The 71,716-nt window shown below is 44.5% G+C and overlaps 4 protein-coding genes across 4 annotated transcripts; 1 reads left to right on the top strand and 3 right to left on the bottom strand.

Annotated features, from left to right (window-relative positions):
* Positions 1 to 41,420: 41,420 nt before the first annotated feature.
* Positions 41,421 to 45,248, bottom strand: LOC120643030. The gene is made up of 4 exons (XM_039919569.1): positions 44,724 to 45,248; positions 43,550 to 44,630; positions 41,903 to 42,463; positions 41,421 to 41,802 (listed from the first exon to the last, which is right to left on the bottom strand). The coding sequence occupies exons 1-4, from the start codon at positions 45,185 to 45,187 to the stop codon at positions 41,698 to 41,700; spliced, it is 2,211 nt and encodes a 736-aa protein (XP_039775503.1). The 5' UTR covers positions 45,188 to 45,248; the 3' UTR covers positions 41,421 to 41,697.
* Positions 45,249 to 47,557: 2,309 nt separating this feature from the next.
* Positions 47,558 to 51,600, bottom strand: LOC120640983 (ubiquitin carboxyl-terminal hydrolase 27-like). Its single transcript, XM_039916926.1, has 11 exons — positions 51,307 to 51,600; positions 50,478 to 50,732; positions 50,264 to 50,387; positions 49,848 to 49,948; positions 49,536 to 49,763; positions 49,145 to 49,213; positions 48,888 to 49,019; positions 48,621 to 48,755; positions 48,474 to 48,536; positions 48,201 to 48,392; positions 47,558 to 48,113 (listed from the first exon to the last, which is right to left on the bottom strand). Exons 2-11 carry the CDS (start codon positions 50,721 to 50,723, stop codon positions 47,814 to 47,816), a joined length of 1,590 nt encoding a protein of 529 aa, XP_039772860.1. The 5' UTR covers positions 50,724 to 50,732; positions 51,307 to 51,600; the 3' UTR covers positions 47,558 to 47,813.
* Positions 51,601 to 52,562: 962 nt separating this feature from the next.
* Positions 52,563 to 56,949, bottom strand: LOC120640982 (histone-lysine N-methyltransferase ASHH1-like). Its single transcript, XM_039916925.1, has 11 exons — positions 56,753 to 56,949; positions 56,558 to 56,611; positions 56,370 to 56,434; positions 56,070 to 56,226; positions 55,373 to 55,459; positions 55,196 to 55,280; positions 55,022 to 55,115; positions 54,730 to 54,928; positions 54,150 to 54,184; positions 53,063 to 53,609; positions 52,563 to 52,980 (listed from the first exon to the last, which is right to left on the bottom strand). The coding sequence occupies exons 2-11, from the start codon at positions 56,558 to 56,560 to the stop codon at positions 52,714 to 52,716; spliced, it is 1,539 nt and encodes a 512-aa protein (XP_039772859.1). The 5' UTR covers positions 56,561 to 56,611; positions 56,753 to 56,949; the 3' UTR covers positions 52,563 to 52,713.
* Positions 56,950 to 59,489: 2,540 nt separating this feature from the next.
* On the top strand, positions 59,490 to 60,692 carry LOC120643029 (ethylene-responsive transcription factor RAP2-6-like). Its single transcript, XM_039919568.1, has one exon. It carries the CDS (start codon positions 59,667 to 59,669, stop codon positions 60,429 to 60,431), a length of 765 nt encoding a protein of 254 aa, XP_039775502.1. The 5' UTR covers positions 59,490 to 59,666; the 3' UTR covers positions 60,432 to 60,692.
* Positions 60,693 to 71,716: the final 11,024 nt, after the last annotated feature.

Here is a 71,716-nt window from a genome sequence, read left to right as displayed (position 1 = left end):
TCATGATGAAAGACACGAGCGTACGCTAACATCCCCATTTTGTACGTAGGATTCTACCCCGATGCGGGCGCCGGACCTTCTTCTTCCTCCTTTCGACCTGGTACATAACACTCTCTCAATGCACTCACTAATTTACCATGCAACATATGTTGGTTTACGTTTATATGTTACGCAGGGTTTGTTTCGAGTACGTTCATTCCAGATAACGAGGGTTTCACCTTAGACGAACTCGACAGCCTGACTCCAGACTCACCTGGCGCGCACGGTGACCCCGATGTCTTGGGGGTATTCACAGCTAGGAGGAGCACCACTTGGGATCTCTCAGCAGCAGACACCGCAGCCCGTTTTGCGTCCTGAGCGACAGGTGAGGTCTCCGGATCGTCACACCTACTCCGAGGGCCATGTCCGTGCCCAGCAGAGGGCTAAAAGGGTCCGACGCCCTAGGGGTGGTTAGATATATCTGATGTTTGTATCTCTGATGTTTATTTGTAATGAGATAGCTGTGTACCGCTTATTTGTATCCGATGTTTATGATTGTCGTAGTTTACTTGTCATTTGTTTCTATACATACGATTGATGTGAACTTGTTATGTTTGTGGGTTCCATAATGCTCGTGAAATAAGGGAAGTTCTTGCGAATTTTTTCCGTGATTTAATGAAGGACAAGTTATGTGCGGTAGGAGTTAGCGGCCGAGATCCCACCGACCATGATGACGACTACCACATATAGTGTAAACTTCGTGACAAGCTCGAATAGCTCAAAATAGGAACCATATTATATCTAGCTGCCAGTACGAGATCACAAGTTACCACTGCTCAGCACGGCGATCACGGGTTTCCCAAATGTCGCATTCTTTGCCCAGACATACGTGACAAAAGACGACAACCCAATAGCAGTGCCCTTTCCACCATTTCAAAAAGATGTGACTACACGGCAACCACACCAGCTCACCTTCAAAGCAGTCTCTCTGGAGAGGACGACGGACCTGTCATTCTACAGTGAAGGTTTGTGGCGTCTAGTGGGGAAGGCGGCATCTAGACGCGATCGACCGAGCGGCAGCAATGCAGTGCTGTGAGTCTGCATGCACTTAGATGCTCTACATGCACAGAGATGCATCGAGTAGTCATTTCGAGAATCGAATCTAGCCTTTTCAGTGTTAGGTCAGTTAGCCTCTTCATTGTGTTGTCACGTAGGCTTTTTAGGTGCATTTACACTCCACACTCCGGGTATCAGACCTTTGTGCGCCTATAAATACTCCGAAGTTTGTGAACTCCCAGCAGCACTCAAACACCAAAGCTCATTGTATACCCAATGTCTGGAGGTGGGTCTAGCGGGAAGAATTACTACGGTTTTGGGGAAAAAAGGGGAAAGAAAGGGAGACCCCATAATATGGGAGGGGCCTCTTGGACCTGATTTCTTTCCGAAACCAGTGTTTGAGTTTCCGCCACAGCACAAGAGTAAATTTACCAATGAAACTCCTCTTCGACAATACGATAACCGTAGAGAACCGTGGCCAAAATGCAGACATAGTGAGGACTGCTTAGTGCAGATGTGCACCGACGGGATGGATGGCGGTCGGCGTTTCTTTAAATGTCCACACGCATGGGTAATAATCGGTTGTTTCATTTCTTTATCTTCAATGAGACACCTTACATGAAATTTGTTTTGCAGTCTTCCGATGCTCCAGAAAACTGTGGTTTTACTAGGTGGGTCGATCCTGCACCAATTGATTCTGTTCAGGAGTTCATCGAGTACCTCCAGATAAAGATCTTTGATCTGGAATGCAAGGTGAAACATTATGAGGAAGTGAGCGAGGGTAACAAAGACGACGAAGATGATGATACCAGCAATGCTGCCAGTTCACAGGATGAACCATGCACTATTCGTTACTGCAACTGTCCTTGTCACAAGAAGAAGGGCCCTGCACCTCCGGCACCACCGCCTGCACCACCTGCAATGGGTGGATACTGCGGAGAAGGCTCAGCGCAGTTTGCTACGTGGAGGTACGGCTACTAGGACTACCCTAGTGCTAGTGACATGCTGCATCGTTGTGTTTGTTGTGTTTTTTTTTAAATTACCTAAGGCATGTTAGGTTAGTCCAGAATCTGTTTGTCGTAGTTTGCAATGGGTTATGCCATGCCACTGCATGTGTGATGTGTGTTTCATTATTGTTGTATTATGATGTAAAATTTGATGGTTCACATTATGTAATACATTTCTTAGTTCTTATTTCTTATCGTTATATTAATTAAATGTGTGCTTTTTAGTATTCTAGTGACATGAAAAGCTCCAAAAATATTAAGGACAAGTTCAAACATTTCATAGATTCCCGGCTACAACTGCAAATTAATGGTAAAAGTTACAACACACAGAGTCAAGCTCTCAACTGAAAACATAAACAACTAATTGCAGTGGCATGTGCACGCGACAAGGTAATTTCTTGTTGCATTTAAACATACCATGCCTTATGGAATGTAAAATGCCGGGATTACATGGTACTACTCTACTGAGTGCACCGAGGATATTTGCCCTTCCTAATTGCTTCGGGCCCGGCTTCCTTCGCACGGCGTGCCCTCTCTCGCTTTCTCTCTCTGTCAGCTTCACGTTCGGCCGCCGCCTTATGATCCACCTCCTCCATCCTCTTGCGGATCTCTTCTTGCTCTTTCTTGCGCTTCTCCTCTTGCTGTTCCTCGTGCTTCATTCGGCGCCAACATTCTGCAGCCCACCTTGCCTGTTGTTCCACAAAGTCCTTTGACTGCTGCGACTGCACGGTGTCGAACCACTGCATAAAATCACAAAGAGGCGGAGGAGACTTTGTCCAACAAAAGTTAGAATCATAACTCAATGTTAGGTCACAAAGAAAAATAGCGTATGTTGTCCTGCTACCTTGGCTCGGTCTTTGCCGTATCGCTTAGGTGGATCATATTCGTAGTTCTCACACATAAAGAACCTCATGCCGTAGTCTTCTCCTAAAATCTCAGATTGCATGAACTTGCATAACGAACCGCAGAAGCACATTGGCACATCAATTCTTTCAGGTACGGTGGCTACACAATTGCTCCACGGAATGTAGGTTGATCCTGACGAAGACATTGGCGCTATAGTGTGGTGCGCCAAATGACGAACAATGATTTAAATAATGCACATATCGTGTACCAAATCGATGCGTGAAAATATAGGTACTGTCATAATTCTATTGTCTTATGCTGCAATATCAATAAGGTACTGTCATAATTCTATTCTAATGCATAATTAATTTAAAAACAAGTCTGTAATAATACTCAAATTGTAATACTAAATGAGTGTTCTAAAGCACCAAATCTAATTCAGCTAATCCGCTAATTAAATTAAATTGTTATACAATATCAACGGATTCATACAGAAGTTACCGGTAGATCACAAGTGCGGAATTCGGCAGAGCTTCGCCGCTTTTCTTTTCCTCACCCTCTCTTTTTTCTGAATTTTTAGGCTCAAATGACAAGAGAATGGCGGCCAGGGCTTATATAGGGGGAGGACCCTGTCACCCATTGGGGGGCGATAGACCCCCTTTCATTTTTTTTCGGCCATGGACCTCGTTGCAAATTTGAAGAAAAAAAATTATATCTAGGGCCTGTCGCCCCCCATAGGGCGACCGGGGGTAGTTTTGAAATTTTTCAAAACGGACAAATATTTTTGAAATTTTGATTTTTTTAAATATAAAAAAGAAAAAGTCCCCTTTTTCGAGTCAGACGAAAGATAGCCCGGCCAATCCACCACCAGCGGTGTCCAGCGTGCGTCGTGTTGTTGGTCTGGTCGTCAGGTCCTCTCCGTCACGATTCCAAGAGTACTAGATTTCGTTTTGTCCCGTACGGACGGTTGAGAGCGCGTCTCCCCCTGCTCAGAGCAGGTATTATGGAGCCAGGTCAGCGGGCGGTTGAGAGGGGAACGGGCGGTGTGCCAAGCGCCGGTTGAAGCGGGCTGAGAGGCGCGCATGCCGCTCCTATTGGCTGCGCAGCTGCTGCGCTAGCTGCCCATTGCCTGCATGTGCTGCTGCTGCATGCCGCTGCAATTAATGCTCCTCCACACTGGCGCTTATTTCGCCTGCTGCCGGCTGAACCATAAAACCTGCTCTCAAAAGAAAACTTGACGACCGTGGAGGCTCGGGCACGGATTGAGATTCAGTGACTTGCTCAAGCAAAGTCACCGAGCACTGTTCCGGTAACTTGCCACCTCTTGAGAGCCGTCCATTTCGCGATCGACGGACAGATCCGCGCGAACAGTACCCGTGCTACAGTATTAAACAGTACTATCGACACAGTGATTTTTCTTGTCGTTTAGCGCCAGTTACGTTGTGACTTGCCAGAGGCAAGTCACCGAATCCGTCTCCCTCGGGCACACCGGCCTCCGGTGACTGCACCGCACAGCATGCCTTGGCAAGCGGGTCTATCTCCGTAGTCAAAAGACGAGCGCCCACGTGTGTCTGGGCTGCTGTCTAGACGCGGCTGCGTTGAAAGTTGTCACCGGGGCTAATATTAGCATATGAGACACATATGCTTAACATTTTTATTTGTAGATTTTTTGCTCAGCACCAAAACTATTTTTATTTGTAGATTATTTGCTCAGCACCAAAACTAAGGGGACGTTTGGATGGATGGCGAGCTCAGCTCATCAGTCACGTCCGCATACTGAGATACCTAGCTTCTATTATGGACTGTTGCATTGTATAGGGGTCCTCTGCTAGTAAACAGTAATGTTTTTTTTTGGACTAAGACAAGTTAGATATTGTATTTGGCTCAATTCAAATCTGGATATTCAACTTTTTTTTTTTTGCCTAAGCTTGGAATGCCACAAGCACCACGTTCCAACTATACAGGTGTACGGTTCTAACTATTCTAGCCGATGAAGTGGAAACTCGCTCCTAGCCTGGCACTGCGTACTTGCCCGCCACGGTGTTCGATCGAGGTCACCACAGCCACAGGGGACGGAGTGGGAGAGCATGTCCGACGGCGTCACGGCGACGCGGACCCAGGCGGTTCACCTTCGACTCGACGCAGGTGTTCGATCGCCAGCGCGGCCGCACAGTGCGTTCCCTGCCGCGAGCTCATGGGCTGGGCCGGATACAAGCGGGCCTCTGCGGGCCATGGTAATGTAACCCACTTCATGTTTTTTACCGGCTTACGCGACGCGGCGAACTCCACGGCTGATTAAGACCCTGTTTGTTTGGTTCGAGGGACTTTTGCATAAGTCTCTAGGGCTTTTGGGACTAAATAGCTAAACGGGAGAGATTTTTTGGGGCTAAAAGTCTGTTGGGGACTAAATCTTGAGAAGTCCCTCGAGAGGTGCTTTTTGGGACTTATTCCTCCCTGCCACTGGTCCACGCACGATTCCCAGCTCAGCCTGACCCCCTCCCCCACGCCGCAAGGCCCCGTGACCCTCCCGCTCCCCGTGCCCCCCCTCCCACTCCCCTCTCCCAGTCCGCGCCGCCGGTGCAAGGGCCGCCGCCGGCGACCACGCTCCACCCGCTCGTGCCCGTCGCGCCCGCAGATCCACGCTGGTCCGGCGGCGGCGGCGGCGGCACTCCGAGCTCGAGCCCATGGCCATGGTGCCCCGCGGAGCTCCCTTCCCCTCCCTCGCCGGCGCTCCCTTCCCCTCCATGGTGCTCCGAGCTCGGCCGGCTCCCTCCCCTCCCTCGTTCCGGCGCTGTTCCGGTCGGCCGCGAGTGGATCTGCGGCGGCGGAGCTCGGCCGGCCTCCTTCTCGAGCTCGGAGGCCATGGCGGGCCTCGAGCTCGGGCCGTGGAGGGAGGCGCGCCATGGCCTCCGAGCCAAGGCGAGCCGTGCACCCGGGCAAGGGTTGTCGGCTGCACCACCCGTGCAAGGGCCGCCGGCAACGCCGGCCACGCAATCCCACCGCCGGCGACCCCGCTCCACCCGCGCCCGCAGATCCACCCGCAACCGCCCACCCGCTGCCCGCGCATCCCACCTCGACCACGCATCCCACCTCGCCCGCGCCCGCGCCCGCAGATCCCGGCGCCGCGAGCCGTGCGTCCGCCATGGCTGTAGTCCCCGTGGCCTCTCGGGCCTTCTCCGCCGCGGCCTGCGCGCCGGCGCCCTTGGCCTCGGTGCTTCTCCACCGCGGCACGCGCGGCCTCCGCGTCCGGCCTCCCCATCTCCTCCTGTCGCGTCAGATGGACGCGGGCTTGGCCGCCACCCTCATGCGGAGACACGCGGGTGGCGCCGCCCGCCGGCGTGTGGGCGGGCGGGCTCGTCCGTGGCATGGCTGATCGCCGCCACTGTTGTGAAGCATGGTACGACGGGGCCGCCATTGTGTTCGACGAAATGCCTCACCCGGTGGACGGCTTGTGTTTGGTGAGATCTAGGAGGAGGGGTGGAGCTGGACCCATGCATGCAGTGGTAATTTGGTCTTTTCTGCATCTCATTGGGACTTTTTTATCTCAAACCAAACAGGAAGTGACTTTTTGTTTTAGCCCAGAGATTAAAATTAGCTCAGAGACTTTTGAGAACCAAACCGACCTAAAATCCGTTGCCCTACGCGGCCCCCCGCTGTCACGACACGCGAAATCCCGCGCCGCACGGATTTGATAAAACTGGTTGTGTTGCCTCGCTGTGGACTAGCAAGCGCCCAGACAAAAACTTGCCTTGCACCACCCCCCGCCAAGCTTGGCGGCATGGCGCCACAGTCTGTACTGTGGGGGACAATCCGGGCAGCGTGTTAGCTGATGCTTGCTGCCTTACCTGCCCCCCGCCCACGGCGGGTGTGGTGTGACAAGTTTAGGGCAGCTTCTCCACACAGGCAATTTATCAGTCACCGGAGCCGGCGGCATATGATATTATATGCTTGCACTTTTTTTTTACTTCAAATATTTTGCTTCCCAAAAAATTTGTTCAGGAATAAAATTTGAGTCTTGTGCGATGATTTAACTATCAGTAGCCCGAGAGACTCACATTTGCCTATCACACATGTACCTGCATTTTCCTTATGTGTAAAAAAAGATTTTATACTCAAAAGCCTCCAGCATTCACATACTCGAAATATGTGAAGTCACACTAAATGAGCCCACTATAGCCCAATTCCAATGTTTGCCCATCTAATTTCCTCTCAGCTAGTAGTGTCAAGAGCATGTTCGGTTTTCTCAACAAAAAAAAAGCATGTTTGGTTGGCTTCCAATTTTTGCCCAACTATAATACCTATAAAAATTGGCTATGAGCTGGTTCATATTCTTAAAAGTTGGCACAGCAATATTTGTAGTCAAAACCGTAGCAAGTTATTAGAAACTTCTTAAACCTTACAAATAAACCTTACAAAAGGGTGAAAAAAATATAGATTGGCATATTTTGCCACTAATCAAGCGATTACCTAAACTTTCTTGCCATGACTTTGATATGTTTTGATTTTGGCAAATCATGATATCAGCTTGGCATGATTTTGACTACATAAACGTTGAAATCCAACTAAGCATGCTTTAAGCATCTTCTTCTTTGATTCCTTCTCTCCAGAGAATCCTTTGGTTTACCCTCGCTCGTCCCCGCACCATTTTCTTTTTTTTTTTTGAAATAAGCCCCACACCACTTCCTTGGCAGTCTCTTGCGCTTCCTACCATTGGATCTCATGTCCATCGATCCGCTACAGGGTGACGACAAGCTGCTGCTATCACCAGCCTCCAACGGCGGCCTGCGGCTCCGGCTTCAATGCCTTCGGCCGCGTGGTGGTGCCCGGCGGCGGCCGCCTCGTCATCGAGACCTGACCCACGATGAGCGGCCGTGACGTGGAGCTGTGTGTCAGTGTGTGCAACCTCGCACGCGCGCGAGGTTGACGTGTTTTCGTGCCTTCTCGGTGGCGGCAGCCCTGGACCCTAGGGTGAATACCATGGTCGTCGCTGGCCTGCTGCTAGGATTGTCAACCCTGAGCGGCAGGCTTTGCCGAACCTCTACGGGTGGCCAAGGCAGTATATATGTGTGTTATAGAGATCTCTACGACGACGCCAAGTTCTCCCGCCAACGCAGCGCCATATGGATGGGAAGTGGTGCTTCCAAGGTGTGGCCAGGCTGTCCGAGCTCATGCCAGAATGATCAGCTGCAACCTCGGTGAGACTAGGCTGCGCCTAATATGATTCACTTGATAAATTTATTAGTCTCATGATCATGTTGTCAATCGATCACCAAAATCATAAGAATGGCCCAAAAAAGAAAAAGCCCGGCGAGCCCATCACAGGCCGGTCGAGCCCATCCGCCGCCGCCACCGCGTCCTGCCACAGCTTGGGGCCGTCCGCCCGCCCTACTCGGGGTCGTCCGCTCAGGGCCGGCCACGCCGCCAGATCCGGCCTCCCGGGTCGCGCCGTCGCCGGATCCAAGCTCCACGGCTTGCCCGCGCCCAGGATCCGCACCCACATCGCATAGATGGTGAGGTTGGCAGCAGAGGAGGCGCAGCTCGCGTGGTCGGCGTCCAGGACGGGATCGGGGACCGGGCTCGCTGCTCGCGTGGTCGACGGAGGAGGCGCAGCTTGCGCGCGGGCATCGGGGACCACTGCAGAGAGGCCGTGCTGCCACGCGGGCGCGAGGACTCGCCGCCGTGAGGCCCCGCCGGAGAGGGAGAGAGAGAGGGAGGAGGGGCGGTTGGGTGGCATTGGGAGGAGAGGGAGGAGGGGCGGGGCCTCCTGCTCCTCCCTCCGCCTTGGATCCGCGCCCGCCGCCGCTTCCTCGGCCTCGCTGGGGCGCCGGCAGAGGGAGGAGCAGAGCCTCGAGCCCGCGCGCCACTATGCCATGCGGCCACCTCCTCGGCCTCGCTGGGGCGCCGGCGAAGGGAGGAGCAGGGCCTCGAGCCCGCGCGCCGCTGCGCCCCGCCGCCGCCTGCCATCGCTGGTGCAGGGAAGAGAGGAGAGGGAGGGGAGGGGACGGGAGGAGAGGAGAGGCAGGGGCCGCGCAGGATGGGGAGTGGGAAAAGGGAGGAAGAGAGTGGAGGGCATGGATTAGGGTTAACATTTTATTATATAGTCCAGTGTGGTAGTGGGCTGTGGGCTGGGCCGGATTTTTTGAGACGGATGCCTTATACATGTCCGGTTCGGTTAATCTATTTTGCAAGACGGTTTTTTAACCGCCTCAGTAAATAAGACAACTGAAAGGACCTTAATCGCGTGATGTCGCCTAGAGAGGGGGTGAATAGGTGTTTAAACAAATCCTGCAGTTTAAAACACTTAACACAATTGTCAGTTACTGATCGGCCAAACCGGTCAGGAAGACCGGTCAGACTGGTCCAACACTTAACACGACAACAGAAACTCCAACCGGTCAGACCGGTGTGGAAGACCGGCCAGACCGGTCCAATGCAGAACCTACACACAAATTAAGTTATTTCCCCCTTTACGAGCTCTAGCATGTATACAACTGATTGTATTGCTTCTATAGGTGTCAATGAATATATTCCACAACCCTGCACACACAGAAATAGCACAACCGAGTAGATCGAAGCGAAAGCACAAATAAAGTTAGAGCACAAAGTGTGAGGCAAACCAAATGAAGATGATACAAAGGAGACACAGTGATTTGTTTCATCGAAGTTCAAATTCACCACGTGTGAATTCTACTCTCCGTTGAGGAAGTTTATGGCGACCACAAGGTCAAGCTATCTCCTCCTTTCCACTATATGACAATGTGCCCTCGTGGCACAGAATCGCTGCTGTAACAAACTTGCCGCTGCTCACCACATGCTTGGGAGCTAGCCGGCGATGCCTAGCCGTCTAGGTGGCTTCATCTCTAAGAGTAATAAATGCTTTAACAAGTTGGCGAGGCAATCGCAAGTGCTCAAGTTAGGGCTTATGCTCTCACTGCTCAAATGCTCTCTTAGCAAAGGTTTCACTCAACCCAACTCAAGGATTCAACTCCAATCACTCAAATCTCACAAAGAGAGGTTGGAGAGGACTTCTCAAGTGCTCTTATGGATCAAAGATGACTCAGAATCACAATGGCATCAGCACCCACGAATCGGTGAGGGTGTGGGGTATAAATACCCCTCTCTCAAAAACTAGCCGTTGCTCTGTCAGTGTTAGGCCGGTCAGACCGGTCGGTTCAAATAAACTAGCCGTTGGACCCGACCGGTCGGCTAGACCGGTCAGACCGGTCACACTAGGTTTTCTGCTCCCAAATGTTTCTCTCTGATTTTTCTCACATGGGATAGCTATGAGCACTTTTGGTGATGTCAACCCATTGATGTTGCATCCCCCTTGATAGTACGGCATCCTACACTCAAGATCATATAAAATGACATACACAACACTTGTGCTTTTATGTCTTGATCAAGCCGAACTTCTTCAATCAATATCTTGAGGGTGTCAACATCTTTAATTCAGTGAGCATGCCTGCTTGAGCTAGTGATTTTGAATCTTCCTTCATATAAGAATGAAATCCACCTTTGATTCACAAGTCACTTCCATTTTTCGAATAATGACACTCTTCAACATAGAGCTCTCCATGACTCTAGAATCTCCGGTATTTTGACCCGTATCTGTTTCCTTGCTCCCCCCCAAGCCGACGCTTGCGTAGCCTCTTGAAACACGCCTCTCGGTACTCTCTACCTTCATTCTAGCCATCCATCTTGAACTTCATATTGATTTGTGTCATGCATGAATTCATCTTTATCAATATAAATTCACCATTTAATTTCATATGCAAGCTTTCCAATTTGAAACAACATATACACATTAACTCATGTCTCATTCACTTTTCTCTTGCTTGCTTCCCTTGACAACAATATTCTTTTCATATGACAAGTCATCCCAACTTAAGACTATGCAACAACATATTTTGTCTCATTCACATAACCTTTGCTTGTCATATGAATCCCATCACAAGTTGAACAAGCCTTTAATATATATTGGAGTCTTCATGTCAACCATGAATACCTTACTCTCAATTTTCTTTTACAACTTTGCTTGCCACTTTGAGTCCCTCATAAACTAACAAGCTTCAACACAATATTAGAGCCTTTCATATCAATATGAATATCTTGCTCTTCCATTTTTCTTTTCATTCTAGCTTGTCACGTAAAATGATTGCCAATGGGACATACACATTTGCTTGCAATACATGAGCTATATCATTCCACAAATTAAATACCTGCTCATAATCTCCTGCAAACAACTTAGTCCTTTAATCGTGTTGTCAATCAATACACCAAAACCCACTAGGGGCCTAGATGCTCTTTCAACAACCATCTCGATTAATTTATTTTGTGAGGTGTTTTTTAACCGTTTCGGTTAATATAAAATGACCGCCTTGGTTAATTGCAGACATTAACCGAGACGGTTTTTTAACGTGCCCGCCTCCGATACCTTTTCAAAGCTCTTCGATTAATTAGTTTTTGTAGTAGTTCATATGAATGGACGGCGTACTCAACCGAGAACAAAAAAAGTATACTAATACAATTGAGGTAAGTAGCAGCAAACGAAAGAATCTCTATCTCTATCTCCACTATTTCTAAAGCAAACAATGATTTTTTGACCCGTCAATCAGAATTTTAATCGGAATCCAGACAAAGCAACCCAAATCCTAATCGGAATCTAGACAATTAATACCTTGCGCGGTCATAGTACAACTTATACACGGAGTGAAATAGCAAAAAGAATGGGTGGTTTATACAGATTTGGATAAAATTTATATTATTTGTAGCATCGCATGGATACTATGCCAGTATAATCTAATAATATACACCAGGATCACACGAATACTAGCTAGTATAATCTAATAATATACACCGGAGGGAATAGATCCACTGCCGATTCGATTCAATCGAACCCCCTACCCTCCGACGCCGGCGAGGGCGGCAGAAGCGAGGAAGGCGACGAATCCGCGGAGGAGACGAGAATCCACTTTTGCTTCGCCTCTTTCCACTGTAGCATCTAGAAAGACTGAGAAGTGGCGATAATAGATACTCTCTCCGTCCCAAAATAATTGCACATCTAGAGTTTAAGATTTGTCCCACAAAAAGTGCCATTTTGACTCAGCTACTATAAAAGACAAGAGTTTTCATAGTCTTCTTACAAAAAATACAAGATATTTTAAGTGGATTTTTCTCATAAAAGATGAGAAGTATTTTTGTAATTTTACATTATGCATTGGTTTGCGTGTCCGCATAAGCAGTACGATAGAAAACCTGCGGGGCCCACCCGTTAGGGTCAGCGAAGCAGAGCAAGTTCCGAAGACGCGGCTGCCGCCACGCTGCCACTCTCCTCTTCCTCTCCAAAAGCCCTGAATCCTGTTTCAAAAAAAAACCCTAAACCCTTCGCCATTTCATCGAGAAGAAAAACTGCCCCGTGTTCGTCCCCTCCCATCCCCCGATTCCAAACGGGAGAAAATCGGATCGAAATGCAGCCCCCGCAGACCCCCATTCCGCCGTGGGGGTCGAAGTCTCGCCGGGAGCTGCAGCCGTTGCTGCTCAGCCCTTCTGACTCCCGGAAGCCGTTCCAAACCGTCGCCGTTGCCTCCGAGCACCCCTGCGTACGTACGCGTAGCTTGTTCCCCCCTTCTTTCTTTTAACTCTCTCCCCCCTTTTCTCCTTCGTTTCTGAGATGCGCGTGTCCTGAGTCCTGACACGACGAAGTGCTGCACGCCAGCGCCGGCCTGCATTTCTGCTGTGTAGGTCACACTGTTCGAGTGGTGGCTGGAGAGAGTGGAAGGGGATGACCAGAAGATCGCCGTCGCGGGGACATTTGAAAGGTGAGCAATTTCTTAGGGGAGGGGGGATCGGTACGAGTTGATAGCATCGTGGTGACTGCAGATTGGTTCGTGGTCTTTCTCTATTGTGCGCACGACTTGCCCATACCGGCAGGAATCACCATCTGGGCTAACTGTGCAAACGAGAAGAGATTGAACTGATGGATCTGAGTCATGTGTTGCGGTCTTCTCCGATGTACCAGTCGCATTGGTCAATGTGATTGATCTAGTGAAAATAAGGGACATTATGAATGACCCTGATTTTCGTAGCGAATCTATAGATGTGATCTATGATTTCCTGAAGAGATTTCTTTGGACGATGCATTTTGTTGATAGCAGCCTCTTCATACCCCTAGGTAGAATCCGTTCTACGCTAACTTGTTTTTGCAGGGTATGATGTGAATGGTATGGCCTCAAAATCATGTGATGATCTGTGTGTAATAAGTTGTGTGACCTGCGTGTCAACAGTTAAAACAACCGGTATGAGGTTGTCCCATTATTGTATAACGACCTGCGTGTCGACATGTGATGCTTGATTCCCTCATGTAATTTACTTTACTAGTGCTATTAGATGTAATAGCTTAGTACTTATTCTTGGAGGCTTCAAGCATGAATGGCGATGACGATCACCATAAGACAAGATGGATGACAACAGAGGTCACCATGGAGCCATGGAGATGGAGCCCATTGTGATGCAAAAGGCCATACTATTCACAATATAATATAATTATATGCCTGTGATGTTTATTTTCCTATCATACTGTTATTTCATGTTTTTCATATGAGCGATATGTTTTTATCATGATATAATAACTTCCCTCAGTAAAGTTGAGAACTTTGATATCCATTTACCAATAGCTGCACCTATTAAAAAAATTTTGATCGTTGTGTGGTAGGTTTACCAAAGTAGAGTACCATCAACCATCATCATGAATAGGGTGAGTGTCGGACACTTACTAGCATAGTATTGGTTTTCTCAACAAAGCTATCAAAATGGTTTTGGGCTTTATGATATGGAGTTGGAGCCGGGGCATTGGATGCCACCCAACAAACAAGAGTCATATAGAGATATGATTAACAAGACATTTACCTATGTCACTAATTTTCTAGCAGTGAAGCCAAAGCTCAATAGAATTTTAGTGAATATGGATCTTGGTCCCCTATATGACATTAGAGGGAAGGCGATGTTGTAGTGGGAGTCTTTTATTAATTTTTAATAGAAGAATTACATGAACTTAGTGCTGAAATCTCGCTTTACTTTAATGTTGTAGATCATGTCTGCCAGTAATAATTCCACTTTCAATTTGCGATCTGTTCTTGAGAAAGAAAAGTTGAATGGAACCAACTTTATTGATTGGTACCGCAACCTGAGAATTGTTCTCAGGCAAGAGAAAAAGGAGTATGTTCTTGAGGAGCCATAGCCCAACGATCTCCCTGATAATGCCACTAATGTCGATCACACTGCTTATGAGAAGCACTACGATGATGCAGTCAACGTGAGCTGTCTCATGCTTGCTACCATGTCACATCATCTGCAGAAGCAGTATGGGCATACAGATGCTTACAATATGATTGGAGGGTTGCGTGGAATGTTTGAGAACCAAGCTAGGGTTGAGAGGTATAACATCTCAAAATCCTTGTTCTCGTGCAAGCTAGCAGAAGGTAGCCTGGTTAGTCCTCATGTGATCAAAATGATTGGTTACATTGAGACTTTGGACATACTTGGCTCTGAGCTCCATGATGATCATGCTGTTGATGTCATTCTCCAGTCGCTCCCGCCGAGCTATGAGCCCTTCATTCCGAATTTTCAAATGAATGGTGTGGAGAAATAATTGTCTGAATTGCATGGCATGCTTAAAACCGCAGAAGAAAGCATCAAGAAAAGTACCAATCATGCGATGGTGGTACAAAAGGAGAACAAAAAGAGGAAGCGTTGGACGCCTCCAAAGGCAAGGGCTATTGGGTATTTTAACGATGCAAATTAATCCGCAAGCGCACGGATACCGTCGTTGCTTTCACCCGTGAGTATTCAAGGATATCGTATCCATAGGGAACGTGTGTGCACTAACTACTAACTTAGTCGGTCCAAGGACACACCAAGGATAGGTGGCAAGACTGGAGAGGATTCCTGCGGTAACACTAAGGATGAGTTAAAGGTCGATCTCTCGGGTAAGAATACTCGCTTCGGGCACCGGCTTACCCCTGAAATGGCCAGGAGACTCCGGCCAACGACTCTACGCTTTATCCGAACATGGAGGGCTACTAAGGACTAACAAGGCTGTCACCACCTGCGGCCTACCTCACAGACCGTGGGATATAAGGCAAATAAAGGTAACCCTTAGCCTAGACACCACGTCTACACTACTGATTACTACCGTAGCCTGACTACGTCTGAATTCCCATAACAACCTACGGCACTCTGTATAAATACAGAGCGATGAACCCGCGAGTAAGAGAACTGATCTCACTCAAACAAAAGTACTATGCAAGACAGGAATCACAAATACTAACTTATTCATACTGAAGGAAGCCAGTATCCGTAGAGGTACAAGTTGGAGAAGAGCACCGACAGGCCGGCGCCCCTCCGAACTACTTCTCACCCTCCTGCTACTCTAAGCACTAGCTTAGACAGCGCCTCGCCTTTGCAATGGAGCACAAGTTCTACATGATGGTGGTGTGTGTTGAGTGGGGGGCACTCCTCCTTATGTAGCCTCTCCAAGGGTGGATCCGCGGTTAGACTTGCGAGGTGGTACTATGCATGTCCGGAATAGATGTAGGGGAGCCGTGGAAATTTGCAGGAGAAAGATGGGCCTGATTTGGCCCACTAGGAGGTCAGACGACCCAGGGGGTTGGCCGAACCCATGTGGCACTCCCTCGGGCTTGTCTTCTTTGGATAACTGATAGGTGGGCCCTGGTGTTGATCCTTGGCTGCATCTTGCTTGGCATGCCCATTTCGTCTGGTTTGTGGGCCCTTCTTGTAAGTGAAACACAGGTGCAAGATATTCTGTGCATTTCTTCTGTGTTCACTTGTGTTTTTCTCATTTTATGGATGTGGGTGCCTACAAATGATAATTCACCAAAACTCGTGGAATTCGATTAGTCATAATCCCTATAACTAAGTTAGGTGATTATTGATCATGAAAAGCTGTAGGAGTTGATGGTTGATTTTAGCACTTAAGGACCGTCAACAACACCCCCACACTTAGCCCTTTGCTCATCCTCGAGTAAAGTTTGAAGGACTAAGGTGGATGCCACTCCTTGGACGTAACCTGCATACAAGTTATTCCAAGCTTCCTCAAGTCCTGTGAACTTTAAAGTGGCTACCATGCTTTCTTAGGTAATTGAAGAATGGAACAATGCAGACTTCAAGTTCCTAGCTCTTCCCGCTTAGAAACTTGGGTTTTATATTTTGAAACAAAAAAATAGTCTTGCTCCTCAAATTGTTCTCCCGATTCACTCATTTTGTTTTAGATCCTCACCAAGGAAAAGTTGCTGCCTTCTTTTCTCCCATCATCTAATCAAGCTTATGTGGAGCTCCGGGTAGGAGTAAAGAGGCATGTTTGCTTTGCTTATATTGTTAAGTCAAAAACAAGATCCAAGCAGAAACGAGTCATACAATCTGATCAAGATGTGCAAGTGTGTGGATTTTTTTTTTGTGCAGGGTGGATGAACTCCTTTGCATGATCCATCTCTCTTCTTTATTATATATGGATGTGGACTATCTTTCTCTTTTCTTTTCTCTTTTTGTTTCTTTTTGACATGTCTTGTGTGCATGTGACATAACTTCTTTGGGTATGCATCTTTCTTTTCTTTTTTTATCTTTTTTTTTGAACATGCCTTTTGAGCATGTGGTATATCTTCTTTGGGTATGCATCTTTTATTTCTTTTTGCATAGCCCACATCCTTAATGGTCACTTTAGAGAGAAAGAGTCATGGTATGTCATGGAGTTTTATTATGTGGGTGGATGATAATGTTTGCTATCTTCTAGTGTAGAAGAATAGCATGTGAGTGGACATGTACGTGATCTTGATCGTGAGAGTATGACAAGTCTCTAACAAGGGTCAAATAATTTGACAAAACTCAAAGCAAAGTCAAACTACATATGAAGATTTGAGCATGAACATCTGACTTTATCTTTGGTAGGAATTTTCATTAATTTGAGGAGACAAGCTACCCAAGTACTTTGCAAGGAAGAGCATGGTTCCATTCATCCAATCATATCACATTAGTCAATTACTTAGATAGCATGGGGTCCCTATGAGGATATATGTTCACAGGAACTTGAAAGAATGCAAGGATTAAAGAATATGCAAGTTTATTCATGGAAGCGCATGGAGTGCTCATGGCAAATTGGCATGATTCATTGAGTTTAAATTTAGTGATCAACAAAAAAATCATTAAACTCAAGAAGTTAGGGTTGAGTTTGAGGGTAGGGTTGTGCAAACCATCGTTTGAAGAGGAAGAAGAGGGAACTGAGGGAAATCAAAGGATGTTTGTCGAACCAGAGGTTCGGCCATCATTCTCTGGATTCCATCTGTCCTGATCTTCAGCGTGTTGGACCATCGATGATGTGAACATGTTGGGGGAGAGATCACAAAAGAGTTTGCAATTAGTGATTTTGAGAGATCTCCCCCACACTTATTCTTGTACCTATTTTTATTTAAAAGAAAAACAAAGGTGGAAATAAAAAGGACTCTGCCGGTTTTGAACACCGGGGAGTCTAAACTTTATTCAAAAAAGTGAGAAGTGCTTGAAACACCAGTTTTTTTTTGGAGAATCCGGGCTATCTCCCGGCAGTGCTTTGTTTATGGTCGTAAGCTCGACCATGGGAATTCATCCTACAGCTATCAATGGTGATGTAGTTCCCAGCTCCACCACCATTTATTGATTTATCGTCATATAAGTTGCAAGGTTAGTGCACAAATACAACTACGAGCCCTGCAAAGATACAACCATCGTAAAGGGCGTTAACCCTGAGATGATCGTAAAACTCGTAGCAACTTGGCACAAAAGACCTCGGAGATGTCAAGGAGGAGCATGATATTTGTTAAGAAACTTCATGCTCATGGAGTGAGTGGCTTGATCTCCGGATAGAGAAACTCAGGAATGTTCATGGTCCTATAGTGAAAGAGAATGTGTAACTCTGTGGGCCGAATGAAGAATTCTGAGTTCGGGTCATGGGGGAAATGAGTTTTTCAACTCATCCCCCCTTAGGTGGAAAGGTTCGTACTTCATCAAAGATGAAAGCGGTGGTAAAGCAATCCATCCTAAGCTTCCAATAGAAGTTCATTTGAAATAAAGGGTGAACATAACTTTTATTGGGCATCAATCAAACTCAAGGATTAAGAACTGAACTTTGATTCACTTGATTTGATTAGCATCGATCGATAATCGAGGTTATGAATGTGAATTTATTTCACTCGATCCAATAGGTAAGGCGTGAGGGTGAACCTTGTAGCAGGATGAGGAACTATGTCCAGAGAGGATGGCTCTAAAGACTCACCCCAAAGGGACGGAAGGTGTGTACGAGGATAACCTTCCAAGGGTAGCGGGGGTAGAGGTAGAGATAAGAAAAGAAAAAAGATACGAGGATGGAATGGGTAGCAGGGGTGAAGGTAGAGCTAAAGAAAGAGAAAACAGATTTTTTTTTGTTTTGAAAATATACGAGGACCAGCTAGGTTTGAAGTCAGAACAGCAACCGTTCCCCGGCAATGGCGCCAGAAAGCTTGTTGGGTATTTTAACGATGTGAATTAATCCGCAAGCGCACGGATACCATTGTAGCTTTCACCCGTGAGTATTCAAGGGTATCGTATCCACAGGGAACGTGTGTGCACTAACTCCTAACTTAGACAATCCAAGGACACACCAAGGATAGGTGGCAAGACTGGAGAGGATTCCTGCGGTAGCACTAAGGATGAGTTAAAGGTCGACCTCTCAGGTAAGAATACTCGCTTCAGGCACCGGCTTACCCCTAAAATGGCCAGGAGACTCCGGCCAACGACTCTACGCTATATCTGAACGTGGAGGGCTACTAAGGACCAACAGGGTTGTCACCACCTGCGGCCTACTTCACAGACCGTGGGATATAAGGCAAACAAAGGTAACCCTTAGCCTAGACACCACGTCTACGCTACTGATTACTATCGTAGCCTGACTACGTCTGAATTCCCGTAGCAACCTACGGCACTCTGTATAAATACAGAGCGATGAACCCGCGAGTACTATGCAGGACAGGAATCACAAATACTAACTTACTCATACTGAAGGAAGCAAGTATCCGTAGAGGTACAAGTTGGAGAAGAGCACCGACAGGCCGGCGCCCCTCCGAACTACTTCTCCCCCTCCTGCTACTCTAAGCACTAGCCTAGGCAGCGCCTCGCCTTTGCAATGGAGCACAAGTTCTACATGATGGTGGTGTGTGTTGAGGGGGGGGGCTCTCCTCCTCCTTATGTAGCCTCTCCAAGGGTGGATCCGCGGTTAGACTTGTGAGGTGGTACTATGCACGTCTGGAATAGATGTTGGGGAGCCATGGGAATTTGCAGGAGAAAGATGGGCCTCATTTGGCCCACTAGGGGGTCGGCCGAATCCAAGTGGCACTCCCTCGGGCCTGTCTTCTTCTGGATAACTGATAGGTGGGCCCTGGTGTTGATCCTTGGGTGCATCTTGCTTGGCACGCCCATTTCGTCTGGTTTGTGGACCCTTCTTGTAAGTGAAACACATGTGCAATATATTATGTGCATTTCTTTTGTGTTCACTCGTGTTTTCCTCATTTTACGGATGTGGGTGCCTACAAATAATAATTCACCAAAACTCGTGGAATTCAATTAGTCATAAGCCCTATAACTAAGTTTGGTGATTATTGATCATGAAAAGCTGTAGGAGTTGACAGTTGATTTTAGCACTTAAGGACCGTCAACAAGGGCAAGGAAAAGGTTCCTAATGATCCCAGGGCTCTCAGACTAAGGCCAAATCTGCCCCTTCTCCCAATGATGAATGCTTCCACTGCAAGGGCAAGGGACACTGGTCAAGGAACTACAAGAAATACTTGGAGGATCTGGAAAAAAAGAAGGGAAGTGAGGCTTCCGCCTCAGGTATGAATGTTATAAATATTATAGAAATTAATATTGCTATGTCTTCCAGTGAATCATGAGTATTTGATACTGGGTCGATGATTCACACTTGCAAATCGTTGCAGGGCCTTCAAAGGACTAGAAGATTTGCAAGAGGCGAGTTGGATGTTCGTGTCAGCAATGGAGCAAAGGTTGCAGTCATGGCTGTCGGCACTTATCACTTGTCGTTACCCTCAGGCTTAGTTTTGGAATTAAATAATTGTTATTGCATTCCTGCTTTGAGTAAGAATATTATCTCTTCTTCATGTTTGGAGGAAGTTGATGGTTATGAGATTGTAATAAAGAACAAGCGTTGTTCTATTTACTTTAATAATATTCTTTATGCTCATTGTCCATTGATGAATGAATTGTATGTTCTTGATCTTGAGGATAAACCTGTTTATAACATTAATGCAAAACGGCTTCGACCGAATGATTTGAATCCCACTTTTATTTGGTATTGTCGCTTAGATCATATAAATGAGAAACACATAGAAATACTTCATAAAGATGGTTTATTGAGCTCATTTGATTTTGAATCATTTGACACATGCGAGTCTTGTTTACTTGGGAAGATGACTAAAGCGCCCTTTACTGGTTAAAGTGAGAGGGCAAGTGACTTGTTGGGACTTGTACATACCGATGTATGTGGACCAATGAGCTCAATGGCCAGAGGTGGTTTTCAGTACTTCATCACTTTTACTGATGACTTTAGTAGATATGGATATATCTACTTAACGAGGCACAAGTCTGAATCGTTTGAAAAGTTCATAGAATTTCAGAATGAAGTACAAAATCAATTGGGCAAGACAATTAAATTTCTGCGATTTGATCGTGGGGGTGAATATTTGAGCCACGAATTCGGTGATCATCTGAAACAATGTGGAATTATTCCACAATTGACTCCGCCTAGAACGCCTCAATGGAATGGGGTCTCCAAACGGAGGAACCAAATATTGTTGGACATGGTTAGGTTGATGATGAGCCAAGCTAATCTTCCACTGTCATTTTGGGGTTATGCTCTAGAAACTGCTGCGTTTACACTAAATAGGGTTCCAACTAAGTCTGTGGAAAAGACTCCATATGAGATATGGACTGGGAAATGTCCCGGATTATCTTTCCTCAAAGTTTGGGGATGTGAGGCTTATATCAAACGTTTGATGTTAGATAAGCTCACCCCAAAATCAGACAAGTGTTTCTTTGTGGGGTATTCGAGGGAAACCAAAGGATATTATTTTTATAATCAAGTGGAAGGCAAAGTGTTTGTTGCCCGCAATGGTGTCTTCTTAGAGAAAGAGTTTCTCTCAAAAGAAGTCAATGGGAGGAAGGTACAACTTGAAGAAATTCGGGAAGTGCCTGAAACGGTTTCAGCCCCCACTGAACCTTCACGGGATGAATAAGGAGTTGTAGAACATGTTGTGGAAGAACCAACCCCACGAAGGTCTGTAAGGGCACGTCGCGCACCTGAAAAGTTCACGCTCCTAACCACGGGTAATGATGAGCCTAAGACCTATATGGAAGCAATAACGGGACCCGACTCTGAGAAATGGCTTGGAGCCATGAAATCCGAAATAGAATCCATGCACGGTAATCAAGTTTGGAACTTGGTTGATCCCATTGATGGTGTGAGACATGTGGAGTGCAAGTGGATTTTTAAGAAAAAGATAGACATGGATGGGAATGTTCACATCCATAAAGCGCGATTGGTGGCGAAAGGGTTTAAACAAATTTAAGGTGTTGACTATGATGAGACATTTTCGCCTGTCGCAATGCTAAAGTCTATTCGGATTCTTCTAGCTATTGCCGCATTTTATGACTATGAGATATGGCAAATGGATGTCAAAATGGCTTTCCTGAACGAAAACCTAAGTGAGGATGTGTATATGATACAACTTGAAGGTTTTGTCGATCCTAAAAATGCTAGAAAAATATGCAAGCTTCAGAAATCCATTTATGGGTTTGATGGCGGGAAAACGGGCGAGCGATGGCCCGCCTCCACATCAGCAGAGACAAAGTTTAATTCTCGTTTATTTAAATAAAGTAAAGTAGGTAAATTCAAGTATTGCGAGTCCATACTTCCATAATTCTTATATTTCCGTAAAAATTATGTTAATTACATCTCCGTAGAGAATATCCCTGATTAAGAGTTCCAACATGAGTACATAAAAAAAGATTACATCATATGGCTACCTATTACATAGCTACAAATTAAAAGAAAAGACTAGTCCCCTTGACTCCGTGGAAGGATGCCTGCCGCGTGGGGTGAATTTCATGCCATAAGCTTGTTTGTTTCCAAAGCTTATGCACACGCATGATTTACTATAAATTTGATGTCCACATGTATATGGGTCGCTGCTTGCCTGCTCAAATATTTGAGACGCAAGTGCATGACGTGATGTGCACCAGCACTTTACCCGGCTCATGTGCAATTAGTCGTGTATGACTATATAACATAGCCAGAGAGGATATCGGTTGCTATAGGAGTATAGCCTTGGTTTAATTTGATATATATATCCAAGTTTTATCTCATCGCTAAGTATGGGTGGAGATTGAATCCACGTATGGTTTTGTTTAATAATCACTAAAACATGCATGCTTTAGTGGACTTGAGAGACTGCTTTGAGTAGTCTCTAACTTGCATATTTGTTCATTTCAGCAAGGTTGGCCAAGCTGTGCTTAGATGTTCGGCGCCGGACTTGCCATGGCGCCATTTGTTCACTAAGATATGGTAAAGCTTAACGAGCGATGATCAACAGGGACAACCATGTATGGAGACTATATGTTGCCACTGCTTTTGATTAGCATTTAGCATGTATAGTCATGGTCTTTTTCTGATGCAGTTTAGTTCAGATGCAAGACATGCACGGCCGTGGTGCTGGACATGAGTGCAATGTAGGACTGAGTATATATGCCTACGCATTTTATTTTAGGCTATAGACTACTGTTTGAGAATGAATGATGCAGTCTAGAGAAACCTATATATTATTAAGAACATATATGCCCTTGCCTGATTTGTTTTGTGATTTGGCTAAACATGAGATGCAAGAGATTAGCATTTAATTTATCTATTTTGTTGACGCCGGATTTGCCGTGGCATAATTCATTTATTTGATTCGTCCGAGATGCTTGATGGCTCTCGACACTAGCTAGTTGAAATGCAAGTGTCAACCATATGACATTGTTCAATTTAATTCATTATTAGCCGGGTATGGCTTTTCATGGATGTGAGCCTCGGAGATATGAGGCTGTAGTTGTTAGAAACATGCATGGCGTAGGAGTTATGCAAAGCTAGTTGGTCTCATATACCAGTAGTTGCTAGCTAGTTAATTTCTATGTTTCCGCACATAGTTTGTTTCTTCAGAAGCAACCAGTACTATCTCTTAGTTTTGGTTAACTTAATGACCAGAGCAGATCGACATGCTTATGCGTACAGCATGCAACCTTGCTTCTTTTCAGTTTTCATTTTCTGCCAGCCATCGATGAACAGGTCTCGCGTAGTTGCCGGCGGCGGGCGGCAGCGACCAAACCATGGCGAAGTCATAACCAACTTGTGTATTGGATGGAGCCAAGATCGCGTCCAAACCAATCTTTTGCTATGAAACTTTAGATGGAGCCAAGATCGCGTCCACACCTGTTTTGTTCATGAACCAAACGGGATGGAGCCGAGCTTGCGTCCAAACCGGCGCATGCCAAAGGCACTATTGCCTGCTAGATTTTGTTTACCAGGAACAAAATCGGCGTGCAAGGAGCAAGCATGATACTCTGCTAGTCTTTCTACTGGCAGAGTTCAGAAACCATGATAGAGGGAGAAGAAGAAGGCGATGCTTCTTGCTTGTGGCTGACGAGCCGGAAGGCGACAGAGATCAATGTAACACCATGAGGCTTCTCACCTTCTTCAGGACACACGACGTTGCTTCTTGCGGTGAACTCCCGGCGGCCTTCGGTGCAGCAGAGCAGCAGCCGGACGGCGAGGGATTTGTGATGGGCAGTTAGCAGCCTGGCAGCGTATATGGGCAGCCTGACGGCAGTATGGAATGGAGGATCGGGGGTCGACGGATGATGGCGGAGAGAGAAATCCGGGGCCTTTCCCGTAGCACTTGCCTGCTATTTATAGAAGCAAGCGGCAGCCAGAACTGGCGCTATCCCAGTTTGATTTTCGTATTCACTAATCACACGAGCGCGCGGTAATTTGGATCATTACGCGCGAGACTTGGAGATCGTGGAGTCCGTGAAGGTTTGAATCACTTGGACTCGGTCGCGGCTGCAAGTTACGCTTGGACTCGATCAACGCCTGATTCGTTTGAAAGTCCTCCGCGCGCAGAAAGTCTGTCGGCACCGTGAAGATCGTTTTGCCCTGGCAACTGGGTCTCCGGCCTTTCCATTTAATCATGTAATTAAGGAAAATACTTAATTAGTTTCCGGCCAACATGCACCTTTACGTCATCAACACGTGTGTTGGACGTCACATGGACGCAAGCTGTCTTGATGGTATAGGTAGTTTGCAAGCTACGTGAACTTACGTGTATTATTTTTTGGTACGTGTATTTAGCTCAGAGCTGCTTAGTTGGAACGTTCATCCAACCAAATATTTGCGAACATGACAACGCACTTATTTATTTTCTTTTCTTTAATTTGGTGATTATCTAGGCAAGCATGTACGTTTCATGCAGGCCTCTTACTAGCAAGATGTGGCTAATGATTTATACACGTGAGCACGCATGTGCTTGTTTATTTCTTTTACTTTCATGTTTATCTTTATATTGATCAACACGTAAATCACATAACAGACTGCGTGAGCCAATCGATTTTTTTATTTAGTTAGTGAACCAGGAGGGTATTTCCTTTAATTGGTATGTTCTTTGTATCTTTGGAGTAGCCGGCCAGCCGGCGGCGTATTCGTCTGAATAGACCGTATTTGCACGTAGAATATATATGAATATACTTCCATCTATATTGCTCTCGCTTATCACTCGTATTCACGGAGAAGTACCTGATCAGCTGGCCGCGTATTCGAGCTGAGTGGGCCATATTCATAGCTTTTTTTTCTAATTTATGCTATTTAATTTGGATAAAATCTGGCCATAAACACATTTTATTTGATAAGGTATAATTATTACTCATATTTTGGACTATGCCAAAATTGGTGTCAACAGGGTTAAAGCAAGCATCTCAGAGTTGGAATATTCGTTTTAATGAAGTAGTCAAAGGGTTTGGTTTCATCAAGAATGAAGAAGAGCCTTGTGTTTACAAGAGGGCTAGTGGGAGCGCAGTTGTATTTCTGGTCCTTTATGTGGATGATATATTGTTGATCGGAAATGACATTCCAATATTAGAAGCCACTAAATCTTCATTGGAAAAAAGTTTCTCAATGAAGGATTTAGGTGAGGCTGCATATATTTTGGGCATTAAGATCTATAGAGATAGATCTAAGAGGCTAATTGGATTAAGCCAAGATACATATATTGACAAGGTATTGAAAAGGTTCAATATGCAGGATTCAAAGAAAGGTTTTCTGCCAATGTCACATGGTGTCAGTCTCTGCAAGAGTCAGTGTCCCTCGACACCTGATGAGCAAGAGAAGATGAGTGCGGTTCCATATGCTTCGGCCATTGGGTTCATCATGTATGTCGTGCTTTGTACTCGCCCTGATATAGCATATGCTCTAAGTGTTGCAAGTAGATACCAGTCAAACCCAGGAGAGGCTCACTGGGTCGCCAAGAATATCCTGAAGTACTTTAGAAGAACTAAGGATAAGTTCCTAGTCTATGGAGGTGAGGAGGAGCTCATTGTAAATGGTTACACCGATGCTAGCTTCCAAACCGACAAGGACGATTTTAGATCGCAATCTGATTTTGTGTTCTGCCTCAATGGAGGGGCAGTGAGCTGGAAAAGTTTCAAACAAGAAACGGTAGCAGATTCCACGACGGAGGCCGAGTACATAGCAGCTTCGGAAGCTGCGAAGGAGGCTGTTTGGATCAGAAAGTTTGTTTTTGAGTTGGGAGTTATTCCTAGCGCGTCCAGTCCAGTGGACCTTTATTGTGATAATAGTGGTGCCATTGCACAAGCAAAGGAGCCTAGATCACACCAAAAGTCCAAACACGTGTTGCGGCGATATCACCTTATCCGTGAGATCATTGATAGAGGTGATGTGAAGATATGCAAGGTGCACACGGATTTAAATATTGCTGATCCGTTGACGAAGGCCCTCTCACAACAGAAGCATGAAGCTCATATGAGTTCCATGGGTATTAGATACTTGCATGATTGACTCTAGAGTAAGTGGGAGATTATTGTAATCATGTCTAAGTTTGTGTTTTATTCAATAAAGTGTTATTTGTTCCCTGAATGATAATTGTTTATATTGATTAACAAGTACGTGATTTGTGAAACTCTTTTATTTTATTGTTGTTCAAAATGATCCCTAGTTTTTGCCATAGTGAGGAACAACAATGGCTTGTAAACTAGCACATGTATTGATTGATGATCATGTTTCACATATCATAGATATGGAGACATTAAATCACTAATGTGGACACATGTTAGGGAACATGGTGTTGGATTGACCCACTTTGAGACACTACGGAGGTAGTTGTATTAAATGTGCCATTAGTTGGTCTCGAGTGGTATACCTGCTAAATCCTTAGACCTGAGATCGCCATTGTTTCTCACCATGTGTAATGGTGCACTTTAGGGCTGCCAAACACTACTCCGTAACTGGGTGGCTATAAAGAAAGTCTTGGCTGTATCATGAAACATGGACTGGGATGTGAGCGGATCAAGATGGAATTTGCCCCTCCTAGATAACAGGAGAGATATCTCTAGCCCCTCGGTGCGATTGGATTAAGAAAGTGCATGGCCGTGCCAAAAGTGACTAAAGAGTTAGTCATAAATTGTAATCCACTGCGAGATCGAGTTAAGTGGTGGAGCTATCACAGGGATGGCACGAAACTCGCCTTGAGCTTGACTGGTATCCTGAGGCAAAGGGATTAGTGTATGAGTATATCCAAAGATTTTGCCTATATGATCTTTATGTGTGCATGGGAGTCAGTACGCCCTGCTAGGTGCCTCTGCTAATTAGTAATGCAAGAATGGTTCTTGCAGCACAGCCACTCATACATGAACCTTACGGGTCACACACTTAACGGGTTGGAACGAAAACTTGCCTATGTAATTGTCTCTAGTACAAGTGGGAGATTGTTGGTAATATGCCCAAGAGTCAATCATGTTTGGGCCGGATATAATCCAAGAAGGAATAGAACCCTAATGGGCCTCTGGTTTGACAGCCCATTAGTGGGGTCTATATAATGAGAGGCAGGGCTGTGGGAGGAGGACACTCTCGTGCCACAAACTCTAGCCGCCGTCGCCTCTCCTTCCCCGCCAAACCCTAGCCGAGCACGCAGTGCTAGCACACCGGTGATCGGCGTTCCCGCCCCGTACATGTTGACTCCGAGGAGGCGCCGCTGCGTTGCTGTGGTGCTGATCGGCGGGACAAGCAGGAACTCGGCTCTGCGATCTGCTTCCTCATCACCGACGCGCATCTACGTTGGATCAAGTCTACTCTAATGCATCTTCTGCTGCGCGTCTAGTGGTAACGATCCATGATCACTCGCTTTGTTAAACGCAGTAGCTAGCGTAGCGTTCCCGTTTTCTTACACTCAGGGACCGGGCTCGCTGCTCGCGGTGTTGACACATTGCGCCTGAGCTTGCTGCGCCACAAGCGAAAGTTGTGTGTTGCGTGTGTGTCACCGGGGGGATCCAGCAGCATATAACACATATGCTTAGCATTTTTTTCTGTACTAGATTATTGCTCTAACACAAAACTAATAAGGGGACGTTTGGATGGATGGCGAGCTCAGCTCATACTGTTTTGGCAAGCTTTGGGGGCTTGCTAGCTGCAGCGAGTAAACTGCTCACGTCTGCATACTGAGATGCGTAGCTTCGATTTTTTTTAGGCGAACTACGGCGGGGCCATTGGACCAGCCTGAACCATATATTATTAACCAAGCAGAGGTACAAGAGAGTTCTGACCGCCCAAGGGACGGGAAGAGCAAAACAACAGATTACTTCAAAGGAGGTTACATGGGATTAGAAGGAAGAAAAACATTCCAGTCCTCTAAACAAACTTTATCAACAGGAGAACGAAGTCTGCCTTCCCAAATGCGCAGATCAGACGCTTGCATTGTATAGGGCTCCTCTGCTAGTAACCAGGCACGTTTTTCCTTTGAACAAAGACAAGTTAGATATAGCATTTGGCAGAGACCATCCTCACATGTTCACTTCAAATCTGGACGTTCAATTTTTGCCAAAGCTTGAAATGTCACGAGCATTCAACTATAAAAAGTGTACGGTTCTAACTTTTCATTTCGCTACCCGCAAAAAAAAAACACTTTTCATTTCGCTGTGTCAACCTATTCTAGCCGATGGAGTGGAAACTCTTAGGCTTTAGCTTGGCACTGCTTGCTTGCATTGCCGGCCATAGCTCTTCTGAATTTCCCATCTTCTTTCTCAGGCATCAGAGCTTGGTTTCATGGATCGTCTCACTACTAGAAAACGGGCATTGGGCACCGGCTGAGAAGGGCCAAAGGCACCGGTTTCCCAACCAGTGCCCCGCAACCGCGACCATTGACTTCGACTTAAGACACCGGGTTTTTCAACCGGTGCCTTAGGCTTCCATTGGTACCGGTTGGAAATACCAGCCGGTACCAAAGAGGCTGCCACGTTGACGTAAGGTGGCAGCCCCTTTGGTACCGGTTGGTATTTCCAACCGGTACCAATGACCTTTTCCCTTTTTTTCCAAATCTAGTTTTGTTTGTTATATTTATTACTATTTATTCTTTTATAATTGCTAAACGTACTCAAGTTCTATAGTACTCTACGTTCATTGGTCGTTCGTGTTCGTTTTCAAAGAATATTTGAAACTAACTAAAAGTGAAATGCGAGTATATAATTAAGCTAATTAGATGAACTAATATATTTACAAATTTACAAACATCAAGGCATAATGTTTAAAATTATTTACAAATGTACAAGTCATGTTAGCCGTCCAACTACTAGTCCCCTCAGGATGTCGATGGAAGTCCTCTATAGATGTGACCGTCGTGGTAGAACTCGCCTCTAGGATCCAAGATCTCATTCAAAATGAATCCGGCGAGCTGCTCGCACACGGCGTTGATCCGATCAGTAGAGTAACATTCATCCCCCATTTGAGACATCTATCATTTAGAAAAAAAGCATTAACATTATGTGCGTTAGTACAATTATGAAAATATACTAATGAATGGTTTGGACGTACTCTCGTTTCTTCATCAGTAGCCTTCCCGCATGGAGTCATGATGTGCAAGTAGTCGCATACGTAGTACCCGCACCAATCAGTTCCTTGTTGTTGTCTCGCACACTTAAGGAGAAACAAATAAATTACTCAATTTAGAACAATTTGGGATTATATACTTAACTAGACAAATCTTTATGAATGAACATACCGGATAATCCATGTTAACGTTCAGTTCGGGCCTCCATTGACCACGTCCTTTGTTATTTTTCACAAATTTTTTCCAAACCCTGCGCTCAAAGTTAAGTTTGATATTCAGGAATTGTTATTAACAGAAAAAGGATTTGATTGTGCAAACTGAACTTACCTGTTCAAGGGGTCTATGATATATTGGATTGCGGACTTTGGATTTCTCTTTGAGTCAAAGACTATAAGATTGCCGGTCTCTACGGAAAGTATGAGTAAAATCAAATGATAACTGGAGATATAGATAGGATATATACATAAATGTATTAGACAACTTAGTATTTATTTAGTAATATAACAGAGGTTTCAGTCGATCAAGGCTTACCCAAAGTTGTATGGTATGAATATACAGGATTTGTAACTTTGCCTAGTCAACGAACCGTACATGTTTTGGCACGTTTCCTTGTAACTTTTGTTGATCAATTTCTGGTTGACTAGCAAAGGAGACATGAAGCCGATCTGATGGTGCCATCCATGTTTTCGGCTTCTTTGGGTCTCCTGTCTAAACGATGCAATAAAAATTTTATAATGCACACATATAATTATGTTCTTGTTAACAAAAAGTATTAATGTAGAGGTAAGTGATACTTACAAAACCCAAATGGTGATGATAGAGGCGTCGAGGGCTTGTCGATAGTAAATATGATATAAATTTTGGAAGTACACCCAGAAGTCGTCCTCCCCGCGGAAGAAATCATGGTCACGATACTTGACTCCAAACATTTTCCCTTCGTCTTTCGCCATTCGCAGGTACCATCTATGCAAATTGAACATCTGCATGCCTAGACTTTTCTCCTCTTCCTCAGTGACAAACGGTTTTCCATGCTGGAATGGAGTAATAGTGCGAGCGATAGGGATTTTTAACTCCACATGCCCCGTTGCCTCCTCTAGCGTTAATCCAGTTTCAGAAAGAAATATTGCGGCCTGTAGGTCCGCCTGGAGTTGTACGTCCGTCGGGTGTAGGAGTGGCAACCCTGGCACCCGGAGGGGCTCGAGTTCTTTTTATTCTGTGCCATGCTGAGGAATGGTCTTGCCACATTTTTTCTTCAGATTTCTTACCTCGTGTGCCTTTGTCAGAGTACGATCATAATCCGAGGGTAAGCTTTTCGGTTTTGGTGGGTTGTCTAGGTTTGCGAGAAGCTTTTTCCCTAGTTCTAGAGGTACCTTTTCCCTCGGCAGGGGGACTTTAGGCTTCAATTGTTCTTTTATATATCGAGCAGTCTCCTCTTCCAACTCCTCAGCGGTTTTCTCGTAGGTTAATTGTCTTTCGACCGTTTCCTGCTTCTTCTTTGAGGGTCCAGCCGCTGGGAGGGATGTTGTCTTTTTCTTTCCCTTTTCTGGTGCAGGAGGAGTTGGAGTACTCGTGGCCCTTTGCACCGGCGGAGACGGTGGTGAAGGAGGTGGCAGTGGGGACGGCGGTGAGGTAGGCCGCGGAGACGGGCGATCAGTCTGCACGGGAGCCGTTGTGCTTGCAGTAAGTTTGATGTCGGCCTTGCGCCATAGAACGACCACATGTAGTGCGTCTCCCAATGTCTTCTCTCCATCCCCTCCAACGAAGTCGAGCTCAAGATCCTCATTGTTTCCAACTATCTGCTCGACTGTGACAGAGGTGTAGCCAGGGGGTATCAGCCTTCCATGAATTGTAGTAGAAGGATTCAGGGGCAGGGCTGACCCGTATGCGACATGAATGGATATATTTCTTGCTCGCTCATGAAGCTCGCACGGTGTCGGCATGGTGACATCATCCACTGGATACCTCTGGTCATCTACCGCCGTTGGCTCAATCTGGGGTTGCTTTTCCGCTTGTACGTTGGGCGCCGCTGTGGATGCACAGCTGCTGCGTCGTTGAGAGGACGGGCTTATCACAACATCCGGGTGCGACCCAGCAGTGCCCCTTTGGCTCAGAGCTAGCTGCACCGCCTCATTGACCCTAGCTTCCATCTGAGATTCCAATGACGCAACCTTCTTGTTCATCTTTTCTTCTATGGCACGAAGTTTCTCTTCCTGTTCGGCTTTGCTCTTTCGGTGAGTCTTGTAAGAGGGATCTCCGGCCCAAGCAACTTTCCATGGGACCACGCCGATGGTCTAGAGTTGAGGGTCGAGGGATGGCGAATGCGTGAGTTAGAGAGCGAATACGAAATTACTCGTCATCGTTACTCGTTGTCGTTACACGAGTTACATGATAAATACATGAGTTACAGAAATACATGATAAATACATAAATACAAGCATTATTCACTCTCTATTTAAATACATGATTAAATAAAGTCTCTCTAATAACTAAATTCTATAACTAAATTATACACTATATATAAAGGATATAAAGTGGCTAGGAAAGACCTTATAGGCGTACAGTATTAAAATGCAGTATGAAAATGTATTTAAAGTGATAGGTGTTGTTCATGTTATACTTGCCTTCCTCAAACTGCTCCTGCTGCTCAAACTGCTCAGAAGATGGCTGCTCCGGGTACTGGTACTGGGGCTACTCAGATGGATCAACGTCTACTCACGAACACATGGCCAAAAACAATACACAACATAAACATACATGCAAACAATAGCAAAAACTAAGAAACAGTACAACAATGCATGAAAACAGCAACCAAAACTATGCTAGAACTATTCTACGCGTTACAACGATCGCGTGGACATAAAGAACGCCTAAAACGGAGCTAGAACGTGGAAACTTCGCTTAAAACAAGATCCAGGGGCTAAACTGTAAGAAAAACAGAGTTTCTGGGGGTTTTCTGCAAAAACCGAGGACCTAAATGTAAATAAACCTTAGATCTGGGGTCTAACCCACAAAAAGGCAAGGGCTGGATGGCGGGTTCGATTTCTAAGAAGTTCAGGGGGGTCCATGCAAAGTTCTGGGCCTAACTGGAAATAGTTTTGAATGCGCCTGGACTGCGGGTTTATTCAGAGAAAACTTAGGGGCTCTTTAACAAAAGTGGCAGCGCGAAGGGGTACGCGCGGATCTGATCCGTTGGATCACGATCCCGCGGATCAGATTAAAAACATTCGCGATCTAATCTGGTGCGCTAAACTCAGATCGGGCGGCCCAGGGCCAAAGGGCACGCGTGGGCGGCGGCGCAGCTCGCCGGAGCTCTGCTCCGTGGCGGCGCTCGACCGGAGTTTGGCGTTTCCGGGGTTCCGGGACTCCGGGCTCCACGGGAAGCTTCCGGGTCGAGCTGCGAAGCCGGTGGAGGGGTTAGGGAGGTCGGAATCGCGCCGGCGACGTGGAATTTCACGGGCGAAGCACTTACCGGTTGACGATGAGGTTGGCGCGGGCTAGAGCGGAGGAGGGGCGGGGGCCACCGGCGCGGCCGGACGACGCCGGACCGAGCGCAGAGAGGAAGAGGCGGCGGCGCGACGATGTGGCAGCGGCGGCACGACTATGCGACGGTGCGCGCGCGGAGATGGAGGGCGGCGGCGGTCGACCGGAGGAAGGTGATGAGCAGTAGAGATTTGGGAGGAAGAAGGCAACGGCTTTATACTCGTGGCCAAGGGTACCGGGTAAAAAATCCAATCGGTGCCTTAGGCAGGCCTTAGGTACCGGTTGCATCTACAACCGGTGCCTTAGGCGAGGCCTAAGGTACTGGGTCTCTGCACAACCGGTGACTAAGGGCCCAACGGGCGGGAAATGAAAAGACCCTATGGTACCGGGTGGATATCCAAAACCGGTACCTTAGGCCATTTAAAGTTCACTTTTCAGAAATCTTTGACCCAGTTTGAACGGAATTCTTCAGTATCTCAATGGTAACGCTCGGTAATTTGGGCTCCGCGGCCACGGTTCGACTCCCGCGTGACGCCCCACTTTTTTTTTACCCAAATAGGACCCTAAGGTACCGGTTGGATTTTCCAACCGGTACCGAAGGTTCTCTTTTCTTTTCCCTTTTTTTTTCTCTTGTAAATCTATTAATTGCCTCATAATTCATAATAAATCTGATATTTGCATAATAAATTTGATAATTGCCTAGAAAATCTGATAATTATCTAATAATTTAAATAATTGTCTAATAGTTAAAATAATTGTCTAATAAATTTATTATTTGCTCAATAAATTTATTAACTGCCTAGTAAATCATTCAACTAAGAAAATATTAACTATGGTTTTAGGTGCACAATAATAAATCGTTTAAATGTACAATAATTTTAATTACTACATAATAAATCATTTAGGTGCATAACTAATTATTTTAATTACATAATAAATCAAATAATTGCATAATAAATTATTTAAATGCAAAATAATTCTAAATACTACATGATAAATCATTTAGGTGCATACCTAATCATTTTTAATTGCATAATAAATCAAATAATTGCATAATAAATCATTTAATTGTCCAATAAATCAATTCGTTGCATAAGAAATCTAATAATGTTCACAGAAAATATTACAAGACATAATCATTCAACTAAGGGAATATTAACGATGGTTCACTTTACAATCGTCCCTTCATTATGATCATGACGTGCGTACGGAGCCTCCTCTTTGGCTAAAAGAATACTTGTGTCAACCTCCACTGCGAACGGAGTCATATCTTCAACCTTATTGTATTCTTCTTCATCTGTGACATCGTCGACTCCCACAATTTTTCTTTTTCCTGCCATAACAATATGGCGCTTTGCCTCATCTCCGGCACCTACAAAACTTGATTTATTCCTGGACTTGTCCTTTCTCGTTTTGCTAGACATGTCCTGCACATAGAAAACTTGAGTGACATCTTTAGCTAGGACGAATGGTTCGTCTCGATAGCAAAACTCTTTGAGGTCTACCGTTGTCATTCCGTACTCGTCGATATCGACACCTTTTCCTGTGAGTTTAACTCATTGACAACGAAATAGAGGTATCTTCAACGGCCCATAGTCGAGTTCCCAGATCTCTTCAATGTAACCAAAATATGAGTTCGTTTGGCCACTAGAGTCGGTGGCATCTATACGGACACCACTATTTTGATTGGTACTCTTATTATCTTGGGCTCTTGTATAAAATGTGTAACCATTAATTTCATATGCTTGGTACATCAGGATTGAATTTGCCGGACCCCTGGCCAGCCAAGCTAGCTGCTCATGAATTTGATCATTGGCCATGACTTCCTTCTGCAACCAGGTGGCGAATGTATCGTTATGATATTTTGTAATCCATGTCTCAGACTTCAAAGGGTATATACTTCGCACAATTTGTATGTGCTCCTCCATGTATGGAGCCACCAAGGCTGATTGTTGCAGAACTGTGAGATGTGCTTTGCTCAACGTGGCATGATCTGTGGCATTTACTGATTTTCTTCCAAGTGTGCCCTTTCCAATCAGCCGCCCCTCATGACGTGATACTGGAATCCCAATTGGGCAGAGTTCTTCCACATAGTCAACACAAAATTCAATGACCTCCTCTGTGATGTAACCCTTCGCAATGCTTCCTTCTGGACGAGCCCGATTACGAACGTATTTCTTTAGTATTGCAAAGTATCGTTCAAAAGGGAACATATTATGAAGGAAAACAGGACCGAGAATACCAATCTCTTTGACCAGGTGAACTAGAAGATGCGTCATAATATTGAAGAATGATGGAGGAAATATCATTTCAAAACTGACTAAAGTTTGGACAACATCCTCTTGTAGCCTGCTTAAACTCGATGGATCGATTGCCTTCTGAGAAATTGTGTTGAGAAATGCGCATAGCTTTATGATTGTTGCTCTAACATTAGCTGGTAGAATACCTCTAAGTGTAACTGGAATCAATTGCGTCATCAACACGTGACAGTCATGGGACTTTACGTGTGCGAATTTCTTCTCTTTCAAGTTCAGTAGCCTCTTTATATTCGAAGAGTAGCCTGATGGGACCATGATACTATTTAAACAGTCGAACATACTTTGCTTCTCTTCCTTACTAAGAGTGTAGCACGCAGGACCTAGATAATGACGTCATTTATCCCTTTTTTCTGGATGTAGGGCGGCCCGTTGTTTCATACGTTGAAGATCTTGCCACGCTTCCAATGTATCCTTTGGCTTACCGTAGACACCAAGGAAGCCTAGAAGGTTCACACAAAGATTTTTTGTTAGGTGCATCACATCAATTGCGTGGTGGACGTCTAAGACTTCCCAATAAGGTAACTCCCAAAAAATACTCTTCTTCTTCCACATAGGTGCACGTCCGTCATCACTCTGCATTGATCTGCTGTTGGGTCCTTTTCCGAATACTACTTTTATATCTTTGATCATTTCAAACACCATTTTCCCACAACGGTGCCTAGGCTTGGTACGATGATCTGCCTTTCCATCGTAGTGAGCATGCCTCCTCCTTAATGGGTGCTTGTTCGGAAGAAATCGACGATGACCCATATACACGATCTTCCTACAGTGCTTGAGGTACATGCTGTCGGTTTCTTCTAAACAATGGGTGCATGCCCTATAACCCTTATTGGATTGTCCGGAGAGGTTACTTAGTGCTGGCCAATCGTTGGTGGTTACGGAAAGCAATGCACGCAGGTTAAAATGATCCTCTGCGTGCGCATCCCACATACGAACACCCTCATCTTTCACAACAATAGAAGATCCTCAATCAGTGGTTTCAGATACACATCTATATCGTTACCGGGTTGCTTCGGGCCGGGGATAAGCACCGGCATCATAATGAATTTCTGCTTCATACACAACCAGGGAGGAAGGTTGTATATACAGAGTGTCACAGGCCAGGTACTATGGCCACTGCTCTGCTCACCGAAAGGATTCATGTCATCCGTACTTAAGCCGAATCTTATATTCCTCGCTTCATTTGCAAATGTTGGGAATGTTCTGTCCACTTTTCTCCACTGCGATCCATCAGCGGGGTGTCTCAACATATTGTCTTGCATACATTCTTCTTTGTGCCATCGCATCAATTTAGCATTCGTTTTGTTCATGAACAAACGTTTCAGACGTGGTATTAGAGGAAAATACCACATCACCTTGGCAGGCACCCTCTTTTTGACACGCATCCCCTCAACGTCGCCTAGATCATCTCGAGGGATCTTATACCGGCATGCGTTGCATACAGGGCATGAATCCAAATTTTCATACTCACCTCGATATAGGATGCAGTCATTAGGACAAGCATGTATCTTCTATGCCTCTAATCCTAAAGGACAAACAACTTTTTTTTGCCTTGTATGTTGTCTCCGGCAAGGTATTACCCTCAGGGAGTAAGTTTTTTATAAGTTTCAGCAACTCCTCGAATCCCTTGTCAGACAAACCATTTGATGCCTTCCATTGCAATAATTCCAATGTGGTACCCAACTTCTTTTGGTCTTGTTTGCAATCAGGGTACAACAATATTCTGTAGTCCTCCAACATACGCTTCAGATCTCTCGATTCCTTTTCTGTTTCGCAACCTTCCTCAGCTTCGCACAGCATCTGACCAAGATCATCTTCTACAACATATCCTTCAGTATCTTCTTCAGGCTCACCCATTGCAGTGTCATTGAAAAAGGAATTATAATTGGCTGCAAAGTCAGGAATCCTGTCCTCTTCTTCTACATTATTATCCAGCACAATTCCTCTTTCGCCATGCTTGGTCCAAACATAGTAGTTCGGCATGAAACCACTATTGAACAAGTGACTATGGATGGTTCTTGATGATGAGTAATCCTTCTCATTCTTACAGAATTTGCATGGACAACGAACGAAACCGCCATACTTGTGTTTCTCGGCCGCTTCTATGAATTCATGCACGTCATTCATGAACTCCTTTGAACGCCGGTCGGCCATGTACATCTATTGCCAACTCATCCGGGTCCACAATACATTTATATACATCATTGTACTGTACAAATAGTTCATTCATACTACTAATTTATAACAATATATTTATATAATTGATAATGCATATAACTATAATAAATAGATGCTATTCACTTATCAAATAAATTGAAAAAACATATAAATACAATAATTTGATAGTATTCAAATATCAAATAAATTGATAACGTATATAACTACAATAAAATGCTACAAATAAAAATAATTATCACATATATAAACTAAATCAAGTAATAACTATTTCTAAAAATTAATTGCTAAGTTATAAAGAAAAATAACTAACCTTTTTTTTCAAAAAAAACAAAAATTCGCCTCCCCTCACCCCACTCAGCTGCCATGAACAGTGAGTTCACGGCAGCTTGAGAGGGGGAGGGACTGGAGTATTTATAGGCTCGGGCCAAAGGCACCGGTTGATTTCAATGACCCGGTGCTAAAATTAATTCAATAGAACCGGGTCAAGGCACCAACCGGTGCCTTAGGTCCGAGCTCCTGGCAGCTGCCACGTTTCATTTCCATAGGAACCAGTTATTCCTATAAACCGGTGCCTTTAGCGCCGCCTTCATTTGGTACCGGGTGGTGGTTCAGACCGGTTCCTATGGTGACGCATTGGAACCGGTTGGTACCACCACCCGGTGCCAATTTCCCTCCACTAGATCGTCGATGGTACGGTATCGGTTGCAACAGCAGTTGATACCTTTGGCCAGGACCGATAGCCCGTTTTCTAGTAGATCTCGTCTCGTGTGCTCGACGACCCGGCTGGCTGCTCGCGTCGTCCCTCACCGTGGACCTCATGCCGCCCCTCCTGGATGTCTCCGAGTCCGAGACGGGACGTGGTGTGGGCAGGGTTAAAAAAACCGGCCGGAACCGGTCCGGTTACCGCGGTTACCGGTCTTACCGGCCCGGACCAGTTCCGGTATCGGGCGGTTAGAAACCGGCCCAAATTCAAATTTTAAATTTGAATTCTAAAAAATGGAAAAATCCCAAAAAATTCCTAAAAATACTTCAAGGTGCGACAAATCTAATGGTGTCAAATTTTCTCAAAAATTCGTTCATTTAGTATAGTTTGTGGGGATTTGAAGTTAAATCAAAAAAGAAAAAGAAAAAAATGGGCCGGCCCATTAAGACCCACCAGTCAAACCGGTCAAATCGGCCGGTAAACCGGTAAAACCGGTTGGTAAACCGGTCAAACCGGTTGCACGGGAGCTTTTAAATTTGGATTTGAATTCAAACCGGTCAAACCGACCGGTAAACCGGTAAACCGGTCGGAACATGTTGCACGGGAGCTTTTAAATTTATTTGAATTTGGATTTGAATTCAACCAGCTTCCAATGGTTATCGGTCCAACCGGTCCGGTAAACCGGAACCGGTGGCCGGCGGTTTCGGTTAACCGGTCGGGAAAAAAAACGTTGGGTGTGGGAGCTAGCGTATTGTCCGAGTCCGCGGACCCAGGGCGGTTCACCTTCGACTCGTCGCCGGTGTTCGATCCCCGTCGGGAGGAGCGCGTAGACGTGCGGTCGTCGCCAGCGCGGCCGCAGAACGCGTCCCCGCCCACGTGCCGGGCACTTTATCTTTTTTTTTCTTTCTGCTTCTTCAGTGGGCCGGGCCGGATAAAAGCGGGCCTCTGTGGGCCATGGCAATGCTACCCGCTTCCCGTTTCCACCTTTCCTCCCGGCGCGACGCGGCCAACTCCACGCCTGATAAAAACCGCTGTCCTACGCCGCGGCTCCCGCTGTGACGACACGCCGAAATTCCGCGCCGCAATAGTGCCGCACGGACAACCGAGAGCTCGTCTCCCCTCCTCAAAACACCACCGCGCGAGCCTCCTGGCCTACCGAACAGAGCACACACGGGTCCCCTCCGGTGACCACACGCCGTGCGGCACGCCACGGCCAGCGATACTCTGATAAAAAAGGTTGTTGTGCCTCGCTGTGGACTAGCAAGCGCCCAGAGAAAAACTTGCCCCTGCACCACCGCCCCGCCAAGCTGCGGGCGTGGTGTGGCAAGTTTTAGGGCAGCTACCACACAGGCACAAAATTATCAGTCACCAGAGCCGGCGGCATACGACACGTATGCCTGCACCTTTTTTTTTTACTTACTTGAAGATTTTGATTTGCAAAGATTTTACACTCGAAAAATAACTGGCAACGGAAAGCCTATGACACATGCACCTGCATTTTCCTTATACGTGAAAAAAATATTTTTATATCAAAAGATCATGCTGCCCTCTAAGCTTCAAAAGCCTCCGGTACTCAAAACATTTTCCTAGAGGCTTCACATAATCTGGGAAGTACTACTAAATGAGCCCACTATAGCCCAATTCATATGTTTGTCCATCTACTTTCTTTTACCGGCTCTATTCTTTCATTAGCAGGGTCTGTTGATAGCGAGGCGCCAGTGATGATTTCGTCAATCTCGATGATCACCTGGCTCAATCTCTCAGGGGTACTCATAGGGATAGAGTTATGTGTGTATTCACAATAGTGAGTGTGCGTGCGTTTGTACCATGTTTTGCAAAAAAAAAAGTAATATAAAGAGCATGCTTGGTTGTCTTCCAATTTTCGCTCAACTATATCAAAGCATCAATATTCTTAAAAGTTGGCACATCAATATTTGTAGTCAAAATCATAGCAAGTTATTAGAAACTTCTTAAAACCTTAGAAGAGGGGAAAATATAGGCCCCGTTTGGATCCGACGACTAAACTTCAATTCCCATCACAATCACATCAGGTGTTTCGACACCAGTTAGTAGTAAATATAGAGTAATTACAAAAACTAATTGCATAAATGGAGACTAATTCGCTTGATGAATCCATTGAGCCTAATTAGTCCATGTTTTGATAATGTTGTGCTATAATAAATATATGCTAATGATAGATTAGTTAAGCTCGTAAGTTCCCACTTATGCAATTAGTTTTATAGGTACGCATGTTTAGTCCCTAATTGGTATCCAAATATCCAATGTAACCCGGACTAAAAATTAGTCCCTGGATGCAAATAACTCCATATATTGGCATATTTTGTCACTAACCAAGTGATTACCTAAACTTTCTTGCCATGACTTTGGCATGTTTTGATTTTGGCAAATCAATGATATTAGCTTGGTATGATTTTGGCTAAATAAAAAATGAAATCCGACTAAGCATGCTTTAAGCGTCGTCTTCTTCCTTGATTCCTTTTCTCGATAAAATCATTCGGTTTAATTACCCTCGTCCCCACACCACTTCCTTCGCAGTCTCTAGCGCTTCATACCATTGGATCTCATGTCCATCGATCCGCTACAGGGTGATGACAAGCTGCTGCTATCACCAGCCTCCAACGACGACCTGCGGCTCCGGCTGCACCAACGCTGCTCCGCCATACTGCCACCTATATCGCCGGTCTAGCTGCTGTTGTGACTTGTGACCCTGTGGTCATGAAGCCGTACCGAAATTCAGCTAGTGTTTTCTGAAAATTCTTGTAAGGGTATAGAGCTGTGGACCTTGCACACAGTTGATTCAAGCCATCAGGTTGCTGTTGTGACAATGAAGCCATACTAAAATTCAGCTAGCGTTTTCTGAAAATTCTAGCAAAGGTATAGACTATAGAGTTTCATACCTTGTGCATAACTGATTCAGCCAGCTTGGTAAAAAAATTTCCATCACCGTCTTCTTCCGATCTATCACTCGTCCACCAATCCAAAGCAAGTCAGCTCAATCCAAGCCGAACCAGATCCAAGGGAGACAGGCAGAACTGTGGCATCCAAGGGAGCAGCCAATGCATTTGCCAATCCACTTCAGCACTTCGCATGCATCGGATTGGAAGATCAGATCACACATTCTCAGTAACACAAGATATATCGTAAGCTTACCTAAGCGCACAACTTAAGATAGAGGGGGAAAATAAAACAGAAACAGCAACGACCGATAAAATCAACAGAAATTATCCAATCAAGCAGCATGTCTCTGCAAACTCCATTAACGACGGGTAAAACCAAACAGGGTTCACAACAAGTTTAACCTCAGACGCCAAAGGATGCTAGCCCAGTTGGTTAGACACTCCGGCGGCACCCCTCAGGTCCTAAGTTCGACTCCCCGTGGGAGCGAATTTTAGGCTGAGGATAAAAAATCCCCTCGCTGACCCCATGTGCCAAAGCACTGGTTGTGAGACTGTCCAGGTCGGCCTGAGGACTCTTACATGGCCCAGGCACAGTTCCCAGAGGTTACGTCTCCCAGTGTCAGGGCGGGGCCAGGGTTCGGGGATTTTCTCGGTCGGGAAAGCCGAGGCTTCTTCTTAAATTAATACCGGTGGGGCGGTCTTTTCCCACCCGGCCGAGTTTTTTTAAGTTTAACCTCATACGACAACAGAGAATACTTAGTATACGGTACCATACCAACCAGATTCTTTGCGAAATAAGAAATAGTTCGACGACGAAACTTGACACACAACACGAAAGTTAATGAGATTCCGATCCTTCTCATCGGAATCCTCATCGGTAGAAGCGAAGCGACGGCAGCAGCAGTTCATCCATCAGCTGATCCAGGGAGAGAGCCGACTCCGAGCGATTTATTCGGCGAGCAGGAGCGTCGATCGATCTCAGTAGCCGACGGCGTGCAGCATCTCCGCCACCGCTAGCTTGTACCTCTCCTCAACCGTCATGTTCTCCGGGAGCATGGGCGGCGGCGGCGCCGCCGTGTTGATCTGCAGGGTCCAAGCACCATTTCATTAGGATCGCAAAAGAAACCCACCAGGTGGTGGTGATGTCGCGAGTGCGCTTCGTTTGATCGATCGATCGACTCACGCGCGCCTGGATGAAGAACATCTTCTGGGTCGGGCTGGACGAGACGGTGGCGGCCACGACGTGGATGCGGTGCCTCTCCAGCACGTAGAACAGCCGGGTCAGCAGGCCCGGGTGCCGCGGGGTGCACAGGTTGATGAAGGCGTTGTCGCCGGCCACGCACACCACGATGTTTGGCGACGACCACGTTTGGATCGGCGGCGAGCGCGGGGGCGCCGGCGGGAGCGGCGGGGCCGGCGCGGGCACCGCGCCGTCGGAGGCGGTGCCCGCCCCGTAGACCACCGCGGTCGCCGCGGCCTTGAGCTCGGCCATGAGCGCCTCCTGCGCGTTCCAGCTCTGGACCATGTCCGCCAGGACCGACTCCCTCGTCGCGGCCGCCGCCTGCGCCGGCGCCGGCGCCGGCGGCAGCGCGGACGACGCCGCGGCGCCGCTGCTGCTGCCGGCGCCCGCCGCAGCCTGCTGCGCGCGCATGCGCTCCTGCTTCTGCTTCTCCAGCCTCTCGACGGTGCCTTCCAGACTCTTGATGTAGGTCACTGCCTCCCCCACTATAGTGGCCTTGTCAGCCTGCAACATCAAATTTAGAAAAAGGCAAAGCAAGGTAATGTTCATTCCTAAGCACGGCTTTGACAATTTTGACCTCAACACGATCCTTTTCATATGTTCCATCAACATGAATATTTCAAACTTCACATGGAGAACAAGTAACAATATATACCATGTCCATAAGATGCTTAAATCGATTTGAGGTACTGTAGCACTATAGCAGTCATATCACAGTTGCAAGGTTTTAAGAACTATTCTGGATCCTCTTAATGAAATAAGTGCTCAGGGAAAAAATGTTTTAAGAATAAGAACTACGGTCAAGCGTCACCAGAAAAATAATATTCAAATTAGAGCAAATGTCTGGATCAAATCATAACACGTTATGTACCTACCTAATTCCAAATGCAAATGCAAATTCATTGTATCCTTTGTTTGAACTCATCAAATATATATGAAGCAATACAAAATTCTGAGCTATTTTTCTTCTACCATTTTCCATTTATAACTATGCACTACGAATACAAATAAAGGATTACTGCAATCAGGACATAATACCAATTAGAAATGAGAACTTTTACAATGATTGAAAAAATAAGAGCCGTCCATCTAATAGAATCGTACGGTGGTCAAGGTAGAAAGTATCTAAACTGAAGTACCTGGTGGTATAAAAATATGGGACCAAATACCAAAAATGGGACCGAATACTAATTTAACTTAGTTTTTGTAAATACCTTTCATTGATCAACAGCCAAAAATTTTTTAAGGCAAAAGTACATGAAAGAACCCATTGGTACTTTACAATCATTGTAACAAAACTCGTTAGAAACATGCATAGACCACTCATCATTTTCTCATACCTTTCTTGTTCTAATTCATTCATCTGCTAAAATAGCATACGATTCCACTGCACTTTTATATGCACCAAATGAAAGATTAGGATAAAGTGGGTCCAAGTCAAATAAAATTAACCAAAAACACTCACAAAAGGCAAAGTATGTATGGATAAAAAGATTTACCAATACAGCAAAAGCAAATTGTAGCTAAGCGTGCACACATCCCCCCTACATGGAAACGAAGAAATGGAAGCAACCGTGCACGCGTACTGACCTTTTCGGGGAGCTGGGGGAGAAGCGCGTGCAGGGTGCTGAACATGTTCTTCATCTTCTTCCTCCGCTCCTTCTCCGTCCAGATGTGCAATGCCTGGTCCTTCTTCGTCGCCGCGACACCTTTCCCCTTCCCTTTGCATCCACCTGTGACTTCGTCGGCGGCGACAGCTGCGGGAGCATCCTTGACGGCGTCGTCATCGGAGCCGCCACCATCAGACGTCGACTTGTTGCTGGTTTTGGACAGGGCACCACCGCTGCTACCAGTTGCTGCGACGCTCTCGCCGCCTTCTCCTCCGGCCACATCGCTCTCACCCTCGTCCTTGGTGGTGCTGTCACCATTACCAGCCGCTGCTGGGTCAGCAAGCTTGTCCTCGCCGGCATGGGGCGGCGGTGCTTGGATGGCGAGCTTGGATGCGGCGGTGTTGTCGTCGTCGCCGGCATCAAGCACCTCTACCCTTGCAAGCACGGACATGGAGTTGTTGTCATCGTCGGCATGAGGCACCGACTGGATGGCGAGCTTGGACGCGGCGTTGTCACCCTCGCCGGCATGGTGCCCCGGCGGAGTAGCGAGCTTGGATTTGGAGTTACTGTCCTCCTCAACATGGGGCGCTGCTTGGATGGCAAGCTTGGACACGATGTCGTCGCCCTCGCCGGCATGGATCGCCGCCGCCTGGACGACTTGCTTGGACACGGCGGTGTTGCCCTCGTCGGCATGGACGATCACTGCCTGGACGGCGAGCTTGGATGCGATGTCGTCGTTGCCCTCGCCGGCACGAGGCAGCACCGGTGTGGAGAGCTTGGACCAGGCGTTGCTGTCCTCCCCAGTATCGGGCACCGCTTGGATGGCAAGCTTGGACCCGGCCTTGTCATCCTTGCCGGCGTTGATGTCCTTGTCCTCGCCGGCATGGAGCGCCGACTGACTTGCGAGCTTGGATCCGGAGTCGCCGTCGTCGTCGTTCTCTCCGGCGTACAGCAGTGCCGGCGGGCTATCGACCTTGATGAACCCGGCATCAGCGTTGCTGTCCATGCTGACATGGAGCTTTGTGGGGCCGTCCATCTTGGACCCGGCGTCGTCACCCTCTCTAGCAAAGAGCACCACCGGGCAGGTCAGCATGGATCTACTGGTGTTGATGCCCTCATCAGCATGGGGCGCCGTCTGGATGGCGAGCTCGTACCTGGTTTCGTTGTCCTCGCCGGCATGGAGCACCACCGGGCTGGCGAGCTGCTTGGACCCGTCGATGGTGTCCTCGAGCTCGCCGGCATGGAGCATCGCCGCCGGGATTGCGATCATCTTGGACTCGGTGTTGTTGAGCTCGCCGGGATGGAGCATCGCAGGGCTAGCGAGCTCGGATCCGGCGTTGCTTCCCTTGCCGGCATCAAGTACCGCCGGGCCGGCGTTCTTGGACTCGGTGGTGTTGTCCTCACCGTCACCGGCATGGAGCACCGCCAGGCTGCTGGCTGGCTTAGACCCAGCCCCAGCGTTGCTGATCTCGCCGGCCAGCTTGCTGACGGAGCTGGAGTTGCTGGACGACCTCACGATCGCCAGCCCATCAAAGGCAGGTGTGCTCCCATGGGGGGCAGCGGCGTGATCATGGCTCCGGTCGGCTTCATGGGGCAGGTTTGCACCTTCCTGAGCCATGCTCAGTGGTACAAAGAAGAGGAGAGGAGGGTGTGGATGGGGAGAGTTGTGATGGAGAACTCTTGACTCATATACTGCAAAATAGCTACAAGAGCACAAGAGAATTCAGACACTTTGCAGTTCGCATATATAGGAAAAGTTCTACACTCTAGCAACAGCATTTTTTAGCAGTTTCTGTGCTTCGCCATTAAGGTTGCAGATAGTATAGAGCGGCGCTTATTATAGTAGAGATTCCATTAGCGTTTAACGATATAGCGCGATATATCGGATGATAAAATTTAAAAATAATATTATTACCATCGAATTACATTACTGTGATTTTGCGTAGTTTGAATTCTTAGTGAAGACAAAAATACACATGAAGCTTGAAATCAAGGTTATTTTCAAATGATATGTCTTTCTGTATGAAAATTGGTTATTTACAATGTACAATGATCCTTGTTAAGTATTTGTGGCTTAGTGGTTACATCTACTCTGCCGAGCTATTGGAATTGGCTGGAATTTTCTAACCAAGAGGGGATGGGCTATGGGGAGTTTTGATGTAATGCAACATTAACCATAAAAGTAGAGAAAAATGGTTTTTGTAATTCAACCTCAGTCTAAGATAACAATGCATCAACTCAAAGTAATAATAACTCCATTTGCAGGAAAGGAAAATGTCTGTTCAAAGGAATTTCTATTTGAAAATACACTACAAAATCATGTTCACATTCCCATAATAAAAGCAATCGTCTGAGGTGTTCCAAATTCCACTGACCAGAATAGAAGAAATTCATCAAGATGGTAGGCAAACTGACACATGCATGGCAATATTGCCGGTGAAGCACACAACTTGTCCATCGAGTAAATTAATTGTATGCACTTCCTTTCAAGTCAATTACTCCACTAACACCACTTCCGTTGATACAGAAATCCAAGTGTTGTAAAAGGCTAAAAGGGTTTACATGGCTTATTTTTATGGATTGTCTGAACACTAAAAATATCCAAAAAGAAAGAAAGACACAATTCAGGTGAAAATTACAACTGTGTTGTGTAACTTCTATTTGGAGTTTCATAGGATCACTCACTTGTTCAGCATAATTCAGCAAAACAAGACCAATTTCAGTAATATCTCCTTGATGGAAGTCTTTGCAATTGTAGCATGGCAGATCTGAAAAGCAAAAAACTGTCTATCCTTTTGAATGAACAAGGCCATCCTTTAAGCAGTGGAAATCCATCTTTATTTACAATGTAAATCTTCACTTGTAGCTATGGTAGGTGGTGAGCCTCTTGTACATTCTTCTGTTTATTTTTTTTTATCATGGTTTCTAAACATGCCTTGTACTCCTTTTTATTAACGTACCATACGTCCACACCACTGTAGTGGTTTGCCCAGTTTTACTCCCCTCTAAAAGAAAGTAACAACACTCGAGTGGTGAATAATTCTAACTCGAGCCATGATCCTACTAATCACAAACAAGGGGTAGCACGCACTAAATAGTTCCATAATAAACACGAAACTTCTGATTCACCAAATTCCTAATGCAAAGAATGATCTCCCTACATGTATGACAATCCTTATTCAAGTTATGTTCCATCTCAATATCTTCATCTTTGATTCTTGGAAGATGAGGATTTTTTTTTGAGATTAAGGAAGATGAGGATGAGGAGTGTGCTTCCTCAACTTGAATCAATCCATACATGTATGACAATCAGGCCGGGGATCTATTGGGACTGGGCCAAAATGGCCAAAAACCCGGCCCAAACACAAACTTGACAAATATCGGCAATATATCGTTCTTGGGGTCACGACGAAATATCGTGCTAAGCGGCACGATATTCTTGTATTGATTAGTTTCCTGCCATATCACTGCTGATAAATCCCTGCTATTTAATTGCAAGCTGACTCACCAAACAATTGGCAGGTAACAAGGGAAACAGCTAAAAATGATCTAATGAATGAATGATAACTTTGGAAGCGTAGTGTAAAGAGCTGCTAAAACACTTCCCTTGCAGCAGGGTTGCAGTTTTCCATCTCTGGAAACGCCTGCTAACAAAAGGAGAGATTAAAGACCTTTCAAAAAAAGGAGAGATTAAAGGGAGAGCCATGACAAAAGTATAGCTGCTTATCATTTGGCTTGATTATACAGCTGGCCATCCTGATAAACATCAACCTTTGTTGTTTTCCACTGAAACTGCATTTGGCTTCTTATATGCTGCTACTATATTTTCTCCCCATTAAATGCTCTTTCATGCTGCTGGTGAAAGAAAACCGCTACAGAAATGCTGCTGCTGTTTTTCTTTTTTCTTTAAAGGCTCTTTACAAGCCTTTAATGCTGTCTGATGCTTGTGATTTGTGAAAGGGAACCACTACAGAAAGACTGCTACAGATGAAACAAAGGATGACTCAGTTGATTCAAAGATTTTATCGCTACTGGAACAAAATTCGTGCAATCTGCGGATTGCTGCGTACAATAGTACAAAACAGTGAAGGCCTAATTTTTATTCTCTCGTTTGAGCAAAGAAAAACCCAACCAACTCTTGACAACAATCCGCAGCTCTTACTTTCGTACCATGGTATGTTTGCAACTTAATAAGCTGCTACACTTACTTTCGTACCATGGTATGTTTGCAACTTAATAAGCTGCTACACTCTTTCATAGAAAAGAAGGGTGGCCTCCGCACCCAAAACATCATCCTCTGAAACTTCTGATACGTGACCATCTGAAATGTAAAACCACCGTTTGCCAAGACCTGCAAGAGGTTGCCCTGGATCCTCAGGATCAGGATTTGATGCAATTCTCCTGTAAACTGCATAGTGCCCTCCTCCGCATTTCCCGTAGTGCTCCACGACGGCTGAAAGACCGTATAACTTGCTCCTTGATGGTGATGGTGATGGTGATGGCTGCAGTGATGATGATGAACTACTAGCCACATCAACATTTGTCTGAAAATCACAAGTGGTCAGATTGTTACCGCCAACTTACATGTGATCAGTTACCAAAATGTTAAAAGTAGAGTAACCAAAACCAACCACGTGAATTGAGTTCCCTCCAGTAGGTATTAGATTCAAGCTCATCTGCATATTCAGTTGTCGGTATAGATGGAGAGCTTGCTGGCCATCTCTTTGCACGTTCATTGCCAAAGGTCCAGGCCCTCGCCCAATGCTCGATGCACCTCCCGCAAATGGGGATAGATTGAGAAGTAAAGGAAAAGAAATATGTCCCTGCAATCGAAGTACTCATTCAGTAAACAATCTATATTGCGTGAGAGAGTTTCCATGTTTGACATATAGCATGGCTCCTACCTGATGTTTGATGGGCTCACCATCAGGACTAACTGAAGCACGTAGCAAATGAATGCACAAAATCTGGAAGAGGACATCAACACTGGAGGTGTCATGTAATGTAAGATAGTTCATGTAAATCTCAGTGAGTACTTCAATTGTGGATACCTTCGGACATTGAACGATAACCAACTGCTTTGTTGCTCGTGAAGGTGATGAACATGGTATTTCCTCTGGGGAAAATATACCCCTGCAACTGCAAGTGCCATAGTCGACACAGGTGTTAAGTTTGCTAACTTTTTCCTGTAATAGTTATCAATAAGTTGTCATGCCCAACATAGTAAAGTGAAACTTCATAACAAAAAACATGGGTTCAATAGAATTTCCAGTGCACTGATAATTAAAAGATAAAAGAAATCAGTAAAACATAATTACCTCATCAGCTTCTGATTTGAGAGATAGATACTTGGCAGCAGTAATATGCCAACAACGATCACAACGATAATTGTCAAGATGTTCCACCACAGTGAAGTACTTTAGGCAATCCACCAAACTACACCCACTGGTCTAGCATCATGGCATGGGATTTAAAAGGAACAAAAGTAATATTAATGAGCATGAAATGCACAGCGAATGAATAAAAAAACTCTTGACGCATGTAATGAAATTTTAGGAAGGTTCACCAGACATACAATATCTCCATTTGTATTAAGCACTGGTGAGAGAGGCAGGCATTGGAAATTCTGGAAGTCCAACGATAGCTGTGTGAAACAAGGGCAGAACATTAAAATTACCAAAAAATGAGTATTTATTATTTGAGTTAATAGTTAAATGTAAGGAATTATTAAAATTGGAAGTACAAAAACAACACCAGTAGTTTTGTTATCAACATTGCTTCCATAATATTTTTTCATTAACATTTACTGCAGATAGCTAGAAAAAGGGTGTGCATTACAGCATTAGAGATCATGTCAATGTCTACTTATCTAAGGGCAGAGGGAATAAAACATATTCAGCTAAGAAAAAACAAGAGTAGATGACAGGTTTATAAGCCACACTTTAATAAGAAGCATAGGAGTCTACCACAGATGAACAGTTTCTGCAAGATAATATGCTGCCGATTGTCCCATCAAATGGGCCAAATAGATTTTGTTTCCAGCGCTTGCATTCAGTCTGGTTACCTTCCCTTTGCTTGTATACTTTAGAGTGAGACAGAGTGATGTCTGCCAGAGAACTCCTATGTGGTACATAACAATGGGAAAATTCATCCCGCAGTGAGATCAAAAGATGAAGAAAAGCTTCTGAAGCATCCTATGAGGAAAAGTAGTTATCATGATGACTGCACATTTAATACAAAAATATAATATCTAAAGAAGATGGAAGTAAATATCTTGCCTGCTGTCTGGTCAAACTGAAGTGACTAACATAGAAACTCAAAGCATGCATTACTCCATGTGGATTCAATACAATTCTTTCATCTCGAACTATGCTCAAGTCTGCAACATGCAAAGGTCAAGTACAATAACACAAATTCATGAGCAAGTAGCCAAAAGGAGTTTATAACCAAATGGTGAATGCCAGAATAACAGAGTGCCATACTTTGACATTTTGTAGCACAGGGCTAATTTCAGATGAATAAAACGAAAATAAAAGAAGTATAATTGAATCTTTCTTTATATAAAAGCAAAGGGTCATGTGCTCCAATATGAAAGAGAATGCATTCACCAGCAGTGGAATCTAGAGTTGTCTAGATTTCACTATGGAGATCTCGAAATTGGTAAAAGTTCAATAGTCCAAATAAACAGTATTACCTTGCAAGAGAGAACTTAGAGCAAGAAGAAGAGGCATTCTTTCAGCCTTTTCTTCAGGTAGCAAGCCATCAGTTGCAAGCAGATTATCTAGAAAGGAAACAAAACTATCACAGCTGGCAAGTGCCTGCCAAGTAAATGATGTCTTATTTAGCATTAATCCAGCAGGATATCAGTAGTACACATTGCAGAGTCAATATGAGCATAATATGGTTACCTGCAGGATGACATTAAGAAAGCAATTATTGCCAAGATTTCGTAGACCTCCAGCATAGTATACTCTCCCTGATCCCAAAAATAAATTCCTCGGAGAGACCCATGATATCGATGAACCATTATACAATGCCTTGCATAACCCAGCAACTCCTAGTCCCAAGCCGACAGCAACGGCTGCAAGAGTATAGTGATGCCCATTTACTTCACTAGGAGATACCAGTGGATGGTCACGCATAAACTTCCCCATGATTTGCACCTGAAACAACAGAAATAGTCTTCATCAAATTTGTTAACATACAGAATGATGAAAGAAGACAAGTAATTTGATGCCAGCAGAAATAGAAATTTAGCAAAGATACTCCTTATGCAAGAGGAAAATAAAGGAATCAGAGCCCAGGTATTGATGCGCTACTGCAGCAAGCAAGGCAGGCAAGTGTCAACACACGAATTGAAAAAAAGAAACATAATGTGCAACATCAAGTTAGGAGCAGCAAAATTAACCTGGCACCTTACTCCAGTTCTAAAACTTTTATAGCTCTACAGCACTGAGGAATGTTAGCTGCAAGAGTATTGTCTGCACCCGCACCTCTAAGGTTGGCACAAGTCTTAACCGACCGAAACTGATCTTGCGCGCACAAGAGAAGAGCAGGAACTTAATCCAATCCGTCAACAATGGATGTAGGTCTAGCATTGTTGGGGAGTGTACCACGCAGCTAACTGAGCGGGTAGAACGAAAGATTCGAGTCTGCCTGCTCATCTCAAGCTCACAGAAAACCAGCACACAGAGAGCTCCCCGCGAAGTTCATCCAATCAAGGATAGGGTTACTTACCAAAAAACCTTGGAACAAAGTAATCCAAGTCTGGATGGATCCACGCAAGTCCGGTAAAACAGAATGGGAAGAGGATGGCAACAGTCCAGAGGGGAAAGCTCCTGTCGAAACTCAAAAGATGCCTCGGCTTGTTGGGCCCCGTCGCCGGCGGTGAGTTCGCCGGCGGCGAGGCGCAGCGAGGAAGAAGAGGAGTTCGGAGCGGGGGTGCTCTGGACGAGGCAGGCGGCGGGGGAGGGAGGAAGGGCCGAAGGGGGGGTTCGCGACGGGAGCAGGCGGAGCCGCGGAGGGGGCTCGGCAAAGAAAAGGAAACTATTACGGGTGGTATTGCCGTATTGGTGGGTACTCCCTCTGTCCCAAAAAAAATATATAAATCTTATTTTTTAAGAAGTTAAATAATTTCACATTTAACCAGATTTATACAAAAAAATTACTAATATTTGTATCTCCCAATAGATGTAGTATAGAAATATATTACATAATTAATCTAAAGATACTTATGTTATAACACAAATATTAATACTATTTCATATAAATTTAGTCAAATTTTAAATTGTTTGACTCATCGGGAAGCGAGATTTACATTTTTTTTGGACGGAGGAAGTAAATAACTTATTATAATTCCATGTATAATCTTTCAAAAAAAGAATTCCACATATATGTCCATATCTTGCAGAAGATGTGCTCCAAAACTACAAACCTACTACTTGCACTCCATGAACTTGAAGATGGGATGTTTGGCTAGAAAATTAGTTGGAGCTGATGGAGTTCATCTCCAAAGTCATGACAAATTGACAAACAGGCCCTTCCTTGGCGCAGGAGTTTACTCTTACTTGCGGACTCATGTTGCCTTTTTTTCCAAATAAATCAACCAACGCAAACGAAAAAAAAAGATTATTTTAACGATGATGAAGAGTGAAACATCAAACATAACTAAAAGGATTTCAAAATTTTGATAGCTTTTTTTAGACTAGAAGTTTTGATAGTTCATAATCACATTTGTACCCTAGAACGTGGCGAACAAATTGTTTTTTTCATAATTTTTATCCATAGCTTCTTTTGTAGATGTTCCAACACATTCATTGCGCAGTGGTGACTGTTAGTTTTTAGACAAAAAAAACTATGCTGCAATGTACAAATGGCACTTGTAAAAGCGCCCTCAATTGCCCCTAGAGAAAAGCTCCTGCCAAAAGCTTGGGCTGAAGAATACACGTACGATCCTGCAGCATTTGTTTAAATCGTAAATATACGCCACAACATTGACAGAACATGAAATTGAAGATGTGTAATTCAACATTGTTAATTTGTGACCTCACAATGTTTCTCTACCTAATTAAGATCGTTTTTTTGATAAGGTAATTAAGATCAATTCAAGAATGCAATAGTAAAGAATTCACATTTCTAACTAAATCACGAGCCATTTTCCAAATATTTCAATCCATTCTGTTCTCTCGGGGCCATATCATCCTTAGATCTTAGCGGCATGGAGGCAATGTTCTTGATGATTGCGGCATACAGATCGAAATCAGCTTTGTACTTGCAGCAGCTGGCCTCGATCCACTTCTCCGCAAGGCTTGTGGAGACGCTGTCTTGGCTATCCCTCTCATGCTCTTCAATTGCTGGCCTTATCTCATCATACAGGGCATCTATTTCAGAAGCAGCCTGATTCTTCACTTCCTGAAATATTTGTTTAACCAAATATTAAATCTCATATTTTCCTGCTACACATTTTTTAAGGAAGTTAACAATAGATCTTTACCTCACAGTACAATATTTCTTCACACGCCACAGATGATACTAACCGGTTGCAAATATCTGGAATATCCAGTTGCTTGCGCACACGTTTAGGTTTCCTACCACGTCGCTTGGGAATGGGCTTTACAGGGACCAATGCTTTATTTTGTGATTCAGTTTGGTTCTGGTGATTTGCAGCTTCTGGCACTGAATTTTGAGAAGCGACATGAGAATCTTGTGCATTATGTTCAGTCGACCCATTCTCAGCAAAACGGGCTACCATTGGAATAGCATTCAATGGTTCAATAGTCATTGGTGTGAATTCATTTGAACTTGCAGCCAAGGGCTCGACAGTCATCGTTGCTAATTCATTTGAGCTTTCAGTAAATTGTTCAACAATCATTGGTGCAAATTCATTTGTGTTTGCAGTCCCAGGGTTCTCAGTGTTCTGCACTGTGTCACTGTTGCCATATTGAGCAATCGACCCACCATTTCCTAGTAGGATGTCCTTATTGATGCTTGTAGGTTCATCATCAGCAGAATCATAAAGAGGGATATTCTCAACAGAAAACCTGCCAATTGAGATGAAAAGAAGTTGCTGAGTTTTAGCACTTGAAATCATTGCATCCGTCAGCACTTCGCATAACAAAAGATGGAGTTTACTAGTCAGGATAAGTAGATCCAGTCACCAGAGCAAGCCCATGATAAACTAAGACATGAAGTGGCATTGTTTAGAAGTATTTGTTTCCCCTAGGTAGTTATATTTTTCCACTGTGATGATAAACCAAGAGTATCAAGGCATGAAGTAGCATTGTTTAACAATTCGTGGATGAATAACCAGGATTCCCCCCCCCCCCAATGATCAAGACATGAACAGTTAAAAAGTTAAGTTATTCATAGACTATTCAATGTTTTCTTCACTCAGTATTCCTGTTTAAGTAAAGTGTCTCATCAGTCCATATGAAACCTAAGTTTAGAAATTGACTCGGAGGGTTTGAGTAAAGTCTAAAGTGTCTCATCAGTCCATATCAAACAAATTTTGAAAAGAACAGCAATATCATCTATTAAATTGTACAGAGGCTAACATTAAGTCATAAACAAGTGTAACCAACCTGTCATCATCATCTTCCCAGAGGTATGTGGCCTCCTGCAACATACCAATCAACAAAGCATTTGTTAGGCACATATTGGATATTTCAAATATCAGCTTACAAGGAAATGCAACAACCAGACAATGATGCAGAATGCCAATCTTTCAAGCAATAATAGATAGCACAATTGCACATCGATTCAACATTATGCCAGCACATGAGAAAATACAATAAACCAAAGGGCAATCAACTGTTCCAGTCCACAATCAGTTAAAAAAATGGAGATAATTGGTATAACTACATATGTGCCTGATATTTCAATTATACAGTCAGAAAAAAAATACAGCAGTGGTTCCTCCTGCTGAATCCTAGTGTCAATCATGAATGGATATGTGCTTATCTTCTGTTCAGTTAAAAAAATGGAGATAATTGGCATAACAGAATAACAGATACATGTGTGCCCGATATTTCAATTGGACAGTCAGAAAAAAAAAGCAGCTGCGGTTCCTCCTGCTGAATCCTAGTGTCAATCATGAAATAGATATATGCTTATCTTCGGTTCGAAGACACATAAACAGCATAATCTGCACACTTCACCCACCTGGAAACCACGTGATTTAGCCCCTAGAAACCCAGAACAGCTGGCAGCTCCACAAAGGCACCGTACCATTACACCACCAAACCACTCAAAGTTGTAGTCATAGGATAATTCTGTTCCATAAGGAATGTCTTGCTTTGCAAATATTCCAACTCTTACTTCCCCAAGGACGTTCCATTTCCTTGTCTCACAATTCGGTTGGCTGTATGCTTCAATAACAAATTATTAGAATTAATCACTTAAAGTTAATGACAGAAAATTTGAATGATCAAATCACACGCACAAGAAAACTAACCATGAATGATTGATAAATCTGGCAAGACTCCCTTTTCTTGTTGCGTCAATAGATTCATCAGCATTGAGGTAAATGATATAGGCGTCCTTTAAACCTAACATTTACAGCAGACACATGTTATACCTATCTAAAAGGTTCCACAATTCAGATACTGGGAGAAGAGTATCTGCAGACCTTGGGTTTCATAAGCTTGAGATCTCCGTTTGGCTTCCTTCCATGATATTACTTCGCCACAATATTCAATAACAAATTGACCAGCCTAAATCAATTTTGCATCCAACTTACATAAGCCTACTTACTTGAGTATATTGGAAGATTTAAGCAAAACAAACATCAATATAATTCAGTCACCATAATATTCTCATCTGCCACAAGACCCCATCCACGCCCTTCAGTCTTTACCAGCCGTGTCCTAGCATATTGACATTTTTGGAACCGCTACCAACACAAAGATTAATTGTCAGCATTACTATCATTAAACTGTACAGGAATAAGCAACATACAAGGTATCCTAGAATCTGATTGCTTTTAGAAAAAAAAATGGATCCATAGATCACTAAAAAACTTCTATTGTTCCATCATGTTGCAAAAACCTATGCATGACCATGACAGGAAGGAATCCCTACGTCCCAGCTTTTCAATTTAGCACCCTCCGCCTGCTATCTTTTCCGTTCCTTAGCATTGAGCAGAGGCCACCATCGCTACCAGGGATTCCCAAATGCCAACCCTAGCTGGCAAAGGGCACTAGCAGGCACAAATCAACAACCCCATCGGTGACTGACCAACTCACGACCCCTCAGTAGCACACCCACGCACCTACATGCTAGCTGACTGCACCATCCATCACCAGTTGCCTTCAGCGCCGCTCTCTAGCTTGCTACTCCCAGTTTGGCAGATATTGCGCCTTATGTTGACAACATCTACCTTCTATTTGCAGTAGTCAAGCAGACCCAAACATGAAAAATACTGATAAAAATTCAAAACATTGCATCAAGTACCAGATGACATTGCAATGACAGCATTAATACCAAGATAGCAAAACTCTAACCTGGTTTTTGCAGTACACTCCACAGCGGCAGTAGCCAGGTGTGCACTCTGTGTTAGTCAAGAAATTCAAGCACCGATCTCCACATGGACTCTCTGGATCCAAGATATCATACTCGCACTCGCACACAACTATGTCCTCCTCTTTCTGCCTCTTGTGCCTCCAAAAGGTAACACCAAAAGAATAAGATTCGCATCGCAAATAAAATAAAAAGAGAGAGCCAGCGTGCACGTGCCTACCAACATCATCGAACTTCAAACCACCATGGAAATACTGGGAAAGAACTAGCACAAAACTGCTCACCTTCTGTAGGAGAAATCGTTGCTCTCAATGTGGATATACGACGGTGCCTCTATGTGTTCTTCCTCCTGCAAGCCATATAATTCGACGAGTTCAGGATACAGATCAAAACAGATTAAAAAAAAGCAAATTGATTCCGGACAGCCCCTATCAGAGGATATCAAGAAATTAGCACTGAGCAGTAGAAACACCATTAGAAACGCTAGTCCGTGGACTGTGTGACGGCAACTCAGCAACCCGCAGTCCTGAAAAAATAAAGGAGGATTTGAGCAATTCGGGGTACAGTGAGCATGCAACAGCGTCAAACGAACAAATCTTTACAACAAAGGGAAACTGAAGGGAGGGGTCTTCATGAATCTGGGAGAAGTGAGGGTAGGGTCGCGTACCAAGAACTTGGCGGCGCAGAGGCGGACCCAACAATAGGGCTAGGTACGGCGACCGCCCTACCTACTTCCGGCGGCTATACCCCCCGTCCCCACACCTCCCAGAGATCCCAGCTCCGGGCGCGGCGGGCGGCGGCGTTGGAGCTCGGAGATTTTCGACGGCACCGCTCCTTGGGGAAGAAAGGGTGGCGTATGGATTCATGGGCCTGCCATCTTCAAATTGGGCCATCCTCGGAGAAAAAGGCCCAGTCAAAAGCTTCTACTCAGATTCCCATCCGTTGTGAACTTGTGATCGAGAGGGTGTTTGGTTTCCGAGCTAATAGTCCGTGTCACATCAAAAATTTTTTTAATATTTAGAAGTATTAAATAAATGTTAATTATAAAAATAATTATAGAACCCCGGGCTAAACTGCGAGACGAATCTAATGAGATATATTAATTTATAATTAGTGGATGGTACTGTAGCGTCACTGTACCAAATTATGAATTAATTATGCTCATTAAATTTGTCTCACGAATTAGCACTCAGCTGTCAATAAAAAATTATAAACAGAATTTATTTGATATTTCAAAATAGTAAAATTTCTTTTGATGTGACAGAGACTAAAAAAATCTTGAGAACCAAACAAGGCCTGAGTCTTGGTCAACAATTGAGATTTAAATAAAATAAATTTCATATATTTGGATCAATAACAGTCAAATATATGCATATTTCCATAGTGCTCGGTTTATAAAAATAATTTGGATAAATTCATAATTAAAATATCTGTTATTATATTGTCTTTGCAAAGATCGAGATGCATCCATAGAGAAATTAGTAGCCAAACTAATAATAAACCTCTAAAGAGAAAACGAAAAATATCCAAAATTCCAAATAAGGAATCAGCAAGTATTATAGCAAGCTACAAGTAGGCTAAATGTTAAGATGGAGGAGAGAGAAGAGGAGAGAGAAGAAGTGGACTGCAAACTTGCAGTCAGCTTCGACACAAGAATCGAAAAAGTTTGTGAGATAGACAAGTGGGTCACATATTAATAGTGGAGAGCTAAATCATTATACTAGAAGGCTAAGAGATGAACTAAATAGAATCTTGCAGCCAATAATGAGCTAAATCATTAGGCTTGCTCTAATAGGACACATTGCCCACGCAGTCCATGGTTAGCAAAGCATGATTGATGATTGCCGCCATCGAAAGCTCGTGTTATCCGCGTCACAGACCGTCCTAGCACTCGCCATGTAACCACCCACGTGTACCCGCACACGCACCTTATAAAAAAAAAGAAGAGACAGAAGGGGAAAGGACAGTTTACGCAGGCACTCTGACGTCACAGGTAAAGGAAAAACAAAATCGAAACAAAACTTTGAAAAAACTGTCTTTTAATTTGCTTCCTCGGCAGGTGAGCCTATTCTAAAGTCCACTTTTCAATGAGAGTTTCATAGGAATTTCATGCACATTAATTAGCATGTCATATAGGATTATATGATGATATGACATAGAATTTAAAAAGAAGAAAAATCAGTTTCATCTAGATGAAACTCTTTCTACACGAACACCAACACTCTATGAGTCTTAAAATTAAATGCAACATAGATCACATGAAATCACAACATAAAACTATGCATTGGGAGAGGTGATTTCAACCATTGTTTCATAGTTTTCTTACTTATGTGGCTACCTTGGAAACATCAACATGAAATCCTCCACTGGAATTAGCCTAAAGCCGTGTTTGGATGAGATCATGAAAATTTTTTCACAATAAGACAAATATATGCAATGGAGTACTAAACGAAGTTTATTTGCGAAACATTTTCACGGATTGGTGTAACTTTTCGAGACGAATCTAATGAGTCAAGTTCCATCGTAATTGGCTACAGTGATGCTAAAGTAACCTCGTCTAATCATCCTCTAATCGTTTGATCAAAGCCCTCATTAGCTACAGTAGCTATTACAATACTATAATTGTGGAGGTAGTTTCGTAATTAAACTTTATTTAATACCTCTAATTAGTGGTGAAATCACCAATTTTTTGAGGACCATCCAAACACGACCTAAGTGTCAGTATCATCTGCCGCCGCCGACTTCCGACTCGTTCCTCGCGGACTGCGACTTCTGGACGGTCAAACTCGAGCCGTGGGCCCTTGTGGCCTCGTCTCCATCTGCAACGGAGCGCCCTCCCACCCATGCCCGCCAGGAACGCATGCATCCAAGAGGGGGTTTTGTTCGGTCTCAGGTTTCTTCCCAACGAGGAAGAAGAGTCCAAGCGAGCCGCATAACCCGAGACTCTGCAGACAGCGTGCTCCAGGTCATCGCGTCCTTTCCTTCGTCACCAAGACAGGCGTCTGCCCAGGTCGGTTCCGTGATTTTGTTTCATTTATTTAATATTTATCATCATAGAGAATACAACTATCCGGAATCAAATAATTTTATATTTGACCAAATTTATATAAATAGTATTATCATTAAATTAATTATATAGTGTATGAAAGAATTATTTAAAGATGTAAATGTTAGTGAACTTTTATATAAATTTGAAAATTTTAACTCATCGAAAAATAAGAGTTGTATTCATTTAGAGACAAAAACGGATAGATAGAGATGAGTACTCTCTCTATCCCTAAATGAATATTGCTTGGGAAATGTATTTGACTCGCAAGCATGCATCCCGAGCGACACGACGGAGGGAGTAGCTTCGAGAGGGAATGAACCGACGAACCCTGCCTGCGTCGGTGTTCGCTCTGATGATCACGCGCTCGCGCAGGCCTAATCCAAGTTGGCTTCTTCCTGATGCCTGCGCCGCCGCCGCTCGCTTAAATCCTAATGGTGGCGATCGGCGCGCGAGGCCTGCGGATTTTGGCGACTTTCTGTTTCTGGGAGCATAAATAGGGATCGACGTGCTCCCCGCGTTGCGGGCGGTGGTGATGTGGATCGGAGCAATGGTGGCGCCGACGACGCCGATGGTGCCTTCGGAGCAGGCGCTGGCGGCGGAGACGGCGGCGATCGTGTCCGCGCTCACGCACGTCGTCGCCAGCGGGCGCGGGCCGCCGCGCCCGGCGCCGGCGATCGTCGTGCCGTGGCAGCAGCACGCGGGCGGCGCCGGCCAGGGGCAGGAGCAGCTCGCCGGCGCGGCGGCGGGGCAGGGGGCGGCGGCTCCGGCGCCGTTGAGGAAGTACCGCGGCGTGAGGCGGCGGCCGTGGGGGAAGTGGGCGGCGGAGATCCGGGACCCGCAGAAGGCGGCGCGGGTGTGGCTCGGCACCTTCGCCACCGCCGAGGACGCCGCGCGCGCCTACGACGCCGCCGCGCTCCGCTTCCGCGGCAACCGCGCCAGGCTCAACTTCCCCGAGGACGCCGCCGCGCGCCGCGCCAGGGACGCCGAAGCGGCCTCCGCCGCGGCCAGCGCGGGGCCGCCCGCCGCGCTGCTGGAGTCGCAGGCCTCCCGCGCCGCTGCCGGCGACGACATGGCCGACTACCTCGAGTACTCCAGGATCCTGGAAGGGGGCGAGCCCAGCGGCGGCATCATGGACGGGCTGTTGGGCGGCGACGGCAACGGGCGCTTCCTGGGGTCGTGGAGCATTGGGACGTCGCCGCCGTCATCGGGCTCCGGCGCCGCCACCTCCGCTCCTCTGTTTCGTCACAGTGATGGCGGGAAGCAGAGCAGCAATAATAGTGCCACCTATGGAGATTAATAATTTGGGAGTTTTTATTTCTAGTATATATAAACAAAAAAGTAGCAGAATTTTATTAGTCTATAGGCGACTGCAACCATTTTGCTAGATGCACTAATCGGTAGTTCATTCAGGATGGCAGACCGTGGCCTTAGAAAAATTCGTTATCGGAAGAGAATAATTCTTTCATGTAATTTAAATTTCTTATTCGGAATAAATGTGTTTGTGAGTATATTTCTGCTCAAAAGTAATTCTCTTCATTCCCTTGAAGAAAAAACACACTCGCATGATCTATTTCGGCACTGTACCATCAGTTGTGGGGATTCCTATCACGGGCTCCAAAATCCAATCTTCTTAATACAAAATTAAAGATATATAACACCCAATGTCAATTTTTTTATTTTTTTATTTTGATAGGTTGCCCATGTTAAAATAAATAATGACCTTTCTTTTTTATAATGCAACCCTTTAAATATGTTGTTAATCGGTACTCCTGTCCATCCTGAAATATAATACATTTTAGTTTGATCTAAGTCAAATTGTTCTAGATTTGACCGAGATTGTATCAAAAAGTGATAATATTTTAAATATTAAATAAGAATAATTAGATCCATTATGAAATATATATATATATTAAATTTGCTTAGATGTTTCTTCTTTATAAATTTAGTTAAACTTAGATCAATTTAATTTAAAATAAATTAAATATCTTATATTTCAAGACGAAGAGAGTATTGCATTAGAAATTAGAGCCCGTCTCTCGACTTTCACGACGAGTCACGACATATCATAACATTGGGCACTCTCATTGACTCCACGTTTCCCAACTCCTAGAGTTGCCGCGGCTTGATGCTGCTTTCTCTGCTTAGTTTCTACACATCACGCCTAATAATTCTGTTAGCGGCTAATGCTTCGTACCTTGATCTCAGTTTCTAAATCTTTCTAAATTTTTAGAATACATAAAAAATTGCTTCCCAAAACAATAATATATGAACATATACCAAACTACGAATATAGTTGGTTTGCTCAGTGACGGTCTGTTTTGCTCAGTGGGATCGAAATAGCTAGGCACAAAAGTTGGGTAAAAATGACTACATGGGTTTAACAAGAAGAGGGGGGGGGGGGGGGGGGGGGGGGGGAAGGCCAAGCATACTTGTCGCATGCTCATAGAGATGGCAACCATATTTTAAACCACTTAATCCTTGGGTTAGTAGCAAAGCGTGCACACCTCACGCTGCTGCCGATAGCCATGACATGTGGTAATGTTTTGTGATGGGAACCACGTCCAAAAATTTTCGATGTGGTACTAAAAACCCATTTTCTTCTAGGAAGCGATATTATTAGCCTGTGAATCTTTTCCGTGTCTGTGTTATTGGGCCAAGGCCGGTGTAGGACAGCATGATTGGCCGGGGTGAAATTGGAAACGGCAATTTGACTGTGAAGCTTCCCGACCCATTTGACTGAAACACATGCCACTGTAACGAACATGGCACCATTTATGTCATTTCGAGTGATTTTGGTGATCGAATGACAACGTAATCAATGGGACTAATGGTATTGTTAAGCGAACATTTCTAGATCCCAGGGATGAAGTAAAAAGGCCATGCAAAGCAAAACACGAAGAAAGAACTCAAAGAAACGCTGAATTGTATGAGTTCTACTGAAATCAGTAGCACCGGAAGAACCGACGCTATAGGCATCGGTGCATCCGATGGCTGTCGGATGATCCGACGGCCTGGCTATTGGCACAAGTCTGTGCGCCTCTGGAGATCATGTGAAGATCAAGTGAAGCACCGGTTGAACCGACGGCTTCAAGATAGGCATCGGTGCATTGGACGTACCATGTTCCAGAGACGATGTCAAGCGCGCAGGAGCCAAGTTTTTAGCACCGGTTGAACCGGCGAGGTATCGGAGCACTGCATCGGTGCATTGACGCCAGCAGAAGAGGGAGGCCCAACGGCTAGTCTAGTTGCTGTGCGTGACCGGTTGAACCGACGCCCTAAGAATCGGTCTAACCGATGGTCCCTGGAGTCGCTGCAACTGTGTCAGTGAAGCCAATGGCTACTTCAGTTGCTCAGAGTGACCGGATGAACCGAGGCCATCCCTGGCAGAAGCATCGGTTCATCCGATGATACGCAGATTTTTGCTGACCGTTGGAGCAACGGCTCCACGACTTGGAGGCCTATATATATGGCATCCCCGGCCATTTGAAGCTTGCTGGAGTCCCAAGACATCTCATACACATTCAAGAACACCTCCAAGTCATACAAGAGCTCATTGATCATATCCTTAGGTTTTAGCACTAGCTTTGGAAAGTGTGAGTGCTAGATTAGCTCTTAGTGAGTGAGATCGCAAGGCCTTGAGCCTTTGTGCTGTGGTTCTCTAGTGAACCAAAAGAAGAGCTTGGTGCGCCGGCCCCTTGGAGCTGTGAAGCTCGTCGGCAACATTATCGACCCTCCGACTTGGTGTGGAGCGACGACGACACTTTGTGCGGGGGACGTGGAGACCCCCACCCTTTGTGGAGAAGCTCCTTAGTGGAACCCGGGGCTAAGGTGACGGTGATTGTGTTCACGGAAGAGACTTGATGGCCGAATAGCAATACTCTTAGTGAGTGCTACAACAACGTGGATGTAGGTGTGCCTTTGTGGCTAACCGAACCACGGGATAAACACTCGCGTCAAGAGTTTGCTATCTCACTATCCCGCTCATTAAGCTTCCGCATTTCATACTAGCAATTTGTATGTCTTTACTTTCATAGAGTAGTTTCTTGATAGGAAAGGCTATAGGTTGCTAAACTCTTTTGGGATAGGGGTTTCACACTAGAACAATCATAGTTGCACATCTAGATAGCTTGTTTTAGTTTAAGTTTTGTGCAAACTAGTTGGAGCCATAGATCTAAGTTTTTAGAGTGCCTAATTCACCCCTCCCCCTCTTAGGCTAGAGCGCGCTACCGGTCCTTTCAAGTGGTATCAAAGCCGGGACTCACTTCTCTCACAAAGAAAGCCAATTCCATTGGTAAATTTGTGTTTACCAGCTCACTTGATCGGTTAAGCTTCTCCGCCTAGTGAGTTAGCTCTTTTAGGGGAATGGATGGATTCTCTAGGACCTCCTCCACGTTTCGATGGCACGGGCTTCTAACGATGGAAGATTTTAATGCAATCTCAACTCCAAGCAAAGGGCATAAATGTTTGGAGAGTAACAAGTGAAGGAACTAAAAGCAATAGTCAACAAGAGAAGCAATATGATGCTATAGCCAAGTGTGCTATTTTAAACTCTCTTGGTGAAAATGTGTTCAACCGTGTGTTTCCTTGAGAAAATGTTAAGGTTTTATGGAAAACTATTAGTGAGAATCATGAAGGCACAAAAGATGTTGCAAATGAAAGATATCATGCTCTCATTGATAAACTTAATAGCTTCAAGCAAATTGATCATGAAAATGCCGAAACTATGTACTCACGGTTGAATATTCTTGTGAATGAGATTAACTCTGTAGATGTGAAGAAAATTGAAGATTTGGAACTCATTCGCAAGATCCTTCATTCACTCCGAATGCTGGACTATGATTTGGTGACCACAATTCTATATGAGAAAGATATCAACACAATGACACCAAATCAAGTCCTCAACAAGGTGATCGCCCATGAGATACGTCATGATATCAAGCCAAGAGCGCCACCTTCTTCACCAACACATAGTGCACTTGCATACAAGCAAGTCAAAAAGTTGAAGAAGATGGCCATCAAAGGTAGCTCAAGTGAAGAGAAATAAGAGGAGGCATGCCAAAACTCCTCAAGTGAGGATCAAAAACCACTGAACCCCTACCTTTACAAGCAAGTAAAGAAGATGAACAAATGCTTGAAGAAAATCAACTCCATGTGGTATGTGGTCTTCCTCAAAGATGGGCCTCACCATCAACTTATGAAGGTTGAGAAGAAGTTCAAGAAGAACAAGCAAAAGAAGGAGAAGAATCCCAATCATGAATCATTTGCCATATTTGGTGAATGGGTTAGCGGTGGTGAAGAATCAAGTGCAAGTTCAAGTGATGAATCAAACAAGAAATTCACCACCCGCATGGGATCATCATCCAACACTTGCTTTATGGCCAAAGGTATGGTTAGCGATGTAAGTGATGATGACTCCGACTCTCCTCCAATTGATGAACTTCTTGACCTTGTTCATGAGCACCAAAAAGTTATTAAGAAACAATCAAAAGAAATTAAAAACATTAGTGCTCTCAAAGATCTAAATGCTTCTCTTGCTACAAATTTTGAGGATTTAATGTGCAAATTCAAATTACTTAGCAAGGAGCATGAAGAGCTCAAATTAAAATTTGAGTGCATTAATGATACTAATGACTCTTTGGAAATGAAGCAAACTATCCCTTGTGCAATTTCTATCTCTAGGGTAGATGTTTCAACTTCTTGCATTGATATAATTGATGATTCTTGATCTAACCCTTGCAATGAGAAATGCAATGAGAATATTGTTGTAGAATCATGTGATGATCTCATTGCCAAGGAGAATGATGAGCTCAAGCAAGAAGTTGAAAGGCTCATGAAGGACTTGTATAGATTGAAGGACAAAGGCATAGAGAGGAATGTCCAACCTTCTCAAGATAACCGTGAAAACATGGTGAAGAAGTTTGAGAAGGGGTCCACTGTGACTTGCTCAAAATGCCACAAAGAAGGCCACAAATCCAACAAGTGTCCTCAACCAAGGAAGAAGCTTTCGGATGAGAAGAACAAGAAGAAACTTACAATCAAGAGTTCTCTCATCTACACCAAGCCCAACCGGAGGAGCAAAAGCAATAGCACCTCCTATGTGATAAAAAAGAAGACCAATGGCAAGGTGGTTGCTCACAAGGTTGGGAAGAAGGAGTTGGAACCACTCCATTTGGGTCCCAAGGACATCATCACCAATATTAAGGGGTCTCAAATGGTGTGGGTTCCAAAGGAGACTTGAAGCCCAAGAATGGATTTGGGGGATTTGGAGGCTTAGCTTACAAGCTGAAGTGAAGGGTCAACCCAAAACAAGTTAAACTCACAACTTGGACATTTGTTGCCCAAGTCCTCCATAAGTTAATGGTAGCTAAATTTCAATTCAAGCATCATATACCTCCATTGCTTTTTGCTAGGTTGTTTGCATGTTTTGCATCTCTTAGTGTTATATATGGTGGGTTGCTTGTGTCATGATTCTAACCCATGAGCAATCTACATGGTTTGATAAGTGTGTAGAAATTTACACAAGGTTACCCTTCATGGTACATGCATCTCATGAGGTATGTATTTTATATGTGTACCATGAACACAAGTTATAGGGTAAACTTCCTAATTGTGTCAAAATCAATGTGCATACATTTTCTTGGTGATTCAAACACTAAATGCACACATTTAGGGGGGAGTTCATCCTATGGTTTGTGATTTTGAGACTAACATATTTCCAAGTTTATCTTTTATAGTCTCACGATGGAGTTAACACTCTAAGAGAATGTTTCTCACGATCAATGTGAACAAACAACTCTATAAGAGTGATTAAATAAATTGTGCTTTCATGCATATTGAGCCATGCTCTATTGAACTTAAATGCTCATATCTAAGTTCATAGGCTATGTGCTCATACATTTGCTTAACCTTGGTGTACCAAGTGCTATTCTTTCAAAGACTTTCAATTGGTATTCAACTTCAATTGGTACCATATGCAATTCACCTTCAAATTGGTACATGTAAGGTAAACAAATTGGTTCCCCGGAGGTATGCAAGGTTCTAAACTCATTCAATTGGTATAATTGTCAATATTCTATTTATTTTAGAGCTACCTCCGTGCAGGATATGATCTATGCTCTCTAGTTATAACATCTAGTTGTGCACTTGTTTTTCACATTATCTTTTTGTGTACATACTTATGGAGAGCTTAGCTCATGTCATGCTAGTTTCGTGATTTTGTGATCCACCATAGTGAATTTTTTTTTCAATTGATATCTTCATTGATATCATACAATTGAATCATGAGTCATGGAACTAACTCCCTAGGCTACTAATCTTCTCTTGAGCTATATTGTTTTGCAAGACTTTTTTAGGAGCAAGACCCTTTAGGTGATTTGATTCCAAAGGGGGAGAAATGTGGATCAAAGCAAGGTATTTTCTCAAGGAGAAGAAGCATATCCCAAAGGGGGAGAAATACCTAAGTGAATCAAGTCATGAGGAAGAAGTAGCAAGATAGGGGGAGGAACAAAGGGGGAAATCATGGTTTCAGGGGGAGGCCAAGCCATCATTGGATGGTGGTAAGCATCCAAGCAAGTGTAAGTGGTTTCAATTGGTTTCAATTGATATCAAGCGATTAAATTTGTCAATTTTTACAAATTTTATGCTTGCTTTGATTGTGTTGTCATCAACCACCAAAAAGGGGGAGATTGCAACGAACATGGCACTATTTATGCCATTTCGAGTGATTTTGGTGATCGAATGACAACGCAATCAATGGGACTAATGGTATTGTTAAGTGAACATTTTTAGATCCCAGGGATGAAGTAAAAAGGCCATGCAAAGCAAAACACGAAGAAAGAACTCAAAGAAACGCTGAATTGGACGAGTTCTACTGAAATCAGCAGCACCGAAAGAACCGACGCTATAGGCATCGGTGCATCCAGTGGTTGTCGGATGATCCGACGGCCTGGCTATTGGCACAAGTTTGTGCGCCTCTAGAGATCATGTGAAGATCAAGTGGAGCACCGGTTGAACCGACGGCTTCAAGATAGGCATCGGTGCATTCAACGTACCATGTTCCAGAGATGATGTCAAGCGCGCAGGAGCCAAGTCTTTAGCACCGGTTGAACCGGCAAGGCATCGGAGCACTGCATCGGTGCATTGAAGCGGCAGTCGAGGCGGATTCAGTCGTGACTACCTCTACGTCGTCAGTTGTCCCGATACCGGAGCCTGATTCTGCACCATTAATTCCCCCGGCTTCTTCCTCTGCGCAGATTGGGTCTCAAGGATCTGTTGTGCCTCAACATGCACATGAATCTTCTGCGCTAGGAGGTCCTATGGTTGCTTCCAGCCCACGACGTCTTCCAGCTTCACCTCCTGGTATGCGACGTCAACTTCATACACCAATACCAATTCGACCCCAAACTAGGCTGCAGAATAACATTCGCAAGCCCAAGACTTTCACAGATGGGACTGTGCGTTATGGTCTGCTAAGTGATATCAAGGAACCATGCTCTTTGCGTGAGGCTCTTGTGTCTGATGAATGGAAATCGGCGATGGATGTTGAGTTTGAAGCTCTTATGAGGAACAAGACGTGGCATCTTGTTCCGCCTCTTCCTGCTAGTAATGTTATTGATTGCAAGTGGGTTTACAAAGTCAAATGTCGTGCTGATGGTACTGTGAATCGCTATAAAGCTAGGCTTGTGGCTAAAGGATTCAAACAGAGGTATGGCTTGGACTATGAAGATACCTTTAGTCCGGTTGTCAAAGTTGCCACAATTCGTTTGATCCTTTCTTTGGCTGTTTCTCAACAATGGAGCATTCGTCAATTGGATGTTCAAAATGTGTTTTTACATGGCATTCTGGAGGAGGATGTTTATATGCGACAACCACCTGGGTATGTTGATCAATCTTGTCCTGATTTTGTTTGCAAGCTGGATAAATCTCTATATGGCCTCAAGCAAGCTCCTCGTGCTTGGTTTTCGCGGTTAAGCGCCAAGTTGCAAGCTCTTGGTTTTCATGGGTCCAAGGCAGATACATCTCTTTTTTTTCTTCAAACGGGATGATGTGGTTGTTTATTTCCTTGTCTACGTTGATGATATCATTGTTGTTAGCTCCTGTGATGCAACCATTGATCGCTTGCTTCTGCAACTCCGTGATGATTTTGCCCTTAAAGACCTTGGTCCTTTGCACTATTTTCTTGGCATTGAAGTGGTACCTTGTTCTGATGGAGCCTTGCTACTTACTCAGTCTAAATATGCCAAAGATTTGTTGTTCAAAGCTGGCTTGAAAGATTGCAAACCTATGCCAACTCCATTGTCTGTTTCTGAGAAGCTCAGTGCTACTGTTGGTGATATATTGGATGATGTGACTGCCACTAGATATCGTAGCATTGTTGGTGGTCTTCAATATCTTACTCTTACACGACCGGATATTGCTTTTGCTGTCAATAAGGTGTGTCAGTATCTTCAACGTCCTACTTCTGTACATTTTTCTGCTGTCAAGAGAATTCTCCGATACATCAGTGGAACACTTGGTCTTGGTCTCAAGATTGTCCGCTCTTCTTCTCAAGTCATTAGTGCATTTTCTGATGCGGATTGGGCAGGCTGTTCTGATGATCGCAAGTCTACTGGTGGTTTTGCTATTTTTCTTGGGTCCAATCTTGTGTCTTGGCAAGCCAAGAAACAGGCCACCGTTTCTCGTTCTAGCACAGAGGCTGAATACAAGTCCTTAGCTAATGCTACTGCTGAGGTTATTTGGGTACAGTCCCTTCTTCATGAGTTGGCCGTTTCATCATCTAAGGCTCCAATTTTATGGTGTGACAATATTGGAGCGACATATTTGACAGCCAATCCAGTGTTCCATGCACGAACCAAACACATTGAGGTCGATTATCACTTTGTTAGAGAACGTGTTGCGCAAAAGCAATTGGATGTTAGAATTATTTCTTCTGAGGATCAGGTTGCTGATGGTTTTACCAAAGCACAACCTGTGCGCCGGTTACAAGAGTTTTGCAGCAATCTCAATCTTGCGAGTGGCTGATAGCTTTGCTAGTTGAGATTGAGGGGGGCTGTAGAAGTAATTGTATAGGATACAGACTCACAGTCCTTGGTCATGTAATATGTTGTCCTTGTCCTACTTGGACTACTCTTTGTATCCTATTGTGTTGGCTGTTTACCAGCCTATATAATGAAGTTACCGGCGCCCCTCAAGCGTAAGCCGTTCCATTGAATTCCACAGGGCCCACTTATGTCACTGACGGTGGCAAATTAAATAAGGTTCCGGCAGATTTACAATGGTAGGAAAGGAATTTATCCTATAAATTCTTAGTGCTATTATGCATTAATTACCCGTTGTCCCTCCGTTCCAAATTGTAGATCATTTGACTTTTTTTACTCTAAATTTGACCACTCGTTTTATTAAAAAATTTGTGCAAAATATCACTTCTTTTTGTTGTGGGTTACTTTATCAATGCAAAATCTTTAAGAATGACTTAAATTTGGCAATGTTTGTATAAATTTTTTGAATAACATGAGTAGTCAAACTTAGGGTCAGAAAAATTAAACGAACTGCAATTTGGAACGAAGGTAGTACATGCTAAACGACGAATGGAGTCACATAAAAATCCGCTTCCAAAACAACAATAAACGGTCTGGAAGATAAATTTTTATAATACATAAAGGATGAGTTTTAGGTAGTACATGCTAAACGACGAATGGAGTCACATAAAAGCCGCTTCCAAAACAACAATAAACGGTCCGGAAGATAAATTTTTATAATACATAAAGGATGAGTTTTTTCTACACTCGCGTGTAGATACTCTCACCATCAGTATACCATCGTGTGTATGTCCGCGTACTCATTTATCACTTTGAGTATGTTCATATACTTATTTTAAGATACTTCAAAGGTATACATAATTACATATGAAAATTTTCAAAAACAGCCCTATTTTTTAAATATACGATGATTATACCTTAGTATTAGTATATAAAATAAGTATGAACACATACTTCACATACATACTCTTCGTAGAACCAGATACGTTCTATATCATGAGATATACATGTGGGAGTAGCTACACGCGATTGTAGAAAGAAATTTTTCATACATAAAAAACCGCTTCCAAAACAACAATATCTAAATATAAAAAAGGTTACGTGGCATCACATGAGAGGATCTATAAGACTACATATACCAAACTACGAATATAGTTGGCCAAGCTATATATATTGCCGCTACCCCGGTCTGTTTGCTTAGTGGGATCGAAATAGCTAGGCACAAAAGTTGGGTAAAAATGACATGGGTTTAACAAGAAGAGGGAAAAAAAAGAAAGGCCAAACATACTTGTCGCATGCTGGTAGAAATGACAACTATATTTGAAACCACTTAATCCTTGGGTTAGTTGCTAAGCGTGCACTCCACACGCGGCTGCCGATAGCCATGACATGTGGTAATGTTTTGTGATGGGAACCACGTTCAAAACTTTTCGACGTGGTATTAAAAACCCATTTTCTTGTAGGAAGCGATATTATTAGCCGGTGAATCTTTTCCGTGTCTGTGTGATTGGGCCAAGGCCGGTGTAGGACAGCATGATGGGCCGGGGTGAAATTGGAAACGGCAAGTTGATTGTGATTGACAAATGCTACTGTTTGGGCGGGGCAGCAGGGATGGCAACAGGTCGGGTTCGAGTCGAGTGGAGTGTCTGGGCATCCAAAATTGAAATTCGAATTTAAAATCCGAACTCGACCCGGACACTGATTCGGGTCAAAATATATCTCCAAAACCGAAACCCGCGGATACCCGAATCCCGATTGGATACTCGAAACCTGCTTTTGTATGGCAACATAGTAAGAGCAATAAGTACTTTTCATAAATGTATACATAATATATATAACATTTATATGTATAAACAAGATGCAACAAATAGTAAATAATTTCCTAAGTCAATATAGAATAAATTTAATAGTCTAAGTAAACAAAGTTATTACTAAGTATTCTATATATAAAACATGAGGTTTTACTCCACCAAAAGCCGAACCCGATAAGTTTTGGGGGGCCGAATCCGAAAACCATGGGTGAGAAATCATACCCGAACCCAAACCCACGAAACTCCAAACCCGCGGATATCCGATCCAAAACCGAACCATTGCCATCCTTACTGGCCAGGCTTTGTGGACTCTCATTCGCAAAGCTTCCCGACCATTTGACTGAAACACATGCCATTTGGCACCGCAAAATTTAATCCCTTATTTGCCAATGACAAATTGGGCCCACTTATGTCACTGACGGTGGCAAATTAAATAAGGGTCTGGCTGATTTACAATGGTAGGAAAGAAATTTATCCTATAAATTCTTAGTGCTATAATGCATTAATTACTCTTACATGCTAAACAACGAATGGAGTCATCATCACTTGTCACCTGTGAAAACCTTTAGGCATTTACATAGTTTTGAAATGTATGTCTTACCACCGAATTTCCTTAGAACTCCATTGCCAAAATGTGCTTATTTTGTACATTCGAAATGATTCAAAATCTTATGAAACTTTTGACAATATGCATAACACTAGTCGCTACTATAAAAATTATATTCCGAGGCTGT

This window comes from Panicum virgatum, chromosome 7K (genome assembly GCF_016808335.1).
Source record: "Panicum virgatum strain AP13 chromosome 7K, P.virgatum_v5, whole genome shotgun sequence".
Lineage (NCBI taxonomy): Eukaryota > Viridiplantae > Streptophyta > Magnoliopsida > Poales > Poaceae > Panicum > Panicum virgatum.
This window is presented reverse-complemented; position numbering and strand designations above follow the sequence as displayed.

Coding starts and splice junctions, on each gene's coding strand:
- LOC120640982 (XM_039916925.1), bottom strand. Junction 53,610..54,149: donor TGGGAAGATGATGATGACAG/GTTGGTTACACT, acceptor CTCAATTGGCAG/GTTTTCTGTTGAGAATATCC. Junction 52,981..53,062: donor AAGAAATATTGTACTGTGAG/GTAAAGATCTAT, acceptor CAAATATTTCAG/GAAGTGAAGAATCAGGCTGC.
- LOC120640983 (XM_039916926.1), bottom strand. CDS start 50,723: ATGGGGAAGTTTATGCGTGACCATCCACTGGTATCTCCTAGTGAAGTA. Junction 49,764..49,847: donor TCAGTTTGACCAGACAGCAG/GCAAGATATTTA, acceptor TTTTCCTCATAG/GATGCTTCAGAAGCTTTTCT. Junction 49,020..49,144: donor TTAATACAAATGGAGATATT/GTATGTCTGGTG, acceptor CCATGATGCTAG/ACCAGTGGGTGTAGTTTGGT.
- LOC120643030 (XM_039919569.1), bottom strand. CDS start 45,187: ATGGCTCAGGAAGGTGCAAACCTGCCCCATGAAGCCGACCGGAGCCAT. Junction 42,464..43,549: donor TCCCCCAGCTCCCCGAAAAG/GTCAGTACGCGT, acceptor TTGATGTTGCAG/GCTGACAAGGCCACTATAGT. Junction 41,803..41,902: donor TGTTCTTCATCCAGGCGCGC/GTGAGTCGATCG, acceptor TGGACCCTGCAG/ATCAACACGGCGGCGCCGCC.
- LOC120643029 (XM_039919568.1), top strand. CDS start 59,667: ATGTGGATCGGAGCAATGGTGGCGCCGACGACGCCGATGGTGCCTTCG.